This window comes from Antechinus flavipes, chromosome 3 (genome assembly GCF_016432865.1).
Source record: "Antechinus flavipes isolate AdamAnt ecotype Samford, QLD, Australia chromosome 3, AdamAnt_v2, whole genome shotgun sequence".
In the NCBI taxonomy this organism is placed as follows: domain Eukaryota; kingdom Metazoa; phylum Chordata; class Mammalia; order Dasyuromorphia; family Dasyuridae; genus Antechinus; species Antechinus flavipes.
Window position 1 is genome coordinate 557,437,754 of NC_067400.1, and position 61,848 is coordinate 557,499,601.

Genomic DNA, 61,848 nt, shown 5'->3' on the forward strand with positions numbered 1-61,848 from the left:
TATGCAATACCATAGAGCATTCTTTTACACAGCTGCCTAGCTTTATTGTAGTGCTAGCTTCCACTTGCCGAAATCCCTATTTCTGTAACATTTGGGTTCCTCCCTTCTTTGACAATTTTGCACAATAGGAGTAAGAATTTCACCACCACCAAAACCAGCATAGATGTTTGATAATCACAAAAAGAATCTGAAGAGATGAAATGTGTGGTACTCACCATGAACATTTTGTTATGGGAGGCTATAGTAATCAGTAGTGCAAGAATAAAGTTAAGGAGCTCAGTTGAACTAGAGTTAACAATAACTGTACGCTCACTAGGGAGAAATTAGGTTTTTACAGATAAGGCAAAGCAAAAGGGTTTATATAAAGCATCTCATTAATAGAAGGAAGAATGATTTTAAAATGTTAATGCCTCCCTCAGTCACGTACTGCTCTCCCAGATGTAAAGAGAGAGAATCCCAAGAGGTAGAATGAGTCAGGGACAATGATTCTACTGACATTAATTATAAAGTTGATTATGTGATATACATTGCTAAAATGTGGGTGCTGCTGAAATGTATGCCAATTCACTTTTCCTTGCAAGTCTTGTTTAAATTCAGGAGGATAATTCACTAGTTATAAGAAGAATCTGACAAATTTTCTTAAAAACAAGATATCCTAGTATAAAGCAGGTACTTCCTATTTCTACCAAACCTACATGAAAACATTTTGCAAACCTATCCTGAAATTTATTTATTCAATCCTATTTTCTTTCATGACTATAATTCTTTTTTTATATTTCCACATTTATTATGCTGTACACACACAAAAATAAGATCAAAAAGTAATATAATGAGAAAGAAAACAAAATACAAGCAAACAACAATAACAATGTAATATACTATGTTGTGATCCATACTCAATCTGCACAGTCCTCTCTCTGGGTATAGATATGGCTCTCTTCATCACAACTCCATTGGAACTGGTCTGAATCACCTCATTGTTGAAAAAAGTCATGATGACTATAATTCTTACAGTTCCAATTGTCTCTGGGATATATCCAAATGGATATCCTACAGATATCCTAGCTGAATACATTCAAATTTGCATTTAGGAAACTCAACTCAAATCTGGGAGACTACAGATGTTTCCTTAAAATCTGAATGCTACTAACTACCTAAGGATTTATTAAATTATACTTAAAGTCGTTAAAATGGAAGAGATGCAATGAAAAGCTCTAAATATGGGTGTTATTTACTAATGTGATATTAGAGGAATAAGGAAGTTAAGATGCTAAAGATGGGAAGTCAAGTAAATAAGCATTTATTAAACACCTATTTGAGATGTTAAGTAGTACTGCAGTAAACAGACATAAGACCAGAAAAGAGATGTGACTTCAAATCTGGACTTTGACACTTCCTTTGTTACCCTGCACAAGTCATTTAACCCTAACCCTTATGTATCTCAGCTTCCTTAACTACAGAACAGGAATAATAACAATAGTTATTTTGCATGATTGTTGTGAGGACCAAATGAAAGAATACTCATAATTTAATTATTAATTATAATTATTTTTATAATTTAATTAATTATATTAATTAATATTAGTTTTAATTTATTTTATTTAATTTAAATTTATTTAAATTTAAATTAAATCAATTTAATTAATAAATTCATAACTTAATACAGTGCCTGGAACATAGTAAGTACTATGTAAAGCTTATTTCCTCCTCTTTTCTGCTACTCTGTGCCAGTTATTGTGTTAATCCCTATGGAAATAAAGTAAAAAAAATCCCTGCTTTCAAGAAACCCACAGTTTAATGGAGACAGTATAGGAGCAATTATGTACATATAAAATATATACATTATAAATGAAGATAATCTCAGAATTAAGACATTAGTATTATGGAGGGTAAAAAAAGATTTTTTGTAAAAGGTGAGATTTCATTTGGGACTTAAGGAAGCCAAAGAAGAAAATAATGAGAGAATACTTCAGAATCTTGATACAATAATGGAAAAATATTAAAAGAAAATGGAATGATAGAACATGAGGACAAATAGAAATAGGAAAAATCCACCCATCACCAACCTTTGTGGAAAACATAATCAAAATATTATTGCCAAATATTGAAATTCCCAAATCAAAAATAAAATTTTGCAAAAAACAAGAAAAAAAATCAAATTTGCTGGAGCTACAATTATAATTCTACAGGATTTATCAGCAATCACAATAAAAACACCATAGGTCTTGGAATAATATATACCAGCAATCAATATTTGACCTGTGGCCCAAAGTATTGCATTCAACAAAAGTATCCCTTAAATTGAGTGGGGAAAAATGGATATTCAAAATATTTGCAGATTTTCAGGACTTTGTCTCAACCAAACCCAAACTTAAAAGACAGTGTAACATATAATAGCCAATATCAAAGATTCATATCAGGGAACTTAATATGGACAAATTGTGTTTTTGTTTACATGGACAAATATATGTGTGTGTGTGTGTGTGTGTGTGTGTGTGTATCATATATTTAAAATTGACATTAGTATTTGGATAGATCAAAAAGAATAACTGGAGCAGAATTATGACATAGCTTTAAAAAGCAAAAGTGTCTAGAAAAAAGGTAAATACAATAAGTACATTATACAAATATGGTACAGAGGAAGAACAGATACAGGGGCAAGATTAGGGGAAGAAAGGCTCATAGTTCTAAAATCCTACTCACATCAGAAATGGGTTAAATAGGAAACCCTTCATATATACCAAGAAAAGTATAGCAACCTATAAAATCTGTAAAGAAATAAATAAGGGAGGAGAGAATGGGAAAAGGTGTGACATATAAGGATGTGTAGACTTATGGTGGAGGGACAAGGTGTGTAGATTAGTGAACATGGGATAAAGGATAAAATGTCTATACAGTTATGGTATTTGGACAAGATGTGTAGAATAATTGGAAAAAATAAATGAGGGAGGGATGGCATAGAATATAGTAGGATAAAGAAGGGCATTTAAATTAATTAAAGTGGGATAAACTATGTATATTAATAGTAATGGGATAAAGAGGGAAGGAAAGGTTGAGGGAGAAGATAAGAAAGGGATCCATGGGTGTACGAAGGTTAAATAACAAGTTAAGTTAAGGTACAGAATTAAAATAGAAGAGTTATTAGGGATAAAAAAAAATAAGAGATGTATGCAAACACTACAACAATGATCAGGAGTAGAGTTTATTAGGAAAAAAATCTAATAAGCATTTATTTTAGACAAAGTCAAACTTAAAAGATTAAATCTTGATAGAAATCTATATTACACATTAGCCATATTGATATTGTTTTAGATGCATATTTACATATGAGTAAATGTATATGTGTGTGTGTATGTATATATATATATATATGTATATATATATATATATATATATATAATAGAGAGAGAGAGAGAGAAGGTATATATATGTGTGTGTGTGTGTATGTGTGTGGATACTCATTAATATAATCTTTGCTATTACTACATATACTTTCTTAAAATGGAAATTTATTGTTATATATTTTAAATCCTCCCTGATATTCTGCTGGGCAAATGACAGTGGGTTGTTTTTCTTTATTTGTTTGTTTTTAATTTTTCTTTTCTGTTTTTTTCTTATTTTGTAAGAAAAGGAAAAAGAAAATAAAACAAAGGAAGGAAGTCAATCCATGCTGCTAACTTTGTTGTATTTTAAGAATTTGCCACATATATCACAACCTGCAATGACCACCACCATGATCCATCAGTAGCTATCAACATTAAATCAAGACCCTGTACTAGAAAATAGATTCCAACTCACTAAAGGCTAAGATGATGATTAGCAATTTTTAGCAATAAAGTATTTTTTTCTAATTTAAGGTATGTACTTTCCTATCATGTAGATGGGATTAAGTGACTTGCCTAGGGTCAATAGCTAGTATGTGTTGAATATTTGAGGCCAGAAGTGAATTCAGAAGTGTTCTCCTGACTTCAGGGCCAGTATTCTATCCTTTGCACCATTAAGTTGTCCTTAAGATATGTATTTTTAAGACATATCACTATTCCTCAACACAGATGACTTTCATAGAAGACATTTAAAAGGCTCTCACAAGAGAGCTAGAAGAAAAATGGGAAAAGGAAAGGGAGGCTTGGCAAGAGAGTCTGCATAAGTCATCCCACTCATTTAAAGAACAGAATGGATAAAGAAATCAAATCCAGGGGCAGTTAGGTGGTGCAGTGGATAGAGCACTAGCTCTGAAGTCAGGAGGACCTGAGTTCAAATCTGGTCTCAAACACTTAACACTTCCTAGCTGTGTGACCCTGGGCAAGTCACTTAACCCCAATTGCCTCAGCAAATAAAAAAAAAAAAAGAAATCAAATCCTTGAAAAACAGAATTAGTGAACTGGAAATAGAAAATAGCTCTCTAAAAAATAAAATTGGGGAAATGGAAAAAAATTCCATGGAACAAAACAACTCCCTGAAAAACTCAATTGGAGTGAAGAAAATACTTCATTGAAAATCAGAATCGAACAAATGAAATTGAATGACTATTACCATTATTAATCATTTCAATAATGAAACCAACAGAAATCATATGATAATCTTAATAGATGCAGAAAAAGCTTTTGACAAAACATAGTATCCATTCCTATTAAAAACATGAAAGAGCATAGGGATAAAGGGAGCTTTCCTTAAAATAATAACCAGCATTTATCAAAAACCCACAGCAAGTATTATTTGAAACTTAGAGAAACATTCTCAATAAGATCAGAAGTGAAATAAAGATGTCCATTATCACCATTATTATTCAACATTGTACTACAAATGTTGGTTTTTTACAGTAAGAAAAGAAAAGAAGACATTTAAAAATGAGAATAAGCAACGAGGAAATAAAACTATCACTCTTTGCAAATGACATGATGACATACATAGAGAATCCTAAAAAAATCATCCAAAAATCTATTGGAAACAATTCACAGCTTTAGCAAATAATTAGCACACAAATCATTAACATTTTTACATACATCAGTAAGAGATAGAAAGAGAAATTCTGTTTAAAATTATTGTAGACAATAATAAAATATATGAACAGAATTACAGAACTCTTAAATTCTAATCTAAGCAATTGTTCATGGACAAGCCAAGCTAATATAATAAAAATGACAGTTCTGCCTAAATGGTCTACTTGTTCAGTAGTATACCAATGAAACTGCCAAAGTATCATTTTATAGAATTAGAAAAAAAATAACAAAATTCATCTGAAAGAACAAAAAGTCAAGAATATCAAGGGAATTAATGGGGAAAAATACAAAGGATTATGGCTTAGCAGTACCAAACCTTAAACTATATTATAAAACAGCAGTAATCAAAAACATTTGTGTTAAGGATCATCCTAAGTGCAGTGTAAGGGGCAAGTCAATTCTCTGGGAGCCTCCACAGCTGTGAACATCTGAAGGAGTTGCAAAACAGCCTTTACTGAGTGTTGCTTGTGGGCTGGGAAAATAAATTGGGGACAGAGGGAAAAGGCAAAAAGTCAGACAATACAATAGCTTCTCAGTGGGGATAAAAATTGGGATACTAATACATTGTTGGTGGAGTTGTGACTGATCCAATCATTCTAGAGAGCAATAGGAAGCTATGCCCAAAAGGCTATCAAACTTCACATATCCTTTGATCCATACTATCCCTATTGGACCTGTATCACAAAGAGATCATAAAAAGGGACAAGGGCCTACATTTGCAAAAATGTTTTATAGCAGCTCCATTTGTGGTAGCAAAGAATTGGAAAATATGTAAATGCCCATCAATTGGGGAAAGCCTGAGGTGTGCTTGAATCAGACAACCAAGTTACAAGCTCCCAAGTTACAAGCAAAATTTGCCTCTTTATTAGTATAAGTATGCTTCCTTTAGAGCTCCCTCAGGGTAGGGGTGGGGGTGTAGGGGGTGGGAAGAATCTTTTCCTAATATCTGCCCCATTTCAGCTAGAAAACTAAACTTACTAGTTTAGCTCTTAACAAAGTAAGTTCCCTGTTTATCTATTAAAATACCTAGCCTATTTCCGGTCACAGGGACTTCAGTGAAAGTAGGGTCCTTGGTCCATGTTGGGTACCAATTGTAAAGTACGGGCTAGCTCCCTAGAGTGCTGATAAGTTGTTGTATTCTCTTTGATAATATTTTATTTAGCAAAAATCTTAACTAAAATATTAGCAAAGAGATTACAGATAATCATGCCCAGGATAATATGCCATGTACAAGTAGGATTTATACCAGGAATGCAGAGCTGGTTCAATATTAGGAAAACTATTAGCATAATTGACTATATCAATAACCAAATTAACCAAAACCATATGATTATTTCAATAGATGCAGAAAAAGCATTTAATTAAATACAACCCCCATTCCTATTAAAAACACTTAAGAGTATAGGAATAAATGGAGTTTTCCTTAAAATAGTCAGTAGCATCTATTTAAAAATCATCAGGAAGCATCATATGTAATGGGGATAAACTAGAACCAGTCCCAATAAGATCAAGGGTTGTCTACTATTACCATTGCTATTGTATTAGAAATGCTAGCCTTGGCAATCAGAGAAGAAAAAGAGCTTAAAGAAATTAGAGTAGATAATGAGGAAACCAAATTATCACTCTTTGCAGATGATATGATGACATACTTAGAGAACTCCAAAGAATCAACTAAAAAGCTATTAGAAATAATCCACAACTTTAGCAAAGTTACAGGATACAAAATAAATCCACATAAATCATTAGCATTCTTATACATCAATAACAAAATCCAACAGCAAGAGATACAAAGAGAAATTCCATTTAAAATAACTTGATAATATAAAATATTTGGGAATTTATCTGCCAAGGAAAAGTCATGAACTATATAAGCAAAACTACAAAATACTTTCCACACAAATAAAGTCAGATCTAAGCAATTGGAAAAATATCAAATGCTTGTGGATAGGTTGAGCAAATATAATAAAGATGACAATACTCCCTAAACTAATCTATTTATTTAATGCTATACCAATCAAACTCCCAAGAAACTATTTTACTGAATTAGAAAAAACAACAACAAAATTCATCTGGAAACACAAAAAGCCAAGAATTTCAAAGGAATTAATGAAGAGAAAAGCAAATGAAGATAGCCCAGCTGTCCCAGATCTAAAACTATATTATAAAGCAACAGTCATCAAAACATTTGATACTGACTAAGAAACAGAGAACTTGATCAGTGGAATAGGTTAGGTTGACAGAACAAAATATCCAATGACTATAACAATTTAGTATTTGGTAAACCCAAAGGCTCCAGTTTTTGGAATAAGAATCCACTATTTTTTTTAAATAACTTTTTATTGATAGAACTCATGCAGGGTAATTTTTTACAACATTATCCCTTGCATTCACTTCTGTTCCGATTTTTCCCTTCCCTCACTCCACCCCCTCCCCCAGATGGCAAGCAATCCTTTACATGTTGAATAGGTTACAGTAAATCCTGGATACAATATACATGTGCAGAACCGAACAGTTTTCTTGTTGCACAGGGAGAATTGAATTCAGAAGGTATAAATAATCCGGGAAGAAAAACATAAATGCAAGCAGTTTATATTCATCTCCCAGTGTTCTTTCTTTGGGTGTAGCTGCTTCTGCCCATCTTTGATCATTTGAAACTGAATTAGCTCTCTTTATGGAAGAGATCCACTTCCATCAGAATACATCCTCAAACAGTATCATTGTTGAGGTATATAATGATCTCCTGGTTCTGCTCATTTCACTTAGCATCAGTTCATGTAAGTCTCGCCAGTCTTCTCTGTAAAGAATCCACTATTTGACAAAAACTGCTGGGAAAATTGGAAACTAATAGGCAGAAAGTAGGCATAGACCCACATCTAACATCATATATCAAGATAAGGTTGAAATGGGTTCATGATCTAAACATAAAGAATGATATTATAAACAAATTAGAAAAAACACAGGATATTTATCTCTCAGATTTGTGGAAGAGGAAGGAATTCGTGACCAAAGAAGAACTAAATACCATTATTGATCATAAAATAGATAATTTTGATTATATTAAGTTAAAAAGTTTTTGTACAAACAAAACTAATACAGACGTGATTAGAACAGAAGCAACAAATTGGGAGAACATTTTTACATTCAAAGCATTTGATAAAGGCTTCATTTTAAAAATATATAGAGGTGACTCAAATTTATAATAGTTCAAGCCATTCTCCAAATGATAAATAGTCAAAGGACTTGAATAGATAATTTTCAGATGAAGAAATTGAAACTATTTGTAGCCAAATGAAAAGGTGCTCCAAATGACTATTGATCAAAGAAATAAAAATTAAGACAACACTGAGATATCACTACACACCTGTCAGATTGGCCAAGATGACAGGAAAAGATGATGATGAATGTTGGAGGGAATGTGGGAAAACTGAGACACTGATACATTGTTGGTGGATTAATGAATCCAGCCATTCTGGAGAGAAGTTTGGAACTATACTCAAAAAGTTATCAAAATCAAAGTTTGATCCAACAGTATTTCTACTAGGCTTAGATCCCAAAGAGATTTTGAAGGAGGGAAAGGGACCCACATGTGCAAAAATGTTTGTGGCAATTATCTTTGTAGTAGCAAGAAACTGGAAACTGAGTGGATGCCCATCAATTGGAGAATGGCTGAACAAATTATGGTATATGAATGCTATAGAATACTATTGTTCTGTAAGAAATGACCCGGAGGATGATTTCAGAAAGGCTTGGAGAAACCTACATAAACTGATGCTAAGTGAAATGAGCGGAACCAGAAGATCATTATACATGGTAACAACAAGACTATACAACATTTAATTCTTATGGATGTGGCTCTCTTCAACATTGAGATGATTCAAACCACTTCCACTTGTCCAGTGATGAAGAGAGCCATCTACACCCAGAGAGAGAATCATGGGAACAGAGTGTGAAACATAATATAGCATTCTCACTCTCTTGTTGTTATTTGCTGGCATTTTGTTCTCTTTTGTAATGGGCTGAGGCTTGAGTTGATGCACTGAGGTCCCAAGCACATGAGGCTAAATAGTAATTGGACCATACTCTATTAATATATAAGCTTGGAGAAAGAATGGCCCCCACCCACTCTTTGTGCAAGTCCTGATGTATTGTATAGGAAATGACGATTTTGGTGGGTGGAGGCAGGGGAGTGGAAAAGGAAGGGGAGGAGAGACTTTTGGGATTGCCATTGCCACAGTTGGCTCGGCTCGCGTCGATCTCTCTCTTAGCTGGCTTCGATCTCTCTCTTAGCTGGCTTCCTGTCGCAGCTGCCTATATTTGCTATTGCAATCTTTCTTGCCTATATTTGCTATTGCAATCTTTATTCACCTCTTCACTTCAATAAATATTGAAGATTTTCCCCTTAACCTGAATTCCTGACTCCGGCTGATTTTAAATACGCGGTCATTACACTCTTTCTCAGTTTTTTCTTTTTCTTTCTTCTTGATCTCATTTTTCTTGTGCAACAAGATACAAATATTGGATCTAACATATATTTCAACATATTTAACATGTATTGGACTACTTCCCAGCTAGGGGAGGGAGTGAGTGGAAGGAGGGGGAAATATGGAACAAAAGGTTATGCAAGGATCAATGTTGGAAAAATTATCCATGCATATGTTTTGTAAATAAAAAGCTTTAATAATAATACAAAAATATATTTTATTTAAATTTTTTGCATCAATATTCTTTAGGGATACTGGTGTGTAATTTTCTTTCTGTTTTGGCCCATTCTGGTTTAGGTATCAGTGCTATATTTGTGTCAAAAAAGGAATTTGGCAATACTCTTTCTTTAACTATTTTTACAAATAGTTTAAATAGAATTGAAATTAATTGTTCTTTAAATGTTTGGTAGAATTATCTTGTGAATTGATATGGCCCTGAAGATTTTTTCTTAGGGAGTTTATTAATGACTTATTCAATTTCTTTTCCTAAAATAGCACTATTTAAGAATTATATTTCCTCTTCTGTTAATCTGGGCAATTTATATTTTTTGTAATTATTTATTTATTTTTGGTTGGATTGTCTAGCTGGGCAAAATATCTTCTAATTATTTCATTAACTTCTTTTTTATTGGGACTTCCGGTTAAGATGGCGGAGAGGAGGCTCACAGTTGCATAAGCTCCGCGCTTTCTCTCACTATCCACTTCATTACAAGCCTCTGAATCAATGCTTGACTGAAAAAAACCCACAAATAGTTACCAAGAGAAGCCATCCTTGAGATCCGCCAAGAAAGGTCTGTCTTTACTGGAGGGCTGGGGCAGTTTTAGATCGGGCGCAGGCTGAGGGCAGCGGCAGTGAGAGCACGGGAGCAGACTGGAGAGGGGGTGGGGAGTGATTGCAGCTGTCTCTGCGGGGAGAGCTTCGCTACAGGTTTGGATACTTTCCTCCGGCAGCAAGTCAGCAGCCCAGCAGAGAAGCTAAAAACACCGGGGCTGAAGAATACAACCCCAAACAGCTGGAGTCTCTCAGGACCTGGCCGCCCTCCCCCTTCCCCCCCCTCAGTGACTCAGCACGCTCTGGGATCTCAGAGCGCAGGCGCAGCACAGTCCTGCTAGTGCCTCACTGCTGCCCCCTGCAGTCTGTAGAGGAAGCTCGATAACACACCCAGCCCCCCCCCAAAGAAAGACTCCAGTTTTTTCTGTTTTTCTTTGGTAGTTTGTCCCTGATTAATAGACAGAATGAGCAAGAAGCTGAAGAGGACTTTAACCCTTGACAGCTTCTACACCGATAGAGAGCAGACTCTAAATCCTGAGGAGACTAAAAACAGGCAGTCCCCAGGTGATTCCCCAAAAGAGGAGATTGTCTGTTCCTCAGCACAGATGAACCTCATAGAAGTGATTAAAAAGGCTCTCACAAGGGAGCTAGAAGAAAAATGGGGAAAGCAGAGTGAGGCTTGGGAAAAGGAGAGGGAGGCTTGGCAAAAGAGCCTGGAGAAAGTTAAAGAGAGAGTGGATAAAGAAGTAAAATCCTTGAAAAATAGGATTAGTGAACTGGAAACAGAAAACAGCTCTCTAAAAAACAAAATTGGCGAAATGGAAAAAAATTCCACAGAACAAAAGAACTCAATGGGACAATTAGAGAAAGATTTTAAAAAAGTGAGTGAAGAGAATACTTCACTGAAAATCAGAATTGAACAAGTGGAATTGAATGACTCGAGGAGACAAGAAGAATCAGTCAAGCAAATCCAAAAAAATCAAACAATGGAGAAAAATGTGAAATACCTTCTGGGGAAGACAACAGACCTGGAAAACAGATCCAGGAGAGACAATCTGAGAATCATTGGACTCCCAGAAAAACATGATGAAAAAAAGAGCCTGGACACTGTCTTCCAGGAAATTATCAAAGAGAACTGCCCAGAAGTCATAGGAACAGAGGAAAAAATAAACATTGAAAGGATTCATCGATCACCCACTGAAAGGGATCCTAAAATCAAAACACCAAGGAATATAGTGGCCAAATGCCAGAACCCTCAGATGAAAGAAAAAATATTGCAAGCGGCTAGAAAAACCCAATTCAAGTATCAAGGAGCCACAATAAGGATCACCCAGGATCTGGCAGCATCCACATTAAAAGATCGAAGGGCCTGGAATATGATATTCCGAAAGGCTAAGGAACTTGGTATGCAACCAAAAATAACTTACCCAGCGAGAATGAGCATCTTTTTCCAGGGAAGAAGATGGACATTCAACGAAGTAAGCGAATTTCATCTATTTCTGATGAAAAAACCAGAACTTAACAAAAAGTTTGATCTACAAATATAGAACTCAAGAGAAATCTAAAAAGGTAAAGATTAATCTTGGGAACTATATTTTGACTATATAGATGTATAAAGAATACATGCATACCTTGTTCTAGAAATTGATGTGGAAAGGACATTGTACCAGAAAAAGGGTAAAGTGGGGGTAGTACATCTCATGAAGAGGCATAGGAAACCTATTATATCTGAGAGAAAGAATGGAGGGGGATGAATATAGTGGGTATCTTACTGCCTTCAGAATTGGCTTTAAGTGAAAAATCTTAAGACATATTCAATCTATGGTGAAACTTCTCCCATCTCATTGAAAAGTGAGAAGGGAAAAGTGGAAAGGGAAGGAATAAGCTAAGCGGAAGGGAATACGGGAACTGGGAGGGAAAGGGGTAAGATAGGGGGAGGAACTCTAAGGCGGGGAGAGGGACACTAAAAAGGGAGGGCTGTGAGAAGCAAGGGGTGCTCACAAGCTTAATACTTGGAAGGGGGGGAAAGGGGAAAGAAGGGAGGAAAGCATAAACCGGGGTTAACAAGATGGCAAGTAATACAGAATTGGTCATTCTAACCATAAACGTGAACGGGGTAAACTCCCCCATAAAGAGGAAGCGGTTAGCAGAATGGATTAAAAGCCAGAATCCTACAATATGTTGTTTACAGGAAACACACCTGAAGCGGGGAGATACATGCAGGTTAAAGGTAAAAGGTTGGAGCAAAATCTACTATGCTTCAGGTGAAGTCAAAAAAGCAGGGGTAGCCATCCTGATCTCAGATCAAGCTAAAGCAAAAATTGACCTAATTAAAAGAGATAAGGAAGGACACTATATCTTGCTAAAGGGTAGCATGGATAATGAAGCACTATCTATATTAAACATATATGCACCAAGTGGGGTAGCATCTAAATTCTTAAAAGAGAAACTAAGAGAGCTGCAAGAAGAAATAGACAGTAAAACTATAATAGTGGGAGATCTTAACCTTGCACTCTCAGAATTAGATAAATCAAACCAGAAAATAAATAAGAAAGAAGTCAAAGAGGTAAACAGAATACTAGAAAAGCTAGATATGATAGATCTCTGGAGAAAATGTAATGGAGACAGAAAGGAATACACTTTCTTTTCAGCAGTTCATGGAACCTATACAAAAATTGACCATATATTAGGACATAAAAACCTCAAACTCAAATGTAGTAAGGCAGAAATAGTAAATGCATCCTTTTCAGACCACGATGCAATGAAAATTACATTCAACAAAAAAGCAGGGGGAAGTAGACCAAAAAATAATTGGAAACTAAATAATCTCATACTAAAGAATGATTGGGTAAAACAGCAAATCATAGACATAATTAATAACTTCACCCAAGAAAACGATAATAATGAGACATCATACCAAAATGTATGGGATGCAGCCAAAGCGGTAATAAGGGGAAATTTCATATCTCTAGAGGCCTATTTGTATAAAATAGAGAAAGAGAAGGTCAATGAATTGGGTTTGCAATTAAAAATGCTAGAAAAGGAACAAATTAAAAACCCCCAGTCAAACACTAAACTTGAAATTCTAAAAGTAAAAGGTGAGATCAATAAAATTGAAAGTAAAAAAACTATTGAATTGATTAATAAAACTAAGAGTTGGTTCTATGAAAAAACCAACAAAATAGACAAACCCTTAGTAAATCTGATTAAAAAAAGGAAAGAGGAAAATCAAATTGTTAGTCTTAAAAATGAAAAGGGAGAACTCACCACTAATGAAGAGGAAATTAGAGCAATAATTAGGAGTTACTTTGCCCAACTTTATGCCAATAAATTCGACAACTTAAATGAAATAGAAAAATACCTCCAAAAATACAGCTTGCCCAAACTAACAGAGGAAGAAGTAAATATCCTAAACAGTCCCATCTCAGAAAAAGAAATAGAACAAACTATCAATCAACTCCCTAAGAAAAAATCCCCAGGACCAGATGGATTTACATGTGAATTCTACCAAACATTTAAAGAACAATTAACTCCAATGTTATATAAACTATTTGAAAAAATAGGGATTGAAGGAGTCCTACCAAACTCCTTTTATGACACAGATATGGTACTGATACCTAAACCAGGTAGGCTGAAAACAGAGAAAGAAAATTATAGACCAATCTCCTTAATGAATATTGATGCCAAAATCTTAAATAAAATATTAGCAAAAAGATTACAGAAAATTGTCACCAGGATAATACACTATGACCAAGTAGGATTTATACCAGGAATGCAGGGCTGGTTCAATATTAGGAAAACTATTAGCATAATTGACTATATCAATAACCAAACAAACAAAAACCACATGATCATCTCAATAGATGCAGAAAAAGCATTTGATAAAATCCAACATCCATTTCTAATAAAAACACTTGAGAGCATAGGAATAAATGGACTTTTCCTTAAAATAGTCAGGAGCATATATTTAAAACCATCAGTAAGCATCATATGCAATGGGGAAAAACTGGAACCTTTCCCAGTAAGATCTGGAGTGAAGCAAGGTTGCCCACTATCACCATTATTATTTAATATCGTATTAGAAACACTAGCCTCGGCAATAAGAGTCGAGAAAGATATAAAAGGAATTAGAGTAGGCAATGAGGAAACCAAACTATCACTCTTTGCAGATGATATGATGGTATACCTAGAGAACCCCAGAGATTCTACCAAAAAGCTATTGGAAATAATTCATAATTTTAGCAAAGTAGCTGGCTACAAAATAAATCCCCATAAATCCTCAGCATTTTTATACATCACCAACAAAACCCAACAGCAAGAGATACAAAGAGAAATTCCATTCAGAATAACTGTTGATACCATAAAATATTTGGGAATCTATCTACCAAAGGAAAGTCAGGAATTATATGAACAAAATTATAAAAAAGTCTCCACACAAATAAAGTCAGACTTAAATAATTGGAAAAATATTAAGTGCTCTTGGATCGGCCGAGCGAACATAATAAAGATGACAATACTCCCTAAACTAATCTATTTATTTAGTGCTATACCAATCAGACTTCCAAGAAAATATTTTATTGATCTAGAAAAAATAACAACAAAATTCATATGGAACAATAAAAAGTCGAGAATCTCAAGGGAATTAATGAAAAAAAAAATCAAATGAAGGTGGCCTAGCTGTACCTGATCTAAAATTATATTATAAAGCAGCAGTCACCAAAACCATTTGGTATTGGCTAAGAAATAGATTAGTGGATCAGTGGAAAAGGCTAGGCTCACAAGACAGAATAGTCAATTATAGCAATCTAGTGTTTGACAAACCCAAAGCCCCTAACTTCTGGGAAAAGAATTCATTATTTGATAAAAACTGCTGGGATAATTGGAAATTAGTATGGCAGAAATTAGGCATGGACCCACACTTAACACCATATACCAAGATAAGATCAAAATGGGTCTATGACCTAGGCATAAAGAACGAGATTATAAATAAATTAGAGGAACATAGAATAGTTTATCTCTCAGACTTGTGGAGGAGAAAGAAATTTGTGACCAAAGATGAACTAGAGACCATTACTGATCACAGAATAGAAAATTTTGATTACATCAAATTAAAAAGCCTTTGTACAAATAAAACTAATGCAAACAAGATTAGAAGGGAAGCAACAAACTGGGAAAACATTTTCACAGTTAAAGGTTCTGATAAAGGCCTCATTTCCAAAATATATAGAGAACTGACTCAAATTTATAAGAAATCAAGCCATTCTCCAATTGATAAATGGTCAAAGGATATGAACAGACAATTTTCAGAGGATGAGATTGAAACTATTACCACTCATATGAAAGAGTGTTCCAAATCATTATTGATCAGAGAAATGCAAATTAAGACAACTCTGAGATACCACTACACACCTGTCAGATTGGCTAAGATGACAGGAAAAAATAATGATGAATGTTGGAGGGGATGCGGGAAAACTGGGACACTAATGCATTGTTGGTGGAGTTGTGAACGAATCCAACCATTCTGGAGAGCAATCTGGAATTATGCCCAAAAAATTATCAAAATGTGCATATCCTTTGATCCAGCAGTGTTTCTACTGGGCTTATATCCCAAAGAAATACTAAAGAAGGGAAAGGGACCTGTATGTGCCAAAATGTTTGTAGCAGCCCTGTTTGTAGTGGCTAGAAACTGGAAAATGAATGGATGCCCATCAATTGGAGAATGGCTGGGTAAATTGTGGTATATGAATGTTATGGAATATTATTGTTCTGTAAGAAATGACCAGCAGGATGAATACAGAGAGGCTTGGAGAGACCTACATGAACTGATGCTAAGTGAAATGAGCAGAACCAGGAGATCATTATACACTTCGACAACGATATTGTATGAGGACATATTTTGATGGAAGTGGATTTCTTTGACAAAGAGACCTGAGTTTCAATTGATAAATGACGGTCAAAAGCAGCTACACCCAAAGAAAGAACACTGGGAAACGAATGTGAACTATCTGCATTTTTGTTTTTCTTCCTGGATTATTTATACCTTCTGAATCCAATTCTCCCTACGCAACAAGAGAACTGTTCGGTTCTGCAAACATATATTGTATCTAGGATATACTGCAACATATCCAACATATAAAGGACTGCTTGCCATCTAGGGGAGGGGGTGGAGGGAGGGAGGGGAAAAAAAAATCGGAACAGAAATGAGTGTCAATATAATGTAATTATTAAATAAAAAATTTAAAAAAAAAAAAAAAAGGAAAAAAAAAAAAAAAGGAACTTCTTTTTTATTAGTGGTAAATTCCTCTCTTTCATTTTTGATACTGGTGATTTGTTTTTTGTTTTTTGTTTTCTTTTCTTTTTCTGATCAAATTAGCCAAAGGATTATCTATTTTGTTAGTTTTTTTTCATAAAATCAACTCTAAGTTTTGGTTATTAATTCAATAGTTTTCTTCATTTCTATTTATTAATCTCTCTTTTGAGTTTCAAAATTTCTAATTTGGTATTTATTTGGGTTTTTTAATTTGTTCTTTTTCTAGCTTTTTTAGTTATATTCATAATTCATTGATTTCCTCTTTCTCTATTTTATTTATGTAGCTATTTAGAGATATAAAATTTCCTCTCTGGATTGCTTTGGCTTCATTCTATAGATTTTGGTATGTTGTCTCATTATCCTCACTTTATTGGATGAAATTATAGGTTGTTTCTGTGATTTATTGTTTGATCCAGTCATTCTTTAGAATTATATTATTGAATTTTCAGTTGGTTTTCAGCCTATCTTTCTCGGATCCATTATTGAAGATTATTTTTATTGCATTATGGTAAAAAGGAAGCATTTGTTATTTCTGTCTTTTTGCATTTGATTATGTGAGGGGATTATTCCCTAATACATGATCACTTTTTGTTAAGGTACCATGTACCGCAGAGGAAAAGGTGTATTCCTTTCTGCTCCTATTCAATTTTCTCCAGAGGTCCATCATATCTAGGATCCTATTAACCTCCCCAGTTTCTTTCTTGTTTATTTTGCGGTTAGATTTGTCTGATTCTGAGAAGGGAAAGTTGAGGTCCCACACTAGAATAGTTTTGTTGTCTATTTCTTCCTGTAATTGGTTTAAAATATTCTCTGGGAATTTGCCTGCACTACCACTCGGTGCATACACATTTAATATTAGTACTACTTCATTATTTATGGTACTCTTTACCAAGTTGTATTTTCCCTCCTTATCATTTTTTAAGATCTATTTTTACTTTTGCTTTATCTGAGATCAGAATTATTGCTCCTGCTTTTTTACTTCACCTAAAGCATAATAAATTCTATTCCAACCTTTTACCTTTAATCTCGTTGTATCTCTCTATGTCAAATGGGTTTCTTGTAAAGAACAAATTGTAGAATTCTGTTTTTTTAATTCACTCTGCTAAGTGTTTATGTTTTATAGGAGAGTTTATCCCATTCACATTAACAGTTATTATTACCAGCTCTGTATTTCCTTCCATCCAATTTCTCTCCTGTATATACTTTTGTTCTCTCTTTCCACCTTGTCTGTAGTCATATTTTCAACCACCCCACCCACTACCTTATCTTCTATCACACTCCCCCCTCTCCTATTAGTGTTTTTTTCACCCACTTCACTCACTACTTTATCTTCTATTAATCATTTTGAAATGTGAAATGTGAAATGTGAAATGATGAATTATTGTGAAATGATCCATCCATTCTAGAGAGCAATCTGAATCTATACTCAAAAGGCTACAAAATTCTGCATATCCTTTGACCAAGCAGTGCCATTTCTGGGTCTGTGTCCCAATGAAATCATAAAGAAGGGAAAAGGACCCACATGTGCAAAAATGTTTGTAGCTGCTCTTTTTGTGGTAGCCAAGAATTAGAAAAGGAATGGATTTCCATAAATTGGGAAATGGCTGAATAAATTGTGGTATATGAAGGTTAATGGAAGATTATTGTTTTATAAAAATGATGAACAAGCTGATTATAGAAAAGTGGTAAGCAAACTTGAAAAGATGCTAGATGTAATTTAGCCTGAAGAAAAGAAGATGCTTTGGGGCAAGTAGATGGTGCAGTGGATGGAGCACAGCCCTGAAGTCAGGAGGACTTGGGTTCAAATCAGACCTCAAACACTTAAAACTTCCTAGCTGTGTGTCCCTGGCCAAATCACTTAATCCCAATTGCCTCAGCAACAAAAAAAAAAGGAAGAAAGAAAGAAAGAAAGAAAGAAAGAAAGAAAGAAAGAAAGAAAGAAAGAAAGAAAGAAAGAAAGAAAGAAAGAAAGAAAAAGGAAAAAAGAAAAGGAAAGAAAAAAGAAAAGAAGATGCTTAAATAGTTTCAAGTATGAGATTGCCAATTTTCTTCAATGCACAAAAATAGACTAGAGCATGGAGACATTAGAACATGATTGGGAAAAAATAAAAAGTAAACTTTTTCAAAGTTCTAAATAATTGCCTGGGTAGTAGTTACTTTGGAGTTGGGAATATCATAAAAATAAGTTTTTGTCAGATACACTGTGTCACATTGCTCTGAGGACCTAAATTCTCTGATTCTGTTATTCTTTTTTTCTCAATAGCATTTTCCCCCAAATACATGTAAAATAATTTCAACATTTATTTATGTAAGATTTTATTTGCCAATTTTTTCACCCTTCCTGCTTCCTTTCTCCCTCCTTAAGAAAGCAAGCAATTTGACACAGTTTAACTCTTTAATCTTTCTTATTTATATATTTTATACTTCTATATTTGTCATATTGTGCAAGAAAAGTTAAACCAAAAGACAAAAAACATGAGAAAGAAAAAAAAAACAAACAAAAAGTAATGAAAATGCCATGCTTCAGTCTTCATAGTTTTCTCTCTGGATTCAGATGTCATTTTCCATCTAAATATATTGGAATTGTCTTATATCACTACATTCTTGAGAAGAGATAAGTCTATCATAGTAGATCATCACTTAATTTTGCTGTTACTGTATACATTATTCTCCTGTTTCTACTCACTTAACTCAGCATCAGTTCATGTAAGTCTTTCCAGGATTTTCTAAAATCAGTCTGTTCATCATTTCTTATAGAACAAGAATAATCCATTACATTCATATACCATAACTTATTCAGCCATTCTCTCATTGTTTGGCATCCACTTAGCTTCCAGTTCCTTGTCACTACAAAGAGGGCTGCTACACACATTTTTATATATGTTCATCTTTCCCCCTCTTTTATGCTATCTTTGGAATATAGATCCAGTAGTGAAACTACTAGATCAAAGGGCATATACAGTTTTATAGCTTTTGGGGCATGGTTCCAATTTGTTCTTCAGAATATTTAGATTATTTCGTAACTCTACAAATAATGCATTAGTGTCCCAGTTTTTCCACATTGGCTCTGTGATCCCATTTGATTTCTGGGCCACTAGTAATGATCTTTGAAAATCATGGTGATTTTTATAATATCTGATACTGAAAAATTTGTGAGGCTGGTGGATCACTTAAGCTTTGGAATTCTGGGCTACAGAATACTAAGCCAAAATAACCATATAAAATCCGATGCCAATATGGTAACCCCTGGTATAGAGAAGGGGACATTAGGCTGGCTAAGATTGGTGGTCTGGGTTTGAAGTAAAGCAGATCAAGGCTCCCTCATTAATTAGCAGTAAGATCAAGCCCATCAGTGTGATTATATTTCCAACATGAGGGAAAGGGAAAGGCAATGGCAAAAAGGTTAAGAAATAAAGGAGACAGACAGACACATGTACAAACACACACACACACACACACAGAGAGAGAGAGAGAGAGAGAAAGAGAGAGAGAGAGAGAGAAAATAGTAAGTGTATCCCTGTTTCCCCAGCATTGACAGATAATAAACAATAAATGTTTATTAACCAAATTTATATTATCTATGGCTGAAAATGAACCTCAAATCTCTCATTTTTCTACCAAAATTTGGGGAAATTATTTTATCAGTGTTCTAGATTTAAAACTGGTCATTGCATTGTTTTTCCAATTGTTTTCCTTTAGGTTTCTCTGAATCTTACCTTTTTGCATTCCTATGACACTATAAAATTTCATTCTATACCATAGTTTATTTATCCACTCACCATTTTGGTTCCAGTTCTATGCTACAACAAACAAAAAATATTGCCATAAATATGTATGTATATATGGATCCTTATCCTTTTTCTTAAGCCCCTTTGGACTTTGTAAGTTTTGGGTTTATAAGTTCAAATGACTTTCCATATTGCATGTATCTCCTCACAGCTCCATAAACAGTACATTGGTATGCATATCTTTCTATAGCCCCTCTAACCATTGTCATTTTCCTGTTCTGTAATTGACAATCCATTGGGTATGAGGTGAAAGCTCAGAACTGTTTAAGTTTTAATTTATTATATTATTCGTGATCTTAAATTTTTGCATGTTTTTGATAACTTTTAGTTCCTCCTTTTAGAATTTTTATATACTTTGACATTTGTCCCTTGCAAAAATTATGTTAATCTACAGTTAAAAAGGAAGTTCCTTTTTGTGATCTTTCTAGACCAATAAAATATCTGATCTGATCAAGCAAATTTTAAAAATATATAATTCCTTAATGTTGTAGCTGGCCTCTCAATGCCTTTTGTAGTTATTTTAAATGATGTTTCTTTTTTTTTTTTGATCATTTCTTGTAGAATTCTGTTAGTAATATACAGAAAAAAAACTAATGAGTTTTGTGAATTATTTTATATCTTGCTCCTTTAAGATAGTTAAGATTCTCTAAGTAAATCACTAGTTTACTTACATGCAAAAAAAAAAAAAAAGAAAGAAAGAAAAAAAAAGAAGAAAAATATGTCTCTTTGGCTTTGCTTATTTTCTGAATTTCTTTTTACTGTAATTGTTATAGTTAGAATTTTTTAAATTATTCAAATAATAGTGATGACAATGGACATACTTGCTTTACCTCTGAATTTATTGAAGATAGTTCTTTTTTTTTTTTTTTAGCAATTACAAATAATGCTACAATGTGGTTTTCAATAGACACTATTTTTCTTATTTTAAAATGATTAATTTAATTTTGAGAGGATATTGTGTTATAATTGGCAAAAGCGTTTCCTGCATTGATGACATCATATTGAAATCTTAATGCTTTTATCATGCAACTTTGTGTAACAAAAAGTTTTGAGATGTTAATAATAAGGATAATAATGATAGCTAATTGTTTTACAATGCTTCAAGATTGGCAAAGGGCTTTATACATGTAAATTCATTCTGTTTTCACAACAATCCTATGGAATAGACATTATTATTATCCCTATTTTATAGATATGGACACTGGGGAATATATTAAAAGAAGTAATATATTTAGGATCACATAGGTAATAAGGTCTGAGGCAGGATTTAAATTCAGGTCTTCTTGATTTCAAGTCTTACACCCCATTCTCTGTGCTACATAGTTGTCTCATTTTCATTATTTCTTTTAGTGAAATCATCTGTTGTTTCTATGGTAGTAATTGAACTATCTATATTTTAATATGAAATTATTAAGGTTTCATTTAGATTTGAATACTTTACTCATCTTTTAGTAATTACTATTCATATTGCATTATGTTTAATATTATTAGATATTTCTTTCATACTTTCATTTGTAATTTTTAAAGTCATGCATAGGTAGTTATATGATATGTGGATAAAGCACTGAACTTGGAATCAGGAAGACTCATCTTGCTGAGTTCAAATCTGGTCAAATCTAGATAGTTACTAGCTATGTGATCCTTAGTAGTACTACTTCCAATTTAAATCAGAGGCTGGTTAGAGCTCATCCTATGTTATAAACACAACAGAAGACAGACTAAGCCAATTCAGATAAAGAATCATTTAAAAAATGTAAATGTTAGAAGCTTATATAGTTTCCATTTATGAAAGAGACTTACATGTATAGGAGTGATTTGTTAAGATTTGCTTCCAGAGTTGAAGTATGGCAAAGGCATCAGGATAAATGCTGCCAAAGACCCAACTTGGTTATTCATTCCCATCTTTGTGTCCTGGGTTGATGGCCAGAGCATCCCTCCTACACAGACACTTTGCCATTTTGTACCGAATCTCCTTCATCTTAATTCCATAGATAATAGGGTTGAATAATGAGGGCATAAGTAGGTATAGATTAGCAATTAAGATGTGTGCATGAGGAGGTATAATGGGGCCCATGCGGTGAATGATAGATGAGAAAAGTGCAGGTACATAAGTAATGAGAATTACAAAGAAGTGAGCTGAGCAGGTATTAAGTGCCTTTAGAATGGCATCTCGGGAAGATAGGCGCAACACAGCATGTAGAATCAGTATATAAGAGACTCCAATAAGCAGGAGGTCAAAACCTACTACCAGGAGGATTACAAACAATCCATAAATACGGTTAGGCTTGGTATGACTACAAGCCATCTTCACAATAGCCATGTGGTCACAGTAGGTATGAGGAATGACTGCCCTGCAGAAGGTCAGCCTCTGGAGCAGTAATGGCATTGGCAAGATGAGAACCATTCCTTTTGCAAGGGCTGTCAGTGCTAACTGCCCTGCCACAGTGTAGTTCAATATGGTATTGTAACGGAGTGGCTCACAAACTGCCACATAACGGTCAAAGGCCATTGCCACAAGGAGGGCAGAACGTACCACAGATGTACAATGGATGAAGAACATCTGAGCAAGGCATCCTTTAATGCTAATGTCATGGGCACCAAACCAGAAGAGGCAGAGGAGCTTGGGGAGCACAGCCAAGGTAGATACCAAGTCAGATACCATCAGCAGGGCCAGAAGAAAGTACATGGGTGTTTGAAGGGAAGACTCTGTTGCTACCAGAAAAAGAATGCTACCATTGCCCATGAGGATGACAATAAACATGGTTGAGAAGGGTATGGAGAGCCATAAATGCTGGGCCTCTAGACCAGGGATGCCCAACAATGTGAAGGTCATAGCACCAGAATGGTTGGAGATCAGCATGCTAGGATGGATTAGTAAGTATTAGTGGTACTGAAGTCACTTCTGTGTGGAGGCATAGAAGACTGGTGGTTGTTGTTTGTTCCTGAAGTGGGATAAAGAAGAAGGAGGAAATATGAATTCTTTTCAAGGACAACTTGGTCTTTTGGAGGAGGTATGATCTAAAACTCAGGGACCTAGGTGTGATAAGGGAGACATTATTCTCTTGTGGAGCCCTTAACTTGCTGAGGGAGATATGCCATTAATGAGCTTACTTCAGGTATTCCCTGTTGTGTAAAAATATAAATTGCCCATAGATGGAGGAAGTTCCTAGTCTGAGTAGGGTGACAGAGACTTTTCTGCTGAGGAGTCCTTGAACTAAGGGGAGACTCAAATTAAGCCAATGTACTTAGGTAGTCATGGCATATTAGGTAAAGCTGTACATTAATTTGATGGTGTTGACATTTTATATTCCATCGCTTCACTCCTCTCCATGTGACATCAGTTTACCCAAACCTCAGTTTCTATGTATGCAAAATGAATGGATTGGACTTGATGATCAATGAGGTCCCTTCTAGTCTAAATCGAAAGTTCCATGAATATATTACATTATTTTATACAATATATGTATTTACTTTGTTTATTCGCATTGATCTTTATGTTGTTTCTTCCCAATAGAATAGAAGCTCTTTGAGGACAAGGACTTTTTCACTTTCATCTTTGTGTCCTCAGCATTGAATACAATATCTGATATGCTAACACATGCATAATAAATACTTAATGATTTGAATTGAATTGAAATGAGTAAAATAGAATGATTGCATTCTTCCTTTGGGGGCACTATATTTATTAATTCAGAATTAAAAGCACTAAGACTTTTTTACAAATTATTTTTGCCTGCTACTTTGCTATTAACTAATAGAGAGCTTTTTTGTTTTCATGAATTATTTCCTGCCCACATAGGTAGTAGATTCCCCTCCCAATCAAAGAATCTAACCTCCTTGAGAGTTGGGAGTGTTTCATTTTTTAGTATTTGCATCCCCAGGGCCTAGCACAGTATCTTGTGTGGAACCTTAATAAAGGCAAATTGGGTGATTTATTCTGTGGTGCTGTGCTTCAGTATTTTTCAAATTACTGTCCATGTCATCCAAGTTAATCTCACAGAGAGGATCTACTCAAAATTTGGCTTGCATTTTAAAGTCTTTAAAAATTATATGAATAAAAAAATTATATGAATACAATTTTAAGTCTAAGACTGTCCATATTTTATTCCTTGTTCTTGTTCATTTTCTAGTCAGTTAATATGTCCCATCCTATTAACAACCAGGATTTACTTTTCCTGAAATTCTGATTCTTGGAAAAATTTTGATAATTAGTAACTTAAAGCTATATTGCATCACCAAAAGAATCCTTCTTTCATCACTGCCATAGTTTAGCTTCTAGTTATCTCTCCCCTGAACTACTGTAATTATCTTTTAATTATACTCTTTTTCTCTAGTATTTCTCCTATCTAATTTACCATCCACATGACTGCCAAAGTAATTTTCCTAAGGTACATCTAAATATGTTGCTCTCCTGCTCAGAAATACTAGACACCCTGAGTAAACTAGAAGAAAAGGCAAATCCTCAGTCTGGAATTTAAGGCCTTCTGTTATTTTCCCTGCTCTTTCTGTGACAGTCCAACAGGCCAATTGGATATTCACTAAATATGACATTCTAGCTATGATCTCATCTTTGCATAAATAGTTCCCCATGTCTGAAACACATTCTCTCCTCCTCGTCTCAACATCATAAAATCTTTAACTTCAAAGTACAGTGTGTGTGCCACTTCTTACATGAAATCTTTCCTTCTCCCCCACTTGTTAGTATACTATTCCTATTGAAATTTCTTGATATATACAGTAGTTTGTACTTACTTATCTGTGTAAATATTGTATCTCTCAAATAGAATAGAGTTCTTTAAGGATAGAGATTGTTCTGCTTTTGTTTTCATCTTCCTAGTACCTCCTCCTAAATATCCATCAGTATATGGATTCAACACAGAAAGTGTGTTGAATTCAACTGATTTGACTTGTAAAGTTGGATTCTAGAGTGAGAGAGTAGTTTAAGATTTTTGAAAGCACTGTGTATTTTCCAAATTGTGGTCTCTTTCACTTTCTACATGTCATTTGTTTCTGCCTTCAACTAGTTGTTCATCACCAGTGTCTCATCAAAATACCTGTACTGAGATTAAGTGAAAAAAGTTTTTGTACAAACAAAACCAATGCAGACACAATTAGAACAGAAGCAATAAACTGGGAAAACATTTTTACATTCAAAGGTTCTGATAAAGGCATCATTTCTAAAATATATGGAGAATTGATTCTCTAGAGTTAATTCTAGAGAATTAATATGTATTTTAACATATTCAACATGTATTGGACTATCTTCCATCTAGGGGATGAAGTGGGAAGTAGAAAGAAAAAGGGAAAATTCGGAACAGAAGGTTTTGCAAGGATCAGTGTTGAAAAATTACATTGCATATGTTTTGCAAATAAAAAGCTTTAATTTAAAAAAAGAAGATACACGTACTGATTGATTAAATAAACTGTACATATAAATGAATATTTAGTAGAGCATGTGCATTGTAGACGCATTTAATTTTGCTTAGATTGATTACTATGTTGATATCTTTTGAGTATCAGATTACAGAAATTTTAATGCATTTGGGGCCTTGATTAATTCAGTTAATGTCAAAATTCAAAGAGCAGCAGATGGAAACTTTTTTCTGTTAATAGGGAATTGTTCTTCCTTTCCACATCTGTACAGTACATTCTTCAAGATAATGGCAAACATCTTTAATGAGTAAAATATCTTATTTGATATCATTTTCAGAGGATATTAAATAAATTTCCTTGGTGTTTGCATTTATCAGAGTATTATATAATCCTAATATATTTCTAAGAGATATAACTTGTTAGAAAACAGCCTTTAGAGTTGGTTTGTATTTCATCACATCTTTTTCCCTAATCAACAAACAGCAAGAAATTAAAAGATTTTCAGCTTCCAAGGGACCCCAGAGTCCCTCAAGTAGAACATATACTTGGAACTTATCTTCATCCCCCATAGCTTCTTGAATTACATTCTTGAATGTTTATTCAAATTTTGCTTGAAGGCTTCTAATAAGGAGAGACCCACTATCTCCTATGATATCTCATTCAACATGTTTTCCCTGATAGTTCTGATTGCCAGAACATTTATTTCAACATATAATTTAAACTTGTTTTCTTGAAATATCTATCTACTATACCTAGTTCTGCACTCTGAGGATAAATTGAGCAAATCAAATCCTTCTACAAAGAATCTTTATAATACTCAAAGATAGATATTGTGATGCTATTATGCTTTTCTTCTTTGTGTTAAATATTCATAGTTCCTTCAAGTAATCTTCACCTGGCATGAATAATTTATCAAATGTTTTTTGCTAAAATCTAAGTCTACCAATGATAATGTTCTGATCTTTTAGCTTCATAACCTTTTCATAAAGGAAATGCTATTTTTTTCTGACATGACTTGAAGATAAAGCCATTCTGATTCTTGTATTCCATATACCATTCAGTTATTTAGTAACTATGGAGCTGAAATTCCCTAAAAGTTATCAAGAAAACCCTGTCTGTTGCTGGGTAGCACACATGTCACTGCTGTTACTGGAAGAGGCTGAGTTGAAATATTGATTAGCTTAGGACTTCTAAGCTACAATAGGGCTACTCAATCAAGTGTCCTTATTAAGTCCAACACAAATATGATGAACCTCTGGCAACATTAGGATACCAGGCTGGTCCAGACCAAAAATGGAATAGAGTAAAGTTTCTGTGCCAATTAGTATAATGAATAAGGGAGAGAGGAAGGGAGAAGGGAATAAGGAAGAGAAGTGAGAAAGAAAGGAATAAAAGGAAAAAAATGTAAAACTGATTGTTGTTTTTTTTCAAATGTTCAGTAATGATAGCCTCAATATGTCATATGTTATTTTCATTTAAAAAATGTTAACATGAAAAAAATGGAAACGATATATAGTTTTATGATAAGATAGACTGGTATATAGGGTTCTGCATATTATGGCACCACTATCATCCTATATGAGAATTCAATGTAATAGAATGCTGACAAATCTATTATATTTTGCATCTAGGTATTGAACTTCAGTTTAATCTATAAAAGCTCTTGAGATCATTCAACTTTGTATAATCTAATATCAAATTATGTACAGATTCATTTCCCCTCTGATATGTTGCTCTTTTGTGAAGTTATAATATTTGTAATTTTCTGCCATCTTACTCATTAGTGTTTTACAAAACAGATTCAAAAGGATTTTGACTTCATTTAGATGTTCCTTTCAATGATTCATATCACAATGCATGCATGCTTTAAATATGATAAGCATGTCACATATGACTTCATCTTAATCAATGATATAAATGATGAGTACATTTATTTTCAAAAGTCAGATCCATGGGGGAGACATAAACTTGGATAAAAAACAACTAAATTCAACAAGGACAAGGTTGGAGAGATTTAACTAGTATTTGGTCTCCAGAATATATAGGAGTATTAACAGATCACAACTTCAATTGTGTGTTGATCCATTGTGATCAATGGATCACTAGTGATTCAGGAATCACTAATATGATATAACTGGCAGAAAATACAGTCAATCTTAAACTGGTTTAATAGAAGCATAGTGTTAAGAAGCAGCTTCTTTGATCTAATCAGATTACATCTGAATAGTTATGTTCATTTTTGGATACAAAATTTTAGGAGAGACAATGATAATTTTGATACCATCCAGAAGAGGGCAGTCAGGATGGTACAAACTCTTATCTACAGGATGATCAGTTGAAGGAACTGGGAAAGTTTAACCTGAAAAAGAAAAGATTTGATAGAGACTTCATACCTCCTTTAAAGTTTTTAAAGAGGCTAATGTGAAAAGGGAATAGACTTGTTCTTCTTGGTACCAGAAGACATAATTGATACCAGTAAGTAAAGAAATACAGATTTAAGGTCTATATCAGGAAAAAACTTGCTTAATAATCATAGTTCTCCAAAAGATAATGAGTTTCAGTGGGAAATTGTGGGTTCCTTTTCACTGTCAGCCTTTAAGTTAGACTAAATAACCATTTGATTGAAATAGTTTGGAAGAATTTTAAGTCACATATAGATGCTAGAGTCCATAATCCTGGAGGTTTCTTCTGACTCTGAAATCTTGTAATTCTTTGTAATTCCTGACTACCAGGCAATAATCAATGAAAAAAATCATGGGGTAGGAAAAAGATAATCTTTAAAAATTGGAATAAATTAAAGTGATAAAGTCCTAAGTTGCTATTAATTTTGGAAAAAAAAATCTATAACATATCATTAAAGAGATGATTAATAGTCAGGGAAAAAAAGTATAATAATGATGGCTAACTTTTTTTTGTTTTTTTTTTTTTTTATCAAGAATAAGTATTGTCATTCTTACCTCTTACCTCAGTATCTTTTTTTTTTAATGGGATAACTAGAATGTTTAATAACAATAAAAATGACAATGATGATGATGATGATGGTTAGCACTTATAGAATATTTTAAGTTGACAAGCATTTTGCATATATTATTTTCTTTCATCCACAAAATTATTTATGAAGTATATATTTTTATTATTTTCATTTTATGGTAGAGGAAAGGTTAAAATGATTTATCAAACATCCCAGACTAAGCATCGACACTGGAATTCTAAGCTTCCCTGGCTCCAAATCCAATGTTCCTTCTACTATCCATCATTGCTATTCCAAGTCAAATGTAAGTTAAAGTAATTGATTTTTGAGATTTCTTTAAAATCTTCCTCTAAGATTCCACTCTTCAGGGTTTAGATACTTAAAAGATCAGATTCCCTTGCTCTAGTCCCTGGAATTAAACTAAACCAAAAAGCCAGATATAGTTGAAAAAGAAGATGGTCAGAAAGTAACTGATATGTGAAGGGAGAATTATGCTTGACATTGGGCAGGAATAGAACAGACATAGGGTGGCTGAAGCTCAATAGAGTCTTAGCTTCCTTACATACATAATTCCTTTGTGACATTCCTGGTTTTCTTTTCTCTGGGCTTCTTTTCTCACTATCTGCCCTCTCTTAATCCAACTTTTCTTCCATTCCATATTAATTTGGATCATGTTCAATTATGACCCACACTGCTCTTTTCAAACCCCCCTAATATTTTCCATTTCTTTATATTCTGTATTTTTACTCAAATGCTCACAAACCTTTAATGTGTAACCCCTCCCTGGTTTCAATTCATGAAATTGTTTCTGAAACATTCTGCAGTTTCTCCATTGGATTCCTTCATCTTCACTGGAGATTTAATAGAAGGAAACTTTGCTCAGTCTTTCCAACTGCCTCCCTACTTAGAAAGATATAATGTCTCTCTTATAGCCTAGAGGAAAAATTTCAGAACTATTTGGCCAATTATATATAATGACTGTTTTCTGACTCCTATATTTTCTACCTACTATGTCTTTCATTATTTTCCTGCATCAACCCCTTCTTTTCAAGTCTAATTTCTGAGTTCACCTAGAGAATATCTTTGTACTTCCACATCTTCCATGCTCTTCTTCTTTTGTGTTTCCATTCTTTTCAAATTCAGTTAAAATTCACTTTCCTCTGAAGATCCAGAACTTGGTTCATGTTAAGAGGGAGGAGATAGACCACATGACCTCAAAAGTGCCTTTCAAATCTATGATTCTATTACTACATTCTTCTAAGCTGATTGCCACCATTTTTACTATTCTCCACGCTTTTTTCTCTATTGATATTTCAATGGCTATTATTGCCTCTGCACTGAAAATCTCAACAATGGATTTTATTGATTTGATGTGATTGAGAAAATATTCTTTGGGAAAAAAATCAGGGCTATTTGGAACCAAAAGATATCTATGAATATCTTGTCAGATAACTTTCTAGATGTCCTTATAAGATATCAGGCACCCTCAATTATCTCCCATAGCCCCAGTATTATCATTCCAAAGTCTGAATGCCCACCACTCCTACTTTACTTACCCCTTGGAATTGTTTCTTTCCTGATGGGGAGGTCTGTGCTTCCCTAGATGAAACTCTTTTGTCCTTACTTTAAATCCCACTTTAGATAACTCCACACTCTTATTTCTTGATCTGAAACTTTATAAGTGTTAGTCTCAGATTTTATAGGGTCCCAAGTATCATTTTCAGAGAAGCCAGGCAGAAAGTTAGGTAGAACCAGGAGGAAGGAGACAGAAATGTAAGCAGATAGTGGGTGGAGTAGCTGGTGATAGTTCTCAAAGGACTTTCTCCTTCAGGCCCAGTGCAAATTCAGGAACTGTCCCTAGAGACAAGACAAGACAAGACTGATTCTGGCTATTCCCAATACTATTCCCAATACTCTAGTATCAATGATTTCTAGTTCTATGGGAATTCTTGACAGAGAACCCTGGTAGAAATGGTTTAGGAAATTTTGTATCATCGAAGGATGATGTCAGTGGTTCCATAAATTACATGCTACATAAAAGGAGAGTTTGGGCAAACAAGAGTAGGTACCAAAGAGTAAGATCTAAGGCTTGAAATGACTGTAGGAAGCATGTTGTGATGAACTTTGAATATCAAAAGAAGTTCTATTTGATCTTAGAAGTAATAAGAATCTGTTGGGTGGTGGCTGGGAGGCACAGTGGATAGAGCACTAGGTCTAGTCAATAAGATTTAAATTTAAATTTGACCTCAGATACTTACCAGCTGTGTGATCCTGGTCAAGCCACTTGATCTCTATTTGCTTCAAGTTCCTCATATGTAAAATAGAAATAAAAATTGGTGGTTGTGAGAAGCAGCTGAGATAATAATAAGGAAGTGATTATCATAGAAGCTGGCACATAGTATGTGTTATATAAATGTTAGGAACTTTTTTACTAAAGTTTATTGAGTAGAGCAATGATATAGATATGTCACCTGTACGGAGCATGATGTGGAAAAGGGAAAGTCTGTGAAAAAAAATAATTGGTTATGTCATCAAACGTGAAAAAATATATTTCTGAGAAGCCATTCCCCTGCACTATGGAGTCTCCCAGGACTTTCCAAACATTGGAGTTCCCTTTTACATGCTGCTACATTCACATAATAAGGTTCCCCTGATACTGAAAATTCAGGAACCCAGTCGTGGCTACTTCCTCTTCTTCTCCCAAACCTCCTTCCACAACACACACATTTTTCTTCTTCCACCTCAGGCCAAGCCAGTTATTCCAAGAGATTCACTTGAATGATGGCCTCCATTTTATTACCAAAGTAATGATTTTCACATTAGTCCTGTGTAGACGATAATAGTTTTATAAATATAGGTCATTTTTACTCTTCTTTTTCTCTAGTTATATATCCCAAAGAGATTAAAGAAAAGGATAGAAGACCTATATTTACAAATATATTTACAGCAGCTCTTTTATTTATGGTGACAAGGACTTGGAAATTGTGGAGGTATGTATTAATGGGGGAATGACTGATAGAGTTATGGCATATAATTGAATAAAATATTAATGCTATAAGAATATATATCATTCTATAAGAAATGAGGATCTGGATGATTAAAGAAAACCAAAGGAATTCATGTATAAAGTGATGCATACTAAAATAAACAGAACCAAGAGAGCATTGTACACAATATCAGCTCTATTTTGTGATGATCTGCTGTGAATGACTAAGTTCTTCTCATCAATACATGACCCAAGACAATTACAAAAGACTTATAATGAAAATTGTCCTAGAGAAAAACCTGATGTAGTCTGGCTGCAAATTAAACCATATTGTTTCCACTTTATTTTTCTTGCTTTTTTTGCAACATAGCTAATATGGAAATATAATTTGCATGATTTTTTGTAAAATTAAGATCATATTTCTTGCCTTCTCAATAGTTGTGAGAAGGATAAGAAGGAAGAATAGAATTCTGTTAAGAGTTCAAATGTTGGAGTTTGTTCTTCTCAGAGCGCAGCCAGTTTAGAGGCTTGGAGCCCTTCGGATGTCTCCAAATCCAAAGGTTCTGTCCTTCAGCCTCTGCCTCTGCTTTCTTCTGCCTCCAACCAAGACAGAGATGGAAGGTCTCTCTTATCTCCCTCTGGGGAGCCCAGCCACCAACTTGCCGCGGAGAGAGGGCTTCTGGCGTAGCTCCCCTGGAATCCGTCAAAAGTGTTCTCTGCACCAGAGTCGTTCCTCTCGAGTCCAGCGCGATCAGCCAGCCAAGAGGAAAAAGTGTATTCTGGAATGGCTGTCTCACCTTATATGTGAACCTTCTGAAAGAATGGGATTATGGGTTTTCTCCCATAGTGCTCTCTGGCCCAAAGAGCTTTAAGGTGTGGACTCCCTTGAGTAAAGGTGGGAACACAAGCCTTGTCTTGATTAGTTCTACTTAGTACCTTGTTTCAGGTTCTGGCCAAAACAACTTCTTGTAAGATTAGATCAACTCTAATTACTTAGCAGTTAGTAAGGATTCCAACAGAATTCAGAACACATTTTTTAATGAATGTTAAAAATAAATAATAAATTTGGTTTTTAAAAAAGTTCTATGTCAAGCTACGTGATAGGTGAGTAGTTAGATGCAAATTCAATTTACAAGCTCTATCTAGATCATTAGAGCTGACCAAACTGAGAATCCAATCATTTATTCTAGGACTCTTTCCCATATCCTTTGTCTTCTCATTGTTTCCCTTCTTTCTCCACCACTCCAATCCCCTTTCACCTTTTGCTCCATAAGAATCAAATTAATACTTTCATCCTTCTCTGTCATTACCATATCATGTTGCTTCCAATGTAATTACCATCTACATCTCTCTCTTCTCTCTCCCCTCTTCCCTGTTCCTTTCAGGAAAAATTTGAACTGCATATCTTGGATTCCAGGCTGCTAGTTCAGCTTTTTCCTTTACCTTGCTTTGAGCTAAAGTTCCTGCCACATTTCTGATCATTTCCATACCATATTGATTTGCTTTGACTCCTTTGCCCATCCCCTTTCTATGTTGTCTTTCTATATTAGAATGTAAGATTGAAGGCAGGTACTTTTGGCTTTTTGCTTGTATTTGAATTTTCAGCAATCAACAAAGTGCATAGTACATAGTAATATTAACTTAATACTTTATCTAATATCAGTTTTTCTATATACCTATCATTTCCTGGGGCATCTAGGTGGAAAACAAAACAAAACAACAACAAAACAGTAGATAAAGCATTCAGCTTGGCATCAGGAAAAACTGATTTCAAATCTGGCCTCAGTAAGTCACTTAGCCCCTATTTACCTCAGTTCCTCAGCAATAAAATGGGGACACATTGGAGAAAGAAATGGCAAACAATGCCAGTTTCTCTTGTGTTTAAATTTTTCTTATTTTTTTAAATTGAAATTTAAATTGAAAGTAAAAAAAAGAATAAAAAAGAAAAAAGTGGTAAAAGAAAAATATTGTTATGTACATAGCAAACAAAAAAGAGGATTCAAAATATGTATCAATAAATTTCCAATAAATATTCCAAATAAATTTTCCATTCCAAAACTGTCCATCTTTATTTGTTATTTGCTTTCTAATATGTTTTCTTTTGCTTTCTGTTATGCACTTTTTATTTATTTTTTTCTGCCTTTCTCCTTCCCCCCACTTCCCTCAAGCAGGTTAGATTTGCACATAGATATATTTATATCTACATATAACCCTGCTCAAAGTCTGATAAGAAATGAGGAGCCTGGGAAATGGGGCATTAGGAATAATAGCCAGGAGCCAGTTATCTATGTCATTGTTTGGCCTAATGGATGACCCAAGGCAACATGCATGGGCAAAGGGTTGATTTCCTTTTACCTTTCCATACTAGCAGGGGACAGTAGTTTGCCTAATCTACCATAATAAGTCTTTGGCCTAGAACGAATTTCATTGCTTGTGAGTGGAAGTTGGGGTTTGAGGTGAGGATTCTACCCATTTGACCACCTGTAAATTCCCAGGTATAGAATCACTGACAAAGGTCAGTTTCTTACCTCTAAATTTCTGTGGCATGTCCTTCATCCCAGTGACTCTGAGATGAAAGACTTGGGCCTTTTGGAAAGAAGTGGCTCACTGCTATATAAAATAACTCAGTTACTCTCTCTGCCCCATATAAAACCCATATCTACCTACCAAAAAACAGAAGATATAACAATTCCAGCCCCAGCCACAATAGCTAGATTGAAAATGGAAAGTTGATTTTGCAACATCCTTTTACTCTCCTGTGGGAAGAAAGAAAGACTGCTTCCATCTATCAAGAAATTATTCATTTTTGTATATATCATAATTCTTCTCGGTATTCTGTAACTTTCAACTCCTTAGAGTGCAGCACAACTTTAAAGGGTGAATGCAGACCTATCTTATGAAATGGAATAGAAAATGTTAGCTAAATCTGGACTAAGATCAGAAGATCAAAGTCGAAAGAACATTCGTATTGGAGAAGTTTAGGCAATGCTTGTATTGGGCTGTCCTTGTGGCAACCGTATAAAAGCCTCAGGGGTCTAAGTCCCCAAAGCAAATGGATCCCCCAGCTCCCTGCTCATTGAATCCAGCTCTGTGTTCCTGCCTTCAGAGAGTTTCCCAATTCCCATCTCAAGCATCTCCAAATCAAGTTTGCATATTGTTTTATCTGTCTTTGGGATGGCTTCTTTAGTGTTTTAATATAATGTCCAGACTAGCTTCCTGGAGAGCCTCAGGATCTCAGAGTCAGGATAAATGAAAGTTCTTGGTCTTTAGAGGAAGAAGTGAAAGAGGTAGGTAAGCTGCCATGCGATTTACCAAAGATGCATCCTGGATTCTGGAGTCCGGATTCTACAGCCTCTCTCCTCCTCTTCCTGCAGCCAAGTGAGACTGACTTCTCTCCCTCACCCTCCAGTCTTTACCACAGTATTACCCATTCAGCAGGTGCCAATCATGAAGAGAGCCTTCACATTGCCATATTATCTAAGTATATGCTTATAGAGCCATTATCTCACATCTAATAGATAATTATGCTGGGCTGTCTGATTCAAGCACATTTTTTCAGAGTTTTAGCCCCCTACAATTTTAAATGTTTTAAAGTAGAGGTTCATTTAAAATCCTCTTTTTCATCCTGGTTCACTCTTTTTAGGCATTTTAACTCTTTTTTAAATAGGAATTTTTACATCCTTCAATATACTCACATAGCATTTTCTACCTGTAAGGATAGAGGTTTATCATTAAAAGTCATTACTTCATTCTAATCAAATTTCAAATCCCCTGCTTAATTTTCTTATAGCCAAAACTGGTCTTCTTAGCTTTATTCCCATCAACATCCATAGACACAAACCAAGACATCTGGCATTTAGGAAAAAAAAAAAAGAATGAGAGAAATGGAAAAGATAGAGACTCCAACTTGCAATTCCATTTGGATTTTTCTAAGTTTATAGCTATTGTCAGCATGACTTTTATATATAACCTTGTATCTCTTCAGAAAACTGGATAGTCTTATTCAATATTCCTTTGAAGAAGGGAGCAAAGAGCCATATAAAACTTCTTGATGAATTGGAGAGACTGATTTTATAAATAACAAATCTGATTTCTATTTAAATGTTAAAGGTGTTGACTTATCAGTAAAGTAGAGAACAGAGACTAAATGATCTGACTTTTGGATTTCTAATACAGGAAGTATATTAGTCTCTTTTCCCCTTTTAGAATGCAAGAGATTCATTATCTTTTAATCCCTTCAGAATGTTTAAATGTATTAATTTTCTTGGTCTCGCTCTTGCTCTCCCTCTGCCTTCCTCTCTCGTCCTCTCTCTTTCTCTGTCTTTGTTTGTTTCTTCCTCTCTCTCTTTTCCTTTCCTTTCCTTTCGTTCTCCCTGAGCATCCCTTCTTCCTTCTTCTATTTATCTCTTTCTGTGTCTGTCTCTCTTAATCTCTGTCTCTATATCTCTATGTTTTTGTCTATCTCTGTTTGTCAGTCTCTCTCTATGACTCTCCCTCTCTCTCTGGAGGCAATCAGGGTTAAGTGACCTTTCCAGGGTCACAAAGCTAGTAAATGTTTAAGGTCATATTTAAACTCAAGGTCTTCTGACTCCACCACTGATACTTTATATATTGCATCACCTAGCAGTCCCTATTTTTCTTGTGTCTCTTGACTTGTGTCTGTATTTAAAGTTCCTACTCAGCCCCAGTCTATTCATGAATATCATTTGAAAGTGATATATTTCATTAAAAGCCAATTTTTACCATAGGTAGAATTATACTCTTTGCAGAATAAAACTTTGTCTTTGCCTTTTGAAATATGAAAATATAAGATCTCTCACTTTTAAGTAGTTGCTGCCTAATATTGTATGTTTCTAACTATAGAAACTATATTTCCTTGGAGCTTGAACATTTTCTTTCTGAATATTTGCAGTATTTTTTTTTATTTGATGTGTGTAAGTTTTGTATTATGACTGTGACATTCCTGGGAGTTTATATTTTTGGTTTCTTTCCAGGAAATGACCAAAGGATTCTGTAATGGGCTGAGGCTTGAGTTGATGCACTGAGGTCCCAAGTACATGAGGCTAAATAGTAATTGGACCATACTCTATTAATATATAAGCTTGGAGAAAGAACGGCCCCTGCCCACTCTTTGTGCAAGTCCTGATGTGTTGTATAGGAAATGACGATTTTGGAGGGTGGAGGCAGGGGAGTGGAAAAGGAAGGGGAGGAGATGATTTTGCTTGCTTTTGCCATTGCGATGACCTTTCAGCTCAGATCCCCTCTCTGTTGGCTGGCTTCCTATTGCAGCTGCCCATATTGCTATCGCAATCTTTCTTGCCCATATTGCTACCGTAATCCTTGTTCACCTCTTCACTTCAATAGAGATTGAGGATTTTTCCCTTAGCCTCATTTCCTGACTCTGGCTGATTTTAAATACGCTGTCATTACAGGATTCTTTTTAATTTTTCTTTTGTCTGCATCTCCTAATATATAAGCAGTTTTCTTTTATGATTTCCTAAAATATGGTATTCAGGTTTTGCATGGGATTTCAGGAAGTGTGATCATTTAAAAAATTTTTTCTTCTCAACTCATATGCCAAATGTTTCAGATATTTTGATCAGATACTTCATATGTTTCCAAAATTTTCTAAGTTTTGCCTTTCTTTTAATGTTACTTATCATCTCATGGAGATATTAAATTTTGTTTAGACTAATACTTTGGTAAGTTTTTTACCTTCTGTTCTAAGCTATTTATTCCCATTTTATTTTCCCAAGATCTCACTAAATGTATAATTTCATTTTTTATCTCTTGTCTCATTGCTTCCAGAACTTTTTATAACTGGTAGCCAGTACATTTTGTTTTTCTTTGAGATTCTACTTATGGTTATTGTGGAATTATATTCTTCTGTGTTTACCTTTTGATCATCTCTCAATTTAATATTCATTGTGTTATAGTTTTTTTTTTTTCTATTTACATTTTTTAGTCTCAGTTCTTATTTTGGGATCCAGTGTTTAATGCAGTGCCTTCCAATCCTTTTGAATGCTTTGAATAGGCCAATTTAGTTCTGCCTTTTTTATTTTCTGGATATCATCATTACATATAGTATAGATAAGAGACTGATATTAGTATCTACTCTATATTACAGAAACAGCAGAATTCAGATTCAATCAATCTGGACAATGAAGAAATTACATTTATATGGTAAGAGCTTATGTTTTCCATTTGTTGGAGTGATGTTTATGGGCCACATATGGGGTTACTAAAATTTCTATTTGCAATCCAAATGTAGCATGACAAAAACATCAGGTTAAGTGACAAAGACTCATCTTCGCTATTTACTCCCACCTTTGTGTCCTGGGTTGGTGACCAGAGAACTTTCCTACACAGATACTTTGCCATTTTACCCCAGATTTCCTTCATTTTAATTCCATAGATAACAGGGTTGAACAGTGAAGGTGTAAGTAAGTAGAGATTAGCAAGCAAGATGTGTGCATGAGGAGGGATGATAGGGCCCAATCTGTGAGTGAGGAAGGAGAAAAGTGCAGGTACATAGCTGATGAGGATAACAAAGAAGTGGGCTGAACAGGTATTAAGTGTCTAGAGTGGCCTTTCAGGATGAGAGGCGCAACACAGCATACAAGATGATTACATAGGAGATTCCAATAAGCAGGAGGTCCAGGCCTAACACCATGAGAAATATAAACACTCCATAGATACGACTGGGCTTGGTATGACTACAAGCCATCTTCACCACAGCCATGTGATCACAATAAGTATGAGGAATGACTGTCCTGCAGAAGGTCAGCCTCTGGAGCAGTAATGTCACAGGCAAGATGAGGAATATTCCTTTGGCAAAGGCTGCCAGTGCCAGCTGCCCTGCCACAGTGTAGTTGAGTATGGTACTATAACGAAGTGGGTCACAAACTGCCACATAACGGTCAAAGGCCATTGCCACAAGGAGGGCCGCACGTATTACAGATGAAAAATGGATGAAGAACATCTGAATAAGGCATCCTTTGATGTCAATGTCATGGGCATCAAGCCAAAAGAGGAGCCTGGGGAGCACAGCCAAAGTAGATACCAAGTCAGACACCATCAGCAGGGCCAGAAGAAAGTACATGGGTGTTTGAAGGGAAGACTCTGTTGCTATCAGAAAAAGAATGCTACCATTGCCCATGAGGATGACAACAAACATGGTTGAGAAGGGTATGGAGAGCCATAAATGTTGGGCCTCTAGACCAGGGATGTCCAACAATGTGAAGGTCATAGCACCAGAATGGTTGGAGATCAGCATGCTAGGATGAATAGTAAATATTAGTGATATTATAATCATATCTGTGTAGAGACACAGAAGGCTAGTGGTTTTTGTTGTCCTGAAGTGGGATAGAGAAGAAGAAAGAAATATGAACCTTGTTTTCAAGGACACCCTATTCTTTTGGAGGAGATATGACCTCTAACTTAGGGAGAGCCAGATGGGTTAGGGGAAAAGTTACTCCCATGTGGAGCCCTTAACTCTCTGAGGGAGATATGCCATTAATGAACTTGCTCCAAGGATTCCCTTTTATATAAGGAGATAAATGACCCCTAGATTCAAGAAGGGTGACAAGAGATATTTCTGCTGAGGAGCCCTTGGACTAAAGGGAGACTCATACTATGCCCAGTGAAAGTAGATTGTCATGGCGTATTCTGTAGCTGTAGATAGCTACTTCTTAGTGTAAGAATACAATGAACCTGGTTTGGTAAGGGTGACATTTTATATTAGATCACTTTACTCCTGTACCCTTAAAATAACCTACCCAGGCCTCAGTTTCTATGTATGTAAAATTAATAGATTGGACTTAATAACTGATAAGATTCCTTCTAGTCTAAAACTCTGATTCTATGAACATATGAGATTATTTTATATAACATTTTTATTTACTTTGGAATTAACTTTACATTGTTTCTTTCCACAAAAATGGAAGCAGGGACAATTTCATTTTCATCACTGCATCCTCAACATCTAATACAATAAATACAATAAGTACAATAATATTTACTATTTATAATTGTAATTTACAATTTTATAATAAATTTACAATAAATAAAATAATACAACACCCATTACAATAATGTAATGAATTTTATCACTTAGAATTGAATTTAAATGAGGAATATTCACATATTTCCCTTAGGGGCACTATATTTATTAATTGAGATTTAAAAGCACTGAACCTTTTTTACAAATTATTTTTGCCTGCCATATTGCGTTAAGTAATATAGAGCTTTTTGGTTTTTATGAGTTATTTTCTACCCACCTACAGAGGGCAGGTTTATGCCCAAAGAATATAAACTCCTTGATTGTTGGAATTGTTTACTTTTTTGGTGTTTGCATCCTCAGTACCTGGCACAATATTTTGCATGGGTTCTTAAGAAATGCTGATTGGTTGATTGATATGTACTTTAATGTATATCAAATTATTCTCCAAGTCATCCATATTAGTTCCACAGAGAGGATTTTCTCAGCACTCAGCTTGAATTTTTAAAGATTTTTAAAATTTCATGAATACAATTCTAACTCTGACTTTTTCAAATTCCTTTCCTAGTGAAATATATCTTTGATGATACATTCACAGTACTTTAACATTTTATCTTACCTACAGTTATATGCCCCAACCCACTAACAACCAGCATGAATTTTTAAAATAAAATTATAAATCTTGGTAGTTGGTGAATTGTAGCTATATTACATCACCAGAAGAATGAATGCTCCTTTCACAACATTTTTCTTAGATGTCCCTTTCTCTTTATCAAGATAGTCACCACTGTCATCCAATGATTCCTGCAGATTTAGAAGTTCTGAATCAGTCTTATCATGTCTCAGGGAATCCAATGGTTCCTTCAGATTTTAAAGTCCTGAATCAGTCTCATCAACAATTTTTTATGTTCATGAATCAATTGTCATACACATAGGGTTAACTGTCAGGCTCTTTCAGTGACATCCATTATCAGAGATGGAACCACCAGATGTTTCTTGGGTCTTTTTCATTTCAAGGGTCTTCTCTGAATCTCTCCAATGGACAAGGCTAATATGGCTTGTTGGCACCTCTGATTCCTTCTCCATCTGTAGAGATACAAGCAAACCATCTTCCCCAAGCAATTAACCTACCTAGTCCCTTCCACTCACCACTTTCTGGATCTGTCCACATCACCTGATGATTATCTAAAGATAGTGGAGCTGCTTGCACTGGACACTGCCCTTCTGGTGGGTTATAAAACCTGTTTATCAGAGCCAGTGCATCTTTATCAAAAATCAAAAAATTAATAGTATAAACAGCTAAATTTAAAAGTTCTCTAGGGTTACCTGTGGCTCCCCCTTTCTTTTGTTTTTGAGGAGTGTCTTGATGTCTCTTTTTCTTTTTTCTGGTCCTTGAGAATCAAAAGGTATGCCAGTGGTTTGTAAAACCTGATATTGTGCAAAAAAGGATGCAAAATGTTTAGAAGTACATGCAGGTTCATTATATGTTTTTATTGCTTGTGGCACACCCATAATTGCAAAAGCTTGTATAAGGAATTTAGTGATTACTCAGGCTGTCTCTTTTGCTTCTGGTATTGCAAAAGTGAATTCTGAAAAGATGTCTACTACAACATGGTTAAAAGACAGATGACTAAAAGATTTATAATGGGTCACATCCATTTGCCAAATTTCATTGGGTCTCAAACCAGGAGGGTTTTTCCCTGGAGGGAGCATAGGAGCATGGAAAGGAAGGCAACCTGTACAGGCTTTTACTATGCTCCTAACTTCTTCTTTTGTTATCCCAAATTGCAGACATAAAGCTCGAGCAGACTCATGATATTTAAAATGAGATTCTTGGGCTGCCTGAAATAAAGAAGTATTGGCTAACATAGTTAGAAGGTTATCTGCCTTTGAATTTCCATAAAAAAATAGGACCTGGAAGTCCACTATGAGAGTGAACATGCAAAATATAAATCTTACCTGGATGCTTTCTTACTTGCTCTTGAAGTTCCTTAAAGAGCAATGTATGTTAGAAGCTACAAATTTTATTTAGGCTGTGGCAATTCTTTGTACCCCATCTACTGAATAGGCCGAATCAGATATTATATTTATGTCTCCTGGATAATAAGTAAAAGCTAGCATGATTTCATACAATTCATTCTGTTGAGTAGATTGAAAAGGAGTTCTGACTACTCTTTTTATAGTTAAGTCATGAGACAGCACAAATGTTATGTTTGGATGAATTTGTAAAAATAGTTAGTCCTTTAAGAGGAATCTTAGATTCCTTTTCTTCAAAAACCCATTGCCAATTATGTAATAGCTAGATTATCTTTAATGGAGACCCATGTGTAAAATTTGGAGCCATGGCCAATAATATTTGTCCCTCTGGGATGGTTTCACAGCATACACTAATTTGTGCATTGGTAGAAAAGGTGTATGTCTTGTCAGATCTTATCTCAAATAATTGTATTACTCGCTTAATGGCCTTTAATAAAATTCTAACCACAAGCACTGGATAAGGCTTTGTTCTGATTGTGCTGGGAGATTCACCCACTCTATCACACTGTCTCCTTGATAAAGGACTGCTATGGGTGCCTGTTTTGTAGCAAAAATTGATATTTCCAAGGGTTTTTGATTAACTCTTTCAACCACATTGGATAAAGCCAGTTCAATTTCTCTCAAAGCCTCTTGAGTTTTTTTTGTAAGCTGGTATGGTTTTAAAGCATTGTTTCCCCTTAAAATATCATATAATGGTTGTACTTGATAGGTAGTTAAGCCTAATACTGGACGCATTCATTGGATATCTCCTATCAATTTCTGAAAGTCATTTAAGGTGTTCAACTTCTTTGTTCTTGAAGAAAGCTTTTATACTTTAAAAGCACCTTAGGATATACTTCATATCCTAAATATTGAAAAGGAATATGCATTTGAATTTTTTTCTGGAGCTATATGCAATTTGTAGTTCCTTAGTGTTTCTATGGTCTTTTATAGACATGCTTCTAAAATTTGCTCCTCATGTGTATACCCCAAGATTCATCCATGTAATGTAACAACATAATTTTTGGAAATGCTTTTCTTACTGGAGTAAGAGCAGCAGCCAGATACATTTGACACATAGTAGGGTTACTTTTCATTTCCTGTGGCAAAACTGTCCATTCCTATCTTTTATAAGGTTAGCTAAATTAACACTGGGTACTAAAAAGGAAAATCTTTTCATATCCTCCTTATCCAGAAGGATAGAATAGAAACAATCCTTAATGTTTATAACCCAAAGAGGCCATTTTCTAAGCAATTGAGTAGAAGATAGAAGTCCAGGCTGAAGAGTTCCCATAGTTTTCATCTGTTCATTTACTTTTCTTAAATCAGTCAACATCCTCCATTTTCCAGATTTCTTTCTTTCTTTCTTTCTTTCTTTCTTTCTTTCTTTCTTTCTTTCTTTCTTTCTTTCTTTCTTTCTTTCTTTCTTTCTTTCTTTCAACAACAAATATAGGGGAATTCCAAGGACTTAGAGAAGGTTGTAAATGTCCTTGGTCAAGTTGCTCCTGTACTATATCTAATAAGGCCTTAATTTTTTCACTTTGTAAGGGCCACTATTCTATCCACACCAGTGATCAGTTTTCCACTGAATGGGAACAGGTAAGAATGTTGGCAAACCTTCAACATCAGCCCTGCCTAAAAAACAGAAGTTCTCAGTTGTAATCCTAATTGTTGTAAGATGTCTCTTCCCCATAGATTGATGGGGATTTTTTCAACTACAAAAGGAATAAAACTCCTATTTCACCTTCACATATCCATCTCAAAAAGATAGCACTAATTTCAGTTGCTATTGATCCTCCTATGCTAGACTTATAGGTGTCTACCTTAATCTTTAGCCAATGACTGGGCCAATTAGAACCTCTAATGACTGTATGATCTGCACCTGTGTCTACCAACTCTTTCAATGGTATGCCATTTACATAGATAGTGAGCATAGGACATCAACTGTAATAGTCACAGTCCAGAATATTCTTGGATTCTGTTGCTGGGAGTCAAAATTTGGATAAATATCATCAAATTGCCTATTAGGAGTATGTATCAATAAACCTGATGCTACTACTTCTCCTGCGTGAAAAGTCACACATTGTCTACCAGTATTAGTGACTGGGATATTAGGTACACTGAACTATTGTAATAATCTTCTAATTAGATTCTTTTGCTCTAGTATCTCTCCTATTTACCCTACCATTCATGTGACTGCCAAAGCAATCTTATAAGATAGATCTGAGTATGTCACTCCCCTACTCCAAATTCTCAAGGTTCCCTAAGGATTTTAAAGAAAATACAAATCAACAACCTGGCATTATCCTTTCTGTTTTTTTTTTTTTTTCTGTGACAGTCCAACAGACCAAGTGGATATTCATTGTATATGACATTCCATCTATGACCTTATCTTTGTACAAATAGTCCCCATATCTGGAATGCATTTCCTCTTCACCTCAACATGAATATTCCAAATCCTACATGTGGCCTTTCTTTCTCTTCCATTTATTAGTTTTGTATACCTATTGAAATTTCTTGGTGTGTACAATATTTTCTACTTATTATTATGTAAATGTTATATCTTTCAAACAGAATGAATGTTCTTTTAGAGTAGAGAATGATCAACTTTTGTTTTCACCTTCCCTGAACTTTGTGCTTTAAGATGTCTGTTTATACTGCTAAATATCCACAAATGTCTCATAAGTTTGTTGAATTCAATTGATTTGAGGTTAAATTTGGATATTTTGGTGGTAGAGAATTGTTCAAGATTGCTGAGAGTCTATGAAATCTGTGGTCTATTTTACTCCCATTATTTTTCTGTCTTCCATTCATTATTTATTTTTAGTGTCTCCCTAATATTCATGTACTGATAACTTAAATAAACTTTCCATCTGACCAAATGTTAAGTAAAGAATGTGCATTTTGTAGGCATTTGAGTTTTCTTGTGAGACTTTGCGTATTGATATTTTTGGAATACCGTGGATCAGATTAGGGAAATCTTGATGTATCTGGAACTTTACTGAATCAGTTCAACGCCATATTTCAAACACAAACTTGCAGAGACTTTTGCCATTGGTAGAGAATTGTTCTTTCTTCTCACATCTCACAGCATGTTCTTCAAGACAATGGCAAACACTTCTGTTTAGTGAGATGTATCACTTGATACCATTTTCAGAGGATAGTTGAATAAAATTATCTCTGTATTTTCATTTATTTGAAAATATTTTGTGATCTTAATATATTTGAAAAATGTATAACTTTTTAGAAAATAGCCTTTATTTCTAGGTTCCATTTACTTTAACCATGATTTTCTTTGTCAGCAAATAAGTAACAAAATAAAAGGATTTCAGAGTTTTAAGGGACCCCAGAATCCTTCAAATCCAACTTCTATTTGGAATCCATTTTCATCTCCCATGTCCTCTTGACTGACACATAGTTATTCAGATTTTGCTTGAAGGCCTCTAATGAGAGACCCACTATCTTTTGTGGCATTTTCAATCCATATACATATTTCTGATAGTTCTAATTACTAGAAAGTTTATTCCAACATAAAACTCATAAATGTTTTTTTTCAGTGTCCATCTATTATACTTGATTCTGCCCTCTGAGGACAAGTTGAGCAAATCAACTTAAGGATGAAATTATGTTGTTTCTTGTGTGCTATATTCAGTCAACTTTGTAACTATGAAGGTGAGTTTTACTGAATTTATCATGAAAAAAAAACTGTCTCCCCTTGGGTGTCACAGATAGGTCATTGCTGCTAGAGGGATAAATTGAGGTTGATGGATCAATTTTGCTCAGGAATTCTGAACTTCAGGAGGACTTAAGTCAATCAAATATCATCCTTAATACTAGAAACAATTTATTGAATCCCTATTACATGATCTGTTCATCTTTTTGGTTGTTGTTTATTTCCCTGAGGACATTTTCTTTTCTTCAATTCTTCAAATGATAGGGAAGGATAAGACATACAATACAAATGTCAGAAGGGAAAGAGGAAGGTCCTTGTAGTAAACATATGAAAAGACATAGGTGAAAGGCTTAAACAGACCAAAAATGGAGCAGAGCAAAGCTTCTGTAGTCAATAGCAAAATCATTAAGGCCAAGAATGGCCACAAAATTCCAATCTTGGCCAGATAGATAGATCCATAAGAAAGAAAAACAGGAAGGAAGGAAGGGAGGGAGGGAGGGAGGAAAGAAAGAAGGGAAAGAAAAATGAAAGAAAAAGGAGAAAAAGAAAAAAGAAAAAAGGAGAAAGAAAAGAAAGAAAAAAGGAGAAAAAAAAGATGAAAGTGGAGGGAAGAAGGAAAGAAAAGAACAAGGAAGCAAGAAAGTAAAAAAGGGAGCAAATAAAAGAAGAAAAAATATAAACCTGGTTATTCTTTTTTCATAAATTCAAAATACATACTTTCAATCTGTGCACGCATTTTTCATAGAAAAATGACAAGTAAATAACATATTTTTATGATAAAACAGAGTGAGGTTTTTAAGTGCTACATATGACAGTCCCACTGTCAAAGATGAGAATTCATTGCAATAGAAGGTTGCAAATCTATTCCATTTATATCTATTTATTGTCCTTCTGTTCCAACTTTAAAATCTCTTGTAATTATCCACCTTTGTTGGATCTACCAAATTTTCTATAGGCTCATTCTCTCCTCCAATATGTTCTGATTTTTTTTTTGAAGTTATGCTATTTTCAATTTTCTACTATCTCCCTCATTAATGTTTTATAAAGCATGTTCATATGGATTTTGAATTTGAGATGTTTTCTCCAATGATGCATATCATAACTTATCTGTGCTTGTTCACTATGCAAGATTTTTGCCCGTGTCTTCCCATATACATTTCCCATTTATATTTACAAGGACCTTCTTCTTTCCCTTCTGAAATATCAAAGGAACATTATGCTATACCTTTTATTCTTCCCTATTATTTGAAGAACTTGGAATAAAGAAAATGTCATTAGAGAAATAGATAAATAAATAAATGGATTTTTAATAAACAAATGAATGAATAAATAAATAAAAATAGATTCATTGATGGCTTACCCTTTTCATTTTTGATACTGGTAATTTGTTTTGCTTTTTTCCCCCTTCTTCTAATCAAATTAACCAAAGGTTTATCTATTTCATTAGTTTTTTTTTTCATAAAATAAACTCTTAGTTTTATTAATTAGTTCAATAATTTTCTGTTTCAATTTTATTAATCTCTCATTTCAGTTTCAAAATTTCTAATTTGGTATTTCATTGGGGTTTTTAAATTTGTTCTTTTACTAACTTTTTTTAGTTACATGCCCAATTCATTGATTCTTCTTTCTGTATTTTATTCATATAACTATTTAGAGATATAAAATTTCCCTTGAGAACTGCTTAGGCTACATCCCATAGGTTTTTGTATGCTGTATCATTATTGCCATTCTCTTGGTTGAAATCATGGATAGTTTCTGTGATTTGTTGTTTGACCTACTCATTCTTTAGAATTAAATTAGTTAATTTCCAATTGGTTTTTAGTTTCTTCTGGCCCTTTATTCAATAGAATTTTTATTGTGTTATGGTCAGAAAAGGAAGCTCCTACTATTTGATTATAAGTTCTTATGACCTAATACATGGTCAATTTTTATATAGGTACCATGTTCTGCTGAGAAAAAGATATATTCCTTTCTATCTTGATTCAATTTTCTCCAGAGAGCTATCATAACTAGGTTTTCTAGGATTCTATTAACCTTCTTAGTTTCTTTCTTGTTTATTTTGTACTTAACTTTTTCTAATTCTGACAGGGGAAGGTTGAGGTCTCCCTCTAATATAGTTTTGCTATCTGTTTCTTGATGTAAATGGATTAATACCTTCTCTAAGAATTTAGATTCTTTACTACTTGGTGCATATATATTTAGTATTGTTATTACTTCATTGGTTATGGTATCCTTTAACAAGATATAGTTTCCTTCCTTATCTCTTTTAATAGTTCTATTTTTACTTTTGCTTTGCTTGAGATTAGAATTGCTAATTGTCTTTTTTTTTTTTTTGCTTCAATTGAAGCATAATAAATTCTGGTCTAACCTTTTACACTTTCTTTTTATATATATATATATATATATATATATATATATATATATATATATATATATATATGTTTCAAGTGTGTTTCTTATAAATAATATAATGTAAAAAAATTCTGTTTTTTAATCTACTCTGTTATTCACTTCCATTTTATGGGAGAGTTCATCCCCTTCACATTCACAATTATGATTACTAGCTCTGTATTTCTCATAATTTTATTTTCTTTCTGGTTTATAATTGTTCATTCTTTCTACCCTGCCCTCCTTAGTAGTGTTTTGTTTCTAACGCACCCCACCCTCTACCTGCCCTTCTATCACCCCTCCTCCTTTCTCTTACTCCTTTCTCAGTGTTTCTGCTCTCCTTTTTATCTATCCCCTCCTTTTGCTTTCCCCTTTCTTCTCTCCTATTTATTTATAGGGTAAGATAAATTTCTGTGCTCAAATGAGTAATTAAATATTCCCTCTTTGAGTTAAAACTGATGAGATTGTTTCAGACAATGCTCATCCCTTTCTCCTCTCTCACTCTATTGTAATAGGTTTTTTATGCCTCTTCATGTGATCTAATTATCCCATTATATCTCCTCTTGCCTCTCTACAATCCTTTTCCTATCCCTTAATGTCTTTTTCTTTGATATCATCACATCAGAGTCAATTCACAACCACACCCTCCATCTATGTATGCTCTCTCTAACTTTTTCAAACAAATATTGTTTTCAAGACTTGCAGATATCATTTTCCCATTTAGGGATATAAATAGTTAACCTTTAAATGATACATATTCCCCCTCCCAATTTATCTCTCTATGATTGTCTTGTGTCCTGTGTGTGAAGACCAAATTTTCTATTTTTTTCAATAGAACAATTGAAAATCTCATTAAAGATCCATCTCCTCCCCTGAAGGTTTTCTACCTTCTGTTCTAAGCTATTTATTCCCCATTTCAATTTCTTCTCCCAAAATCTAACTTCAATTTTATTTTTTACTTCTTGCCTCATTACTTCCAGAAGTTTTTATAATTGGTGGCCAAAACATTTTGTTTTGCTTTGAGACTTTGCTTATCGTTATTGTGGGATTATTTTCTTCTTCTGTATTTATCCTTTGGTCATCAATCCATTATTCATTCTATTATGTGTTTTGTTTGGAATGTTTTTCTATTTACATTTTTTAGTCTCAGTTCTTATTTTGGGATCTAGTGTTTGCAACAGTGCTTTCCAATCCTTTTGAATGTTTTGATTGAATGTTTTAAATAGGCCCCATTTGCTCCTGTCTCATTTGTTATATGGATATCATCACTACTTCCAGTCTAGATAATAGGCTGATATTAGTACCCATCCTATATTACAGAGACAGCAGAATTGAGATTAAATTAATCTGGACAATAAATAAATTACATACATGTGTTAGGAGCTTAAATATTTTTCGTTGTTGGAGTGATGGTATGGGAGTAATTAAGACTTCTATTTCCATCCTAAATGTAGTGTGGCAAACAAATCAGGTTAAGGGCCAAAGACTAATCTTAGCTATTTACTCCCACCTTTGTGTCCTGGGTTGGTAACCAGAGAACCCTTCCTACACAGATACTTTGCCATTTTGCCCTGGATTTCCTTCATCTTAATTCCATAGATAACAGGGTTGAACAGTGAAGGTGTAAGTAAGTAGAGATTAGCAAGCAAGATGTGTGCATGAGGAGGGATGATAGGGCCCAACCTGTGAGTGAGAAAGGAGAAAAGTGCAGGTACATAGCTGATGAGGATGACAAAGAAGTGGGCTGAACAGGTATTAAGTGTCTTTAGAGTGGCCTCTCGGGATGAGAGGCGCAACACAGCATGTAAGATGAATACATAGGAGATTCCAATAAGGAGGAGGTCCAGGCCTAACACCATGAGAAATACAAACACTCCATAGATACGACTGGGCTTGGTATGACTACAAGCCATCTTCACAACAGCCATGTGATCACAATAAGTATGAGGAATGACTGTCCTGCAGAAGGTCAGCCTCTGGAGCAGTAATGGCACAGGCAAGATGAGGAATATTCCTTTGGCAAAAGCTGCCAGTGCCAGCTGCCCTGCCACAGTGTAGTTGAGTATGGTACTATAACGAAGTGGGTCACAAACTGCCACATAACGGTCAAAGGCCATTGCCACAAGGAGGGCCGAACGTACTACAGATGAAAAATGGATGAAGAACATCTGAATAAGGCATCCTTTGATGTCAATGTCATGGGCACCAAACCAGAAGAGGCAGAGGAGCCTGGGGAGCACAGCCAAGGTAGATACCAAGTCAGACACCATCAGGAGGCCCAGAAGAAAGTACATGGGTGTTTGAAGGGAAGACTCTGTTGCTATCAGAAAAAGAATGCTACCATTGCCCATGAGGATGACAACAAACATGGCTGAGAAGGGTATGGAGAGCCATAAATGTTGGGCCTCTAGACCAGGGATGCCCAACAATGTGAAGGTCATAGCACCAGAATGGTTGGAGATCAGCATGCTAGGATGGATAGCAAATATTAGTGGCATTATAATCACCTCTGAATGGAGACATAGAAGGCTGGTGTTTTGTGTCTGTTCCTGAAGTGGAATAGAGAAGAAGGAGGAAATATAGAGCCTATTTTTAAGAACACCCAGCTCTGTTGGAAGAGATGTGACCACAAACTCAAGGAGACCCAGATTTGATAGGGGAGATGTTATTCTCTTGTGGAGCCCTTAACTTTCTGAGGGAGATAAGCCATTAATAAACTTGCTCCAGGGATTCCCTGTTATGTCCATAGATTCAGGAAGAGTGACTTTGGAAACTTCTGCTGAGGAGTCCTTGGACTAAAGGGATACTCCTACAATGCCTAGTATAATTAGGTAGGCATAGAATTTTCTATAGCTGTAAGTAGCTACTTTTTTAGTGTAAGAAGGTAATGAACCTGGTTTAATAGGGGTGACATTCAATACTAGATCACTTTACTCCTCTACTTTTGAAACAACCTACCCAGACCTTAGTTCCTGTATATGTAAAATAAATAGATTAAACTTGATAACTAATGAGGCTCCTTTTAGTCTAAAACTCTGGTTCTAAGAACAGATGATATTATTTATACAATGTGTTGTATTTATTTTGTCTGTATTGACCTTTACATTGTTTCTTCCTAGTAGAATGAAAGTTCTTTGAGGGCAGGGATGCCTTTGTCTTCTAAACGTTTGTGAAAAAATTATTTTTGCCTGCCACATTGCTGTTAACTAATATAGAGCTTTTATCTTTTCATGAGTTGTTTTCTGCCCACATCGGTAGAGCAGATTTCTGTCCAAAAAATATCAACTCCTTGATTGTTAGGATTTTTTTCATTTTTTGGTATTTTTATCTCCAGTGCCTGGCACAATGTCTTCCATGGATCCTTAAGACAAATTGATTGGTTGATTTATGGGTATTTTAGTGTATTTCAAATTATTGCTTAACTCCTCCAAATAAATTCAATAGAAAGGATTTACTCAGCCTTGGTTTGCATTTTTAATCTTAAAATATCATGAATACAGTTGTAACTCTAAGACTTGCTCTTGCTTCTTTTCTTGCAAAATTTTCCTTTATTATATATCATAGTACCTTATCATTTTACCTTTCTGTCATTTATATGCTCCATCCCACTAACAACCAGCATGCATTTTTCATAAAATTCTGATTTGGGGAATATTTTTATAACTGGTGAATTGTAGCCATATTGCATCACCAGAAGAATGCTCCTTTTACAACACCTCTCCTAGAGATCCCTTTCTCTTTATCCAGGTAGCCCTTATCCTAGTTTAGCTCCTTATTACCTTTCCCCTAAACTATTGTAGTAATCTAATAATTAAATTCCTTTGCTCTACTATTTCTCCTATCTAGTCTACCATCCAGATGATTGTCAAAGCAATCTTTTCATAAGGTAGTTCTGAGTATGTCAATTATCTATTCAAAATTCTTCAGGTTTCCTAAAGACTTTAAAAGAAAATACAAATCAACAGCCTGACATTATCCTTCTTCTTTCTATGACAGTCCAACAAATTAAGTGGATATTTACTATACAGGAAATTCCATCTATGACCTCATCTTTGCACAAATAGTTCTCATATGTGGAATGCATTCCCTCCACATAGCAACGTCACAAAAACCCTTATGTCAAAGCACAGTGAATTTGCCACCTCCTACATGAAGCCTTTCTTTCCCTTCCATTTATTAGTATTGCACACTATTGAAATTTCTTGCTTTATAAAATAGTTTATACTTACTTATTTGTGTAAATGTTATATCTCTCAAACAGAATGAGAGTTCCTTCAGGGTAGAGAGTAAAGAGCTTTTGTTTTCACTTTCCCAGAACTTTGTGTTTTAAGTTTTCTCTTCTTCCTGCTAAACATTCACAAGTGTCTCATAAGTTTGTTGAATTCAACTGATTTGAAGTTAAAAGTTGCATATTTTGGTGGTACAGAATAGTTCAGTATTGCTGAGAGCTCAACAAAATCTCCAAACTGACATCTATTTTACCATCATTATTATATTTTTCTGTCTTATATTCATTGTTTATTTTTAGTGTCTCCCTAATATTCATGTACTGAAAAATTAAATGAACTATCCATGCAAGGAAATGTTGAGTTGAGTTGAGAATGTGTGTTCTCTAGGCAGTTGAGTTTTCTCGTGTGGGTTTCCTATGTTGATGTTTTTTGAATACCCGTTGATCAGATTAGGGAAATATTAGGTATCTAGAGCCTTGACTGAAAAAGTTCAATGCCATATTTCTTTTTTTTCTTCCCTCTCCTTTTTTTTTTTTTTTTGCTGAGGCAATCGGGGTTAAGTGACTTGCCCAGGATCACACAGCTGGGAAGTGTTAAGTGTCTGAGATCACATTTGAACTCAGGTCCTCCTGACTTCAGGGCTGATGCTCTATTCACTTCACCACCTAACTGCCCTTCAATGCCATATTTTAACTACAAACTTGCAGAGGCTTTTGCCATTGATAAGGAATTATTCTTTTTTTCCCCACATCTAAACAGCATGTTCTTCAAGACAATGGCAAACACTTCTGATTAGTAAGATGTATCATTTGATACTATTTTCAGAGGATAGTTGAATAAAATTATCTCTATTTTGTATTTATTAAAAAACATTATGTGGTATTAATACATATATAAGAGGTATATCGTTTCAGAAAATAATCTTTAGAAGTGGGTTGCATTTCTTTTAACCATGATTATCATAGTCAGCAAATAGCAAAATAAAAGTATTTCAAAGTTTCAAGGAATTGCAGAGTCCAACTTGTATTTGAATACATTTTCATCTCCCATATCCTTTTGCCTGACACATGATTATTCAGATTTTGCTTGAAGGTCTTCAATGACATCTCATTTCTGTGACATCTCATTCCATATATATTTTTCCTGAAAGTTCTAATTGCTAGAAATTTTATTCCAACATATAACTTACATGTGTTTCCTTTCAGTGTTCATCTATTAGACCTGGTTCTGTGGACAAGTGAGAAAATCAAATCCTTCTACAAGGGGCTTTTGAAATGCAACTAAACTTCTCTTCTTCATGTTTAATATCTATGGTTCCTTCAAGTATACTTCATCTGGAATGAATATCTTATCAAGTGTTTTGCTAAAATCTTAGTATATTTATAGTAATCCCCTGATCAAAAAAAAATGTTTTGTTGCTGTTTCTTGTATGCTATATTCAGTGAGTTTTACTGAAATTGAGTTTTATTGAAAATTATCATTAAGAAAAACCTGTCTCCTGTTGGGTGACACATCTATGTCATTACTGCTACTGGGATAAGCTGAGGTTAATAGATCAATTAAACTGAGGAATTCTGAGCTTCATTAATCAAGTGCCTTCATTAATACTAGAAATAATACATTGAGATCCTGACACATAATCCACCCATTTTTTGTTGTTGTTTATCTATTTTCCTGAAGACATTTTTTTCTCCAGTTCTTCAAATTATAGGGAAGGATAAGAGGTGTAATAAAAATGTCAGAAGGGAAAGAGAATGTTCCTTATAGCAAACATATGGGAAGATGTGGGTACCAGCCTGGCCTAGACCAGAAATAGAGCAGAGCAAAACTTCTGTGCCAATTAATAAAATGAGAAGGAAAGACTAGAAGGACAGATGGAAAGAAAGGAGGAAAATAAATGGAGAAAAAAGATAAACATGGTTATTCTTTTTTCATATATTCAAAAATCATACTTTCTGTGCACATATCACTGCCATAAAAAATTGACAAGGAAATTACATATATAAAATAAGATAGAGTGGAGTTTTTAAACTCTACCTATGACAATCCCACTGTCATCAAGGATGAGAATTGATAGCAATAGAATGTTAACAAATCTATTTCATTTAGCATCTAGTGTGTATTCTTCAGTTTCATCTATAAAAGCTCTTGAGATCATCCAGCTTTGTTTGATCTATCATACTTTCTATAGGCTCTCTATCCCCCTAATATCCCCCTAATCTAGTATCTTCCTCATTAATGTTTTGAAAGCAATGCTCATATAGATTTTGACCTCATTTAGATGTTCTTTCCAATGCTTTATATAGAAACCCATTCATGCTTATTCAATAAACAAGATGTTTACTACAAAGACCTTCCTCTTCCCTTATGACATCTCAAAGGAACAATTTATTATTTTTATCCTTCCCTATCATTTGAAGAATTGGAGTAAAGAAAATATCTTCAAGAAAATAGATAAACAACAACAAAAAGATGAATGGATGATGTGGCAAAAGAAAGAGAAAGCATTACAGTGCTGGGCACATGGTATGTGCTTAATAAATATATTAGGGATAGACTACCTACATATTACATACAATTTTAATCTAAGTATGAATTTATATTTATTACAATTTAATTTTATCATTAAGTTGAGTGAACATTTCAAACACCTAAAATTTTTTTCAATCCTGATTCTTACCTAACAATGTTACCCTTTCTTCCTGATTTGTATAATCTTTAAATGTGATTAGCATGTCAGCTCTGTCTTCACCTTAAGCAATGATAAAAACATTTGAGTATATTTTTATATCCAAATGATGGATCCCTGAGAGCTACTCAACTAAAAGAATGCTCTCCATGTATTAGTAGGACACAAGTTTAACAGGAGTCAATAGTGTGATATGACTGGTAGGAAATTCAGTTAATCTTAAACTATTTTAATAATAGTTAAACTTTAGCTTTAAATAATTAAATCTCCTTTAATTAGAGGAAGGTAATAACATCTCTTCTCTGACCTGATCAGATTACCTTTGAATAATTATATTCATTTTGGAATACAATGTTTTGGAGAGACAATGATAATCCTAAAATCATCCAGAGGAGGATAGCCAGGATGGTATAAGGCTTTATCCATAGGATGATCAGTTGAAGAAAGAGAGAATGTTTAATCTGGAACTTTTATAGAGACATCATATCTCCCTTAAAGTATTTGAAGGGATTAATGTGGAGAGAGATTAGCCTTGTTCTGCTTGGTCCTAGAGGATATAATTGAGACCTCTAGGGAAGAAACACAGATTTAGGATCTGCATAAAGAAAAACTTTCTTAATAATCACAATTCTTCAAAAAAAAATGAGCTTCTGTTGAAAATTGTAGGTTTTTCCTCAATGGCAATCTTTAAATTAGATTAGACAACTATTTGTTAGAAATGGTTGAAAGGAATTCTAAATCAGATGTAGCTACTAAACTCCTTTAGACCCTGAAGTTCCTCCCAATTCTAAGATTATATATATATATACATAATTTGATTGCTGACCAACAGATAATAATTTTTCAAAAAACATGGTGTAATAGAAAGATACTTTTCAAAAATTTAAGTAAACTATTGAACAAGCTCTAAGTTGACATCAATTCTTAAACAAATCCTATATCATATTATTAAGGAGATGATTTATGAGCATTTAGAGGGAAAAAGTAAATATGGCTAAGATTTTTTTTTTAATCAAGAATAAGTATTCTCATTCTCATTTCATTTTCTTTTTTGACAGGATAACTAGACTGATGATGGTGATGGTCATGGTGATGATTACTTATAGAATACTTAAAGCATTGACAAGCATATTGCATATATTATCCCCAAATTTTCTTTATGAGGTAGGCATTATTGTTTTATATTTTATATTATTTTATAGTTAAAGGTGAGGTTAAAAGGATTTATCTAAGATTTCAAACACCTGACTGTAATCCAATTCTCCTGATTCCAACATTGCTACTCCAGGTTAGATAAAGGTTAAAGTAAGTGATTTTTGATGTTCCATTCAATTCTCCCTTTAACCTTCCTTTCTTTAGGTTCTATATATCTAAAAGGTAAGACACATTTACTCTAGTCCCTGGAAATAACCTAAATGAAGAAGGCAGGTAAGAGTAAAAGAGGAGATCATGAAAGGACATTTATAAGTGAAGTCAGGAAGTGTTTAGCCTCCAGCAGAAAGAAAATAGATATACAGAATGGATATAGAGGGAATGAAGTCCAATAGGAGAGTTTCATACATATTAATTAAATACATAATTCTGTTGTGACATTTAGGGTTATGTTCCTTTTCTCTGGACTTTTTTTCCAATTCTAATTGCTCTTTTAATCCCATTTCTGTGCTATTTCATGTTAATTTGGCATCTAACAAGTATCCAATTATGATTTCAGATTGGTCTTCCAATACCCACTCTAATAACTTCCCTTTCTAACTATTCTCAAATGCCCACAAAGTATTAATGTTTATCCTTTCCCTATTCTTCAGTCTCTTCTTGTCCATGATATACCTCTGTCTTCTTTGGAATCTTAATAGAATGAAATCTTGCTCATCCTTACCCCTTCCAATTATCTCCCTACTTAGAAATCTATAGTGTCTCTCTATTGGCTTCAGGGAAAAAAAATCTGGACTTATTGGTCAAATAATTCTATTTCTTTACACCTACATTTCTACCTAATGAAGCTTTCATTACTTCCCTATATCAACCTCTTCATATCACTCACAAATTCCAGTTTCTGTAATTATCCAGATAATATCCTTTTACTGTCATATTCTTCCTTCTCTTCTATTGCGTTTCCATTATTTTCAGATTCAATTCAAATTCACTTTCCTCTGGAGAGAACTTTGTTCATATTCTAGAAAGGAGATAAACTATATGACCTCTAAAGTGCTTTTTCAGATACTATCACTATATTCTTGTAAGCTTTCCATGTTTGACCCCCATCTTTTCTACTCTGAATGCTTCTTGTTTACTGATATTTGTTTTAACAACTAGTATTCCTTTTGCACTAAAAATCTCAGCACTGGATTTTGTTGCTTTGATATAACTGACTGAGGTCTTTAGAAAAGTGCTGAATGGAACCAAAAGATACTTTTGAATATCATGTTAGATAGCTTTTCTATCCTGTCAGATATCAGGCCCTCTCTATCACCTCCCATGTTCCCAGTAATATTTTTCCAACACATAAATCCTTGTCTAAACCATATTAGCACCAAATTTACTTACCTTCCCACTCTGGAATTATTCTTCTTCTTTGACAGTTAAATCTGGGCACCCTTGAAATGGAACTCTTTTGTCTCCTTGGAACCCCACCCTAGACCATTCCACACTCTTATTTCTTGAGTTGAACTGCCTGTGGTTTCAAAATTTATATGCTCCCAGCTTCACCTTCAGAGATACTAAGCAAGAATTTTGGCTCTAGAGATGTAAAACAAGGAGGGAGGAGATAGAGAGGTAAGCATATAATGGATGGAGGAACTAGTGGTAGTTCTCAAAAACTTTCTCCTTCAGGCCCAGTGGGAAATTTCAGACACTGTCCTCAGAGACAAGAGGGCTAATTGAGCTATTCCCAAAATTGGAGTAATTGTAATAGTATCAAATGATTTCTACCTTCTGAGAGAATTCTTGACTGACAAATAACCTTGGTAAAAATGGCTTTAGACATTTTATATCAATGAGGAATGATTAATCAGTGAGTCCATGAATTAAATGCTGTGGAGTTGAAATAAAGAGTGAAGGCTTAAGTGGGGTAAAGACAAGGCAACTCAGTAATTATAATAATTGAAGGTCAGGTGAATCAAGACCCATTGAATCTTGGGAAAATTTACTATCATCAGGTTTGAATGTTGCAGAGTAATACTTAATGCTCATTTACATAACTAAAATACTCAATCAACAAACATTCATTAAGCATCTACAATATACCAGATATTGACTTTGGTGGGAATTCCAGAAAAAAAAATAAAACTTTTTCCTGTTCTCTAAAAGCTCATATCCCATCAAAGGTAGAATTTGGGAGGATCAGGAATGGCCTCATGCAGAAGTTAGCACTTCTTGAGCTTTGAACAAAATTAAATATTCTCAAAGTCAGAGGAGAGGAAGTTATGCTTCCCAAGCATAGGGCAGATTATGTAAACCACATAGAGATGGGACATGGAGTCCTGTGTGAAGAAAAACAGGAAGGAATTTGGCCAGACAAGAGAGTGGGTAGTGAAGAGTAATATCTAAGGCTTGAAATGTCTATGGGAGGCATATTATGTTGGACTTCGAATATCAAAAGAAGTTTATTTGATCCTAAAAGTAATAGGGATATGTTAAGTGACACTGGTGGGAGGGGGGACAGGAGGGTGACACAGTAAATAGAGCATTAAGTCTGGAATCAGAAAGATTTGACTTTAAATTTCACCTCAAATACTTATCAGCTGTGTAACCCCAAGCAAGCCACTGACCTCTATTTGCCTCAGATTCCTAATATGTAAAATGGAGATAAAAATTGCACCTATGTCCTTGGGTGGTTGTAAGGATCAGCTGAGATTATAATTGGTAGGTGATTAGTACAGAGGCTGGCACATAATATAGGTTATATTAATATTAGGGATTATTATTACTAAAGTTTATCGAGTAGGGCAATGACACTGGTCTGTCAGTTATGTGAAGAGGGAAAGTATTGTAAAAAAAAAAAATGGTTATATTACCAAAAGTGAAAGAATGTATTTCTGAAAAGCCATTCTCCTGCACTATGAAGCCTCCCAGGGGATCCCAAACATTGGGTTCCCTTTCATATGCTTCCACATCCACATAATAGTTTCCCCTGATACTGAAAGTTCAGGAACTTAGTTGTGGCTACTTCTTTTTCCCCCCAAACTTCCCCCCACAATACACACATTCCTCTTCTTCCACCTCAGACCAAGCCAGATAATTCAAGAGATTTATCTGAATGATTGCCTCAATTTTGTTAGCAGGATAATGATTTTTACATTAGTCCTGTGAAGTCAGTCATATGTGTTAGTTACTGCCCCAATTTACAGATCTTAAAATTACACATTTAAATCAAGATGAGACTATAGGAGCAGCTAGGTGGTACAGTGGATAGACCAGCCCTGAAGTCAGGAGGATCTGAGTTCAAATCTGGTCTTATACACTTAACACTTCCTGGCTATGTGACCTTGGGCAAGTCACTTAACCCTAATTGCCTCAGCAAAAAAAGAAAAAGAAAAAAACAAAAACAAAAAAGAAGAGACCATAAAGAATTTTATGCCTCATTTTAGAAAGATTGAGAGAGGTAACTTACTTGCCCCAAACCACATAAGCAGAAAGGACTCAAAGCTTTGGCATTTGACCTCAAATCAAATGTTTTGCCCTCCTTATCCAACTTTTTGGGGACTCCCTTGCCATGAACTCGCATCCTTTTGACTAACTTTGGAAAGCCTTTTTTCTTTTATTTTTTAAAGCTTTTTATTTTCAAAGCATATTTATAAATAATTTTTCAACATTAACTTTTGCATAGTCTTGTGTTTCAGATTTTACCCTCCTTCTCCTAACCCACACTGCTAATGGCAAGCAATCCAATATATGTTACACATGTTAAGATATAGATTAAATCCAATATACATAAACACATTTATACAATTCTCTTGCAGCACAAGAAAAATCAGATCAAAAAGGAAAGAGAATGAGTAAGAAAAAAAAATGCTAGAGAACAACAACAAAAAGAGTGAGAATATTATGTTCTGATCCACATTCAGTTCCCACATCCCTTTATCAGGGTGTAGATGGCTCTCTTCATCACATGTGCTAATAATCACAAGTCACTGGCACAAAGTGGGCATGGGCAACTAGGTAGGGTAGTGGAGTCAAGAAGACCGAGTTCGAATTTGACCTCAGATACTTACTATCACTTAATTTTGTTTACTTCAGTTTCTCCATTTGTAAAATGAGCTAAAGGAAGATACTGCAGTATCTTTGCCAAGAAAATCCCAAAGGGTATAAAAAAAAGTTAAACTGAACTAAAACTAGTAAAACAACAGAATATTTTGAATGACATGATAACACCTTGCCTCAGGAATATTTTTATTTCTTTGTGAGGCATGGAGGCTAATTGACTTGTCCAGGGTTCCACAGATAGGAAGTGTTAAATGGCTGAGTCTACATTTGAACTTGGATCCTCCTAACCCCAGGGCTGGTGCTCCATCTACTGTATCATCTAGTTGCCCCCAAATGTAAGTTCTAGAGAAAATAATCTATACTCTTCCACTTCTTTCCTCTTCCTTTCTTTTCCTCTTTCTTTTTAAATTCTATAATGTGTTGTCCAACCTTATCATTAAACTCCAACATTACATACTTCACCTCCTCTTCCTATATTTCTTGGCTTCCTTCAAGCTTCAAGTAAAGTCACACTTGGCAAGAAAACTTTTCCATCACTTTTAATTTAGAATTTCCTTTGAATTTCCTCTGAGATTATTTTCAATTTATCATGTATGAATTTTGTTTGTAACTTTTGTTGGTGTTTTGTGTCTTGCATTAGACTATGAGTTCCTTGAGATCAAGGATCATCTTTTACCTTTTTTATATTCCCAGGTTAACATAGTGCTTGGCACATAGTAAGTGCTTTATAGAAATTGATTTGACTTCTACTAACTTCTAAATTGCCACATCTATTGGGTTTTTTTCTCAATCTTCATCTTTATGATCTCTCTTCCAAACTATGACCTGATTGCTCACTATTTCTTCCAGAACACACTCTTTTTCCTAGGATTTATTGTGAAAATCTCTTGCTTCTCTTTTACCTGTTTGACCATTTCTTTCTGTTTCCCTTATTGTTTCTTTAGCCAGGAATCCGCAAATTGTGGTCTTCCTTCAAGCTTCTGTACTGCACCCCTTTCTCTTTACACTCTATACTATCTTTATGTGTTCATCTCCAGTTCATTTGTACCCCCTACACATGAATAAATGAAAAATCATTGTTAAGTGCTTACTCTGTGCCAAGCATTATGCCAAATTCTGGAGATAAAAATAGAAAAATCAACACAAGCCTTTGTTCTCAAGGTATTCACTTTATAATTGGAGGAGACCACACATAAAAGGAGCTTCAGCTGTAAAGCAATTGGAAAAGCACCAAAAATTTAAGGGACCAAGAATGGGGTGAAAGGAAAGGTGTCAGGTCTTTAGGTTACATAAGTAGTTTATATAACAATGATGGAGAACATGATTTTGATTGTTTTATTATTGATTAATGGAGACAATCTTTATCAGTTCCATCAGCTAAGATTTGTTTTAAAAAGTCAATTGTATCCAGGTTGTTGTAGTTTGTTCTTCTTCAAGAGGACCATGACTCAGGGAAATGATAAATTGAATACTCCTTCATGGAAGGAAAGGGGAGGTGAGGGAGAGTAGAAAGAATATAGGATTTAGAGTCAGAAAACTTGTCTGGGAAGGTAGATTGCTATTATTATCTATTTAACTCTGGAAAAACCACTTCAACTTTCCCAGAGCTGTTCAGTTTCCTAATATGCCAAATGAGGATAATCATACCTACTCTGTCTGTCTCCCAGGGTGATTATGAGGATGACATCAGGTAATGGATACCTAATGGATAAGTGGTAGTCTAACTTTCATTTAGAGGCTTCAGAGGTAGAAAAAGGTTGCAGAGAAGTGATTTAATATTCATATACAAGGGGGAAATATTTTAATAATATTAGTTGTTATTGAGTCATTTCAGATGCTTTGTCACCCTATTTGGAGTTTTCTGGGCAAAGAACTTGGAATGATTTTCCATTTCCTTTGCCAGGTTATTTTATAGAAGAGGAAACTGAGGCAAATGAGTTTAAATGAGTTGCCCAGGATCACATAACTAAT

General features: G+C 34.5%; 3 protein-coding genes across 3 annotated transcripts; all 3 read right to left on the reverse strand.

Annotated features, from left to right (window-relative positions):
• Positions 1-22,239: 22,239 nt before the first annotated feature.
• LOC127557490 (olfactory receptor 52P1-like) lies at positions 22,240-23,211 on the reverse strand. Its single transcript, XM_051990802.1, has one exon. The coding sequence runs from the start codon at positions 23,209-23,211 to the stop codon at positions 22,240-22,242; it is 972 nt and encodes a 323-aa protein (XP_051846762.1).
• A 14,689-nt stretch (positions 23,212-37,900) lies between these two features.
• On the reverse strand, positions 37,901-38,957 carry LOC127557491 (olfactory receptor 52P1-like). The gene is given in 2 exon segments (XM_051990803.1): positions 37,901-38,261; positions 38,263-38,957. Coding segments are annotated over 2 exon segments (1,056 nt in total).
• Positions 38,958-49,253: 10,296 nt separating this feature from the next.
• LOC127557492 (olfactory receptor 52P1-like) lies at positions 49,254-50,225 on the reverse strand. The gene has a single exon (XM_051990804.1). The coding sequence runs from the start codon at positions 50,223-50,225 to the stop codon at positions 49,254-49,256; it is 972 nt and encodes a 323-aa protein (XP_051846764.1).
• Between the last annotated feature and the right edge of the window lie 11,623 nt (positions 50,226-61,848).

Coding starts and splice junctions, on each gene's coding strand:
- LOC127557490 (XM_051990802.1), bottom strand. CDS start 23,211: ATGCTGATCTCCAACCATTCTGGTGCTATGACCTTCACATTGTTGGGC.
- LOC127557492 (XM_051990804.1), bottom strand. CDS start 50,225: ATGCTGATCTCCAACCATTCTGGTGCTATGACCTTCACATTGTTGGGC.